General features: G+C 45.6%; 1 protein-coding gene across 1 annotated transcript; it reads right to left on the bottom strand.

Moving 5' to 3' along the window:
• Positions 1-13,862: 13,862 nt before the first annotated feature.
• LOC142255818 (serine/threonine-protein kinase SBK1-like) lies at positions 13,863-19,641 on the bottom strand. The gene is made up of 2 exons (XM_075327265.1): positions 19,567-19,641; positions 13,863-14,476 (listed from the first exon to the last, which is right to left on the bottom strand). The coding sequence occupies exons 1-2, from the start codon at positions 19,639-19,641 to the stop codon at positions 13,937-13,939; spliced, it is 615 nt and encodes a 204-aa protein (XP_075183380.1). The 3' UTR covers positions 13,863-13,936.
• Positions 19,642-72,089: the final 52,448 nt, after the last annotated feature.

Here is a 72,089-nt window from a genome sequence, read left to right as displayed (position 1 = left end):
GACTCCAGAAAGGTGACAAGCAAGTACAGTGAGGTACAGAAGTGTGAGAAGGGGAAAACTTCCTCCCGACGCCGAAGACGTAATAAGCGCTGAGAGGTGGCACAGTGTATGTCGCCTGAGGGTGCAGAGAAAGTGAAATACCTGGGTAATGAAAACACGTTGCCAGTAGCAACTGCTACGGTAGAGTCTGACAGTGATATCCTACAAAAGAAAGAGGAATCAAAGACTGAACTGACACATTGTCACGACAAAAATCAGCAGGGTGAAATTGCAGGGAAGGAACCGACCAAAGAAGTAATGGCGGTGTCTCCTATAATTTGCATGCATGAAGCTGGAGGTCTGTTGGATGATAGCGCTGTACGAGATGACATCCTACAGAATAATATAGGAGAAGGAATCCAGGGCAGTGTTGGTGGAGTACAAATCCACAAAGGTCATGGTGAGCAGACTGGTAAGCTACCCAGTGGTGAAGTGATGAATGTTGAAAATGGGGCCAAGGTTCTAAGAAGAACAGAGTGCCGTGCTGAAGGGCGTAACACCCTGGTAGAAGGCGATGCTGTAAACTCCCAAGAGAAGGCAGAGGGTGACACTGCAGAGACCCAAGTGGAAGTTGGAGGGAATGCAGTGAAGTCCCAAGACACAGCAGGTGCTGTAAAAGCGGAAAGAGCCTCTGAGGAAGAGGTGAAGTCTGGACGTGAGGTCTCATCAGAAGCTGAGAGCCTGACTGACTCAGTGGGTAAGACCAAGATCGCAGACAAGAAGATTGGCTCAGCTAAGAGCCTGAAACCCGAAGGCTCTGAGGCCGGGGCGGAACCCGAGGCGTGTGTAACTCAACAGGTGAAACCTTTGGCGGAGAATATGGAGGAAGGCAAGAGACCTGAGAAACAGTCTAGTGTCCTTGACACTGAAGGAAGCAGACCAGTCTTCAAGTACCGGATAGACGTGCCGGAAGACTTAAGAGAAGCCTGTCCCAGTGAGAAGGTGCATGAGAGATTCCAGAAGGCAGTAGGGGCCTGTAAAGTGTACTTTGCCGCAGAGACTAATCAGTTGGTGGTGTGCTCTTTCAGTGATGCCACAAAGAAGCGAGTGGCAATCCTGAGTGACATGCACCTACGGTGTCTTCGTACGAAGTGGCTCATCACTGCAAAGAAGGATGAAGACACCAGACGCTTGGCGCAGCTGACCGCAGGCTTTCAAGAAGTGGTGGTTGTGAAGAAAGCATTAATTGGACTGGCATTGAGAGCACTAAGAAATAATATTAAGCAAGCCAGGAAGGTTCCAGGTGTCACAGCTGTGCATTTAGATAAAGACAGTGGAACATTTCGTATCTATGGGACAACTGCAGAAGCGGTGAAGACAGCTCGCCGGTTATTGGAGTTTGTGGAAGAGATCATTCAAGTGCCCAAAGAGATGGTTATGAGGCTTATTGGACGACATGGAAGAGCCATGCAGGAGATGGTTGATAAGACCGGTGGGACGACATTAAGAATTGATATTCATAACGAAGCCAGGAGGCCCTGTGAAGTCGGTATGGTTCCATGTACCATTGTGGGCACAACTGGATGTGTTGAAGATCTACGAGCCCTCCTAGAATACCGTTTGGGATACCTGGAAGAGTTAAAACAATTGAATCGAGAAAGACGGAAGATTGCAAACCAACTTCGCCAAGTTGGTGTAGTTTGGCGACCATATAGGGGCTATGGCCCCGAAGAGAAAGGTGGCCCGCTCGATGAACGTGTTGCTTCAGAGGGCAAAAGCAAGTCCAATAGTAAAAGGAGCCAGGGTCATAGAGGACCCAGGTATTCATCGGGCTATAGCACAGGCTCTGAACGGTCTCAGTCCTGTGAGACACAATCCAAAGGACTGAATGAAAGTAGCGATGGGTCGTTAGCCAATGTCGTTGACAAGAGAGTGCACAATCCGAGAAACAGACGACGATGCCCGGGTAGAAGAGCCCACGATAGATTTATACACAGACCCTGCGGAGGGCCTGGATATGGCGCCTCTTCTGGCAGTTCACCGCTGAGGCCCCTCGATAGTGACCCCTCTAGTGGTCGGGATAGCTCAGGGTTAGACAGAACGGTAGTATCGACTGGGAGAGAGACTCTCTCCTACACTGACCGTGGGTGGCAGCCTTGGAGAGCTGGGACTGACCAGGGGGCGTATGAGAGAGTTCGCTGGGGAGGGTCCGGTGACTGTGACGGACGGTACGTCAATGGCTGTAGTCCGGGGCGGACGGAGCGGGTGCTCTTGTCCGCTATGTCAAGGTGCCAAAACCCTCCGGCTTTGGGCAGAGGGGGAGGATATGTGATATAATCACTGGTACTATGCTGAGAGGGTTAAGGTGTGTTACCTGGGCCGGCTCTGTTGTGGACAGCTAATGAGATAGGTGGGACGGCTGTTCACCATATCTCCACCTCGGGGTGTGGTCCCAGGAATGAAAGTCAGGCCTCTGGACACACTCAGGGCCCTGCACTGAAGTTCCTGTGCTGGAGGAAGTAGCTGGGTGTATTGATGGGTGGAGGTAAGGAAACAGCATCTGAGAAGGCTCTGCAGCGACTTGTGGACTGAACATAACCTGAAGGGCTGAGGTTTGGGAATGTACCTGTTTTCCTGCCTGTACATGCCATGTGATGTCCGTACCAGCACGGTGCTTTATGAAGTGGAATAAAGCAGGCTGTGATCTTAAGAAACTGTGCCTCCTATGTCTACCTGAAGCCCTCATGCTGAGCGAGTAACCCCCTATGTTGCAAGGTGCAACGTCACAATGCTCTATATGATAATAGATGAATCTGTCTATTTAAATATTGCTATACCTTTAGACTATATTGGATGCATATTATTGTATTTATTTATCCATCAGGGAGATGTCTATTATGTGAAAGCCCTTAATGACATCTATTTGTATATGTGGGTGTTGGCAAATGCTAGGGGGGTATTTTTGTTCCCTATAGGGATCAATAACAGAGAGGGGAGGTTTTTCAATGACTTTTAAATGTTTTTAATAGTGTGTATTGTTGTTTATCTCAATGTTTAATAAAGACCACTTTTGTATCTTTTGAAATAGGTGTATCCATCAATTATACACACCACTTTTTTCTTCTTTATGCTACTTTATTGGGGTGTTGAGGTGATCCCTTACTATTGAAGTTCACAGTGGGTTATTTGATCCCATAAGTGGTGCCCTCTTAAAGGTCTTTTTCAGATGGTTGTAAAGACATTGGATTAAAGACTGGTCACATGGCTATAATGTAATCGAAGATCCTGTTAACTGAAATTTGACTGTCACTGTGCGAGTGTTGCATCACATCACCTGGCACGGCGCACACTCTCCCGACAGGAGCAGGTCGGCTGCATGTATTTCCATGCAGCTTAGGCGCTCCTGTCCTGAGAGCATCAGGTCGTGCGGGGTGAGGCAATGCGATCGCAAGTGGAATCATACCCTCATTGTCAGCCTAATTCTCGCTCTGTACACAGCGATGAAGCAGAGCTGACAATGCTCTCTCTGCTTCTCACTATGTATAGATGCTTGCCTTTACAGAGCAATGAAGCAGAGATGCCATGGCTCTCTCTGCTTCTCACTCTGTATAGCCGTTGTCTGTACAGAGTGATGAAGCAGAGCTGACAATGCTCTACCTGTTGACTATGTCGGACTAAGGATTTTTTTATAATAATGATGGAGTCTTTAAATGTTTTTTTGATTTATTGCTAATAAAAAAAAAATTCTATTTGTTGTTTTTTTTACTGTTTACTAGAAATTCATGATGGCCATTTCTAATGTGGCATGACATCATGAATTTCGAGCTTAGTACCATCCGAGAATACAAAGCTGCTATTAACCCCTTTATTACCCAGCGTGCCAACACCATCAGGGCCGCTGGATGAACCAAGTAACATGCCTGGAAATGGCACTAAAAAACAATGCACCATTTCCAGGGGTGGCTGTGGGCTGCGGTTTTTAGCGTGTGGCACCTAGAACACTTGGGTCTTACCACGCTGAGAATGCCAGCCCCCAGCTGCCTGGTTTTACCTAACTGTGATAAAAATATGGCGGGAGCTCACTTTTTTTTTTTTTAATCACAGCACTGATCGGACGTGGAAGCAAAAGTGGACGATAGACAGTCTGCAGGACCTGTAAGTATGATCATAATGTTTTTTAATAATGTGACATATATACCAGGATGAGGACATATACACCAGCAAGGGGGCATATATAGCAGTATGTGCCAAGATAGGGTATATATATACCAGGAGGCCCCCAGGATGGGAGATATAAACCAGTATAGAGCCATAAATGCCATGAGTGGCCCAGGAAAGGGACATATATACCAGGAGGAGGACATACATACCAGGAAAGAGATAATAAACAAGGATGGGAAGATATATACCAGGAGTGGCCCAGGAAGGGAACTTATATACCTGGATGGGGACATATATACAAAGAAGGGGACATATATATATCAGTAGGGGGACATATATACTAGGAGGGGCTAAGGATAAGGATCAAAATCCTGTCATAGGGAAAACGTGCACGCAGAACATTCTTCACATGATTTGCGATGTGAGGAGGTGCTCTATCATGCAATGAAGGTGGTCGTCTATAGACACAGATGCTATTGGAGATGTGGAATGACCACTGATTACAGCATTGTCTGGTAACTCGCTGCTGTCACGGAACATATAGCAACCCCAGTTGCCCTCACTTCTTCGTGAAAGAACAGTCCGAGGATGGATGATGAGGAAAAGCCACACCAAACGGTTACCTTTGGCGAATGCAGCAGAATCCCCTCGACTGCATGCGGATTTTTGGTAGCCCATGTGCAACAGTTTGTGTGTTCACCGTTCCATTCAGGTAAAAATGCGCTTCATCGCACCACAGAATATTCCATGGCCAATTTCCATCTACTTCCACTCTCACCAGAAACATGTATGCAAATGTCATGTGGGTATCATTGTAACAAGGAAAACGTTGTTGATGATGGCTTATTTTGTACGATTATGCCCACAAGAACTTTCAGAGAATTTTCCACACTGTGCTGTGCGGGAGCCCCAATTGCCTGGAAATACTGCGTGCACTGCTTTTCCTGGCAGGGTTGTTTGTGCCTTGTTCCACGACAACAGTGGCAATGTCCTCCACAACCACTTTGCTTACCCTTGACACCCGCGCCCTGGCTGAACACTCAATAAGCCTGTTGCTTCAAAACGTGTCATCATGTTGTGGTATCCCGATACCCACTCTACTGCTGCTGAGTTAAACAGTTGTCGTGTGGCAGTAGATTTATTCCAGTGTGCCATAATTACTCTGTGAACTGTGAGTTAGGCAGTACGATTTGCACTATGTTATGTTCGTCAACTGAGGATTGTTAAATGTACTTTGTTACCATCTACTAGTCAATGTATGCATATAAAAGTCAGGTGTTCATTCTCCTCACAGCAATCTGCCATGGCAACGGTTATGAGGAGTCTCTACCTCAGTGTTAACACTATTTGCCCGAAGGGCAACAAGAGGTACTCTAACTAAAGACCTAATCAAATAAATTTTATTAAATTATATAATTGGACAAGGATTAAAAATGGCAGGTGGGAGGCCAATTCCGTATTAGATGAGTGCGGCCGTGGACCAACACTACTCTGGATAATTCCTAATGTAATATGGCTGGCTATCACCTACACTGCCTGTTAAAAACTACTTAACAGCTAATAGCCTCCCCGACATGTTTTGCCATGACTGGCTTCATCAGGGGAATGAGGTTATAGAACGCTGAAAACCGGTTACATCCCCTTTTAAAACCTCTGATGGTGACATAGGGCTACCAATAGTGGTGGACTCCAGTGGCCAAATCAAGTTCAAGATAACTTCCATTTACACTTCAATTGGATGTGATCGAACACTGTTATGTGATCTACATTATGATTTGCCAATATATCAGTCACTCATAAGTAAGCACCTATCAAGGCTTATCTCCAGGCATTTACACAGTTTAGTGTGACTTTATGTCCCCCTCTGTAATAGGGTTGTTAATCAGTCAGTCAATAAAGTCCACCAATGAATAGCTTCCCAGCAGGTGAACCTGCCACCTATCAGAACAAACATCCCGGATTTAAAATCGATCATGTGACATTCATCTCGTTCACAATGAACTATGGGTAATCCCACAATGAACTATGGGTAATCTCACAGATGTAAACTGAGCATGCTCATGGGCTTAGAAATATCTCACAGTTGTAAACTGAGCATGCTCATGGACTTAGGAAAACCAATACAAAGGACGAAACAACGCATGCTCATGAACTTAGAAAATATCTCGCGAATGTAAACTGAGAATGCTCATGGACTTAGAAAATATCAGATACAGAAAGCCAGACAGCGCATGCTTATGGACTTAAAAATTATATCAAATACAGAGAGTGCACAGTGCATGCTTGTGAACTGGGAAAATATCAAATAAAAAGAGCGAATAGCGCATGCTCACACACTTAGTCTCCAATAAATAAGGGGGAGGGAAAATTCCCTCATGCAGTATGTGCTCATGGAGACAAGTTTCCATTGCGCATGCTCATGGACTTAGGAAGAAACTGACATGACCATTATTTGCTCAGACGCTAAATATAAAAATAGAATTATTATATATGCTTACAAGTTTAACCCTAGAAAGCATACCCATAGAAATCTACACATTCACGCACCTGGGGCCTTTTAGGCCTGTTTACAATTATCATGGAATAACTAAAAAAATATACTTTTCAAAGTTCATTGCAAAGTAAGGATGCATTCACACTAGCGCTGGGATTCCGTAATAGATCTGACCTCCTGGTGACCCCAGCTAAGGCTGGCGGACGCATACCTGGGGCCTTGCAGGCCTGCCAGGTTACTTGTTTTCTATTTTCTGTAAAATTACTTTAGTTCGTTTTTTGAAACTCTAGGTATTCCTCAGGTATATAGTTGTTAGTAATTTCCAGTTGTTCATATATTTTTATGTTATAGGCATTTCGGTATAACAACCTTTTTTTGGGACTACCCCATATTCACGCACCTGGGGCCTTTTAGGCCTGTGGGCAAATAATACGGAACAACTCAAATAAAAATACTTTTCAAAATTTATTGTACAATTACAAAGTAAGGATGCATTCCCAGTAGCGCTGGGGTCCGCCAGGAGGGGATCCGTAATGGATCTGACCTCCTGGTGACCCCAGCTAAGGCTGGCGGAATCCTGCCATTCCGGCAGCCTTAGCTGGAGTTACCAGGAGGTCAGATCCATTATGTATCCCCTTCTGGCGAACCCCAGCGCTACTGGGAACACAGCCTAAGATGTGTATATTTCAAAACAGAATTATGTGCATAAAACAACAAAAAAGTAAGTAAACGGGCATCTCCGAATACCCTCAAATCTATTGATGGACATAGTAGCTTTGTAGTGTAGATCTGCAACTGGGTTCTGAAATAACTCTCTGATTGGAACATCATATGATTTTGTCGACCTAGCCAGAAGAGTAAGGCCAATATATGCATATAGTTCCTCTTTAGTTATATTTTTCCATGTTTTTTTCTTCCTGACGCGATACGTTTTCCTTCTACGTTAGTACACAAAACTACCTCATCTGCAATATCATCCGAAACAAATTTACAGAAATCATCTCTTTTGGACATGAATTGGGGAATTCTGACAGCTCCTTGAGCAACTCTAATAATGTTATGTGATGGGGTGCGTGCAGGGCCGCAGCAGTACTGTTCCAAAAAATATTCGTTTTAGATGTTCTATTTGAACTTTCTGCTGGATCCACTACTTTTTCATCATCTGAAGAATCGCTGGACGATGAAGTTGATACATTAGCTGGTGGCATGTACTCTTCATCAGACAAAGAAATTTCACTTTCATCATCACTATCAAAAATGATTGCCTCGATTTCATGGTCAGTCAATCCCCTGGAAGTAGACTGTTCCATTGTAATTTTAGATGTCAGTAAACTAAAAAGAAAAAAAAAAAAGATTACAATCAGGCTTGTGCACTGTAAACAGTATGTGATAAGACTCTTTGTAAGGGTACCTTCACACTTTAGCGATGCAGCAGCGATCCGACCAGCGATCTGACCTGGTCAGGATCGCTGCTGCATCGCTACATGGTCGCTGGTGAGCTGTCAAACAGGCAGATCTCACCAGCGACCAGTGACCAGCCCCCAGCCAGCAGCGACGTGCAAGCGACGCTGCGCTTGCACGGAGCCGACGTCTGGAAGCTGCGGACACTGGTAACTAAGGTAAACATCGGGTATGGTTACCCAATGTTTACATTAGTTACCAGCGCACATCGCTTAGCTTAGCGCTGGCTCCTTGCTCTCCTAGCTACAGTACACATCGGGTTAATTAACCCGATGTGTAATGCAGCTACATGTGCAGAGAGCAGGGAGCCGCGCACACTGCTTAGCGCTGGCTCCTTGCTCTCCTAGCTACAGTACACATCGGGTTAATTAACCCGATGTGTACAGCAGCTACATGTGCAGAGAGCCGGAGCCAGCAGCACAGGCAGCGTGAGAGCTGCGGAGGCTGGTAACTAAGGTAAATATTGGGTAACCACCTTGGTTACCCGATGTTTATCTTGGTTAGAGCTTACCGCAGCTGCCAGACGCCGGCTCCTGCTCCCTGCTCACTTCATTTGTCGCTCTCTCGCTGTCACACACAGCGATCTGTGTGTCACAGTGGGAGAGCGCCTTTGAAGAAAACGAACCAGGGCTGTGTGTAACGAGCAGCGATCTCGCAGCAGGGGCCAGATCGCTGCTCAGTGTCACACACAGCGAGATCGCTAATGAGGTCACTGCTGCATCACAAAAAGCGTGACTGAGCAGCGATCTCGGCAGCGAGCTCGCTGTGTGTGAAGCACCCCTTAGGGGCCCAGCACACCAAGCGATATAAAGATATAAAGCAGGTAAAGTGCAGCCCCCCTCCTCTTAACTCCAACAGAACACTTTCTTGTAGTGCAATAGAAGCCTCTGGTTTTGGAGCTCAGAAAGTTTCTATTTCCAGACAAAAGAAAGCTGACTTCTTCCTCCAAAGTCTTTCCAGCAATTAGGACAAAAAGACCTGCGATGAGGTCAGAGACACATGACTTTGTGTGGGAGCCTCCCTTCGAAGATAACATGACTATGTTGTCATGCAGAATCCACACTCTTCCCAGGAATAGTAGAGTCATAAAAGTTCTTCCCCAGCAATAATACAGACAAAAAGACTGAGTATCACATGTAAACCTAATACAGGCCTAAAAGGCCCCAGGTGCGTGAATATGGGGTAGTCCCAAAAAAAGGTTGTTATATCGAAATGTCTGTAACATAAAAATATATGAATAACTGGAAATTAATAACAACTAAATATCTGAGGATTACCTAGATTTTCAGAATTCAAACTAAAGTACTTTTACAGAAAATAGAAAACAAGTAACCTGGCAGGCCTGCGAGGCCCCAGGTATGCATTCTAGGGTTAAAGTGATCTATCATCAATTTACTTTGGCGACTATAAACACACCAATGATTCATATTATTTGGGCGATCCGTTATCACTGTCAAATCTATACTGGGTCCGAAAGGATAATCAGGGAAGTCGGTTCCATAATTATTAGTCCAATACATTAGACACTATATAAATTGTTCTATATCACAAAAAGGCTGAAAAAGTAAACCTCTCATTTAAGCCCACAGGAGATCTCAAATTCAATCTGTAGATCCATTAGGATTCTTCTTGTAGCAGCAAGCTATCCAGGTTGCCTTTCCTTGGGCCCAGGAAAATGTTTCTAATGCCACAAAAGTGTAGATCCAAAGGGGTATCCGCATGTATAGTTCTCATATGTATAGAGAGGGGCGTATCAGCCTTGGTATTAATACAACTGATATGTTTGATGCTGTGTGAAGTGACAGGGTGCTTCACACAGCATCAATGTACGGATCATTTAGGAACAAGACAGAATGGTTCATATTCATGTTCCACATGCTCCTTTTGTAAGTATTTACACAGAATACGCAAATTTGTAAATCCAGCAGATAACAGGAGATATACAATAAGGGACAATATTAATTGTAAGACTAAAGGGGTAGTATATATTGCATCTTGCCCCTGTCCCAAACTTTACGTGGGGAAGACAATACAGGAGTTCTGTAGAAGAATTTCCAAACATATCAGTTGTATTAATACCAAGGCTGATACGCCCCTCTCTATACATACTGTATGAGAACTATACATGCGGATACCCCATTGGATCTACATTTTTGTGGCATTAGAAAAATTTTCCTGGGCCCAAGGAAAGGCAACCTGGATAGGTTGCTGCTGCAAGAAGAATCCAAATGGATCTACAGATTGAATTTGCGATCCCCTGTGGGCTTAAATGAGGGGTTTACTTTGTCAGCTTTTTTGTGACTTAAGCTGGGTTTACACACTGAGCCTTTCTAGCGATCCAACCTGCGATCTCAACCTAGCCGGGATCGCTACAAAGTCTCTGGTGAGCTGTCAAACAGGCAGACCTGGCCAACGACCAAACAGCGATCCGGACCTGCAGAGCGACTAGCTGGTCGTTGGGGACGTGTAAAAAAAAGCAAGTGAACTTCACCCGACTTCATTTAATGCCGCGCGGCTCTGTCTGTGTGCCGTGTAAATAAATAAATAATTAAAAAATCCGGCGTGCGGTCCCCCCCTATTTTAATACCAGCCAGATAAAGCCATACGGCTGCAGGCTGGTATTCTCAGGATGGAGAGCCCCACGTTATGGGGAGCCCCCCAGCCTAACAATATCAGTCAGCAGCCGCCCAGAATTGCCGCATACATTATATGCGACAGTTCTGTGACTGTACCCGGCTCTTCCCGATTTGCCCTGGTGCATTGGCAAATCAGGGTAATAAGGAGTTATTGGCAGCCCATAGCTGCCAATAAGTCCTAGATTAATCATGTCAGACGTCTCCCCGAGATTCCTTCCATGATTAATCTGTAAATTACAGTAAATAAACACACACCCGAAAAATCCTTTATTAGAAATAAAAAACACTAACAAATTCCCTCATTACCAATTTATTACCCACAACAAAGCCCTCCATGTCCGGCGTAATCCACGGTCCTCCAGCGTCGCATCCAGCTCTGCTGCATGCAGGTGACAGGAGCAGCAGAAGACGCAGCCGATCCTGTCACCTCCATGCAGCTAATGAAGACAGCCTTGTGATCGGCTGAGCTGTCACTGAGGTTACCTGGATGGAGCATCCATCTGTATTTGATATAATTTTTAAGTCCATAAGCATGCGCTGTCTGGCTTTCTGTATCTGATATTTTCTAAGTCCATGAGCATGCTCAGTTTACATTTGTGAGATTACCCATAGTTCATTGTGGGATTACCCATAATTCATTGTGAACGAGATGAATATCACATGATCAAACTTAGATCCCGGATGTTTGTTCTGATAGGCGGTAGGTATACCTGCTGGGAAGTTATTCATTGGTGGACTTTATTGACTGACTGATTAACAACCCTATTACAGAGGGGGACATAAAGTCACACTAAACTGTGGAAATGCCTGGAGTTATATCGGTCACCTTGATAGGTGCTTACTTATGAGTGACTGATATATTGGCAAATCATAATGTAGATCACATAACAGTGTTCGATCACATCCAATTGAAGTGTGAATGGAAGTTATCTTGAACTTGATTTGGCCACTGGAGTCCACCACTATTGGTAGCCCTGTGGTGAGGACACCATCAGATGTTTTAAAAGGGGATGTAACCGGTTTTCAGCGTTCTATAGCCTCAGTCCCCTGATGAAGCCAGTCATGGCGAAACATGTCAGGGAGGCTATTAGCTGTTAAGTAGTTTTTAACAGGCAGTGTAGGTGATAGCCAGCCATATTACATTAGGAATTATCCAGAGTAGTGTTGGTTCGCGGCCGCACTCATCTAATACAGAATTGGCCTCCCACCTGCCATTTTTAATACTTGTCCAATTATATAATTTAATAAAATGTATTTGATTAGGTCTTTAGTTAGGGTACCTCTTGTTGCCCTTCGGGCAAATAGTGTTAACACTGAGGTAGAGACTCCTCATAACCGTTGCCATGGCAGATTGTTGTGAGGAGAATGAACACCTGACTTTTATATGCATACATTGACTAGTAGATGGTAACAAAGTACATTTAACAATCCTCAGTTGACGAACATAACATAGTGCAAATCGTACTGCCTAACTCACAGTTCACAGAGTAATTATGGCACACTGGAATAAATCTACTGCCACACGACACCTGTTGTTGCCCTTCGGGCAAATAGTGTTTGTATAATTACCCCTACGCTGACTGGGTGTGACAATCAGAGGTTAGTGTTTCTACCTCAGTGCTGACACTCCAGAAAATTGGTTCAAACAGGTCTAGGAGCTTCTTCTCTGTCCCCTGACTACATCTGTTTGAACCAGTTTTCTCAAGTGTCAGCACTGAGGTGGAGACTCCTCCCAGCCGTTGCCATGGCAGCTTGTTGTGAGGCGAATGAACACCTGACTTTTATATGCATACATTGACAAGTAGATGGCAGCAAAGTACATTTAACAATCCTGAGTGGATGAACATAACAAATAGTCTGATAATGGTTGTCTAAAGGCCGCTTTACATGCTGCGATATCGTGACAAATATCGCTAGCGTGCACACCCGCCCCCATCGTTTGTGCCCGTGGCACACAAAATCACGTGGACCCGTCACACTACTTACCTGCCTATCAACGTCGCTGTGACCGGTGTACCGCCTCCTTTCTAAGGGGGTGGTTCGTTCAGCATCATAGCGACGTCACTAAGCGGCCTCCCAATAGACGCGGAGGGGCGGAGATGAGCGGGACGTAACATCCCGCCCACCTCCTTCCTTAAGCATTGCGGCCGGGAGGCAGGTAAGGTGAGGTTCCTCTTTCCTGCGGTGTCACACATAGCGATGTGTGCTGCCGCAGGAGCAATGAACTACATCGTTGAAGCAGCACCACCGATATTCGAGATTAGGGGGGCATGTCACCGATGCGTGATTTTGAACGTTTTTTCAATGATTCAAAATCAATCATAGGTGTTACACGCAACGACATCGCTAATGCGGCCGGATGTGCGTCACAAATTCCATAACCCCAACGAGATTGCTTCAGTGATGTCGTAGCGTGTAAAGCGGCCTTTAGGCTAGGTTCACATTTCCGTTGTTTTGCATCAGTCACATGCGTTGCGTGACACTTGTGACTGATGGGTTGTACAACAGGTGACAAGAATTGAAATTCATTGTCACAAGAAAGCAGATTCCGTTGTAAAATAGGTGATCGTTCACAATAGCCGGCCGCCGGCTTTTGAGAGCGATCAGCTGATCTCCCAGCGGCTGGCTTCTGTGTACGATCAGCTGATCGGCTGGCCATTGGGAACGATCAGCTGATCACTCTCACATCCGGCCGCCGGCTTTTGAGAGTGATCAGCTGATCTCCCGGCCGCCGGCTTTTGAGAGCGACTGATCGAGTGGCTGAGGCGGCTGCCGGGCGACCAGATGATCGTTCGGCTGCCGAGAGAGAGCATGCGCAGCAAAATCAAAAGGAATCCGCTGCCCAAAAAATGTTACAAGCTGCGTTCTTGCTGCCCAAGGGTTAGTCGTTCCACGACTGATCAGTCGGGTGGCCGATGCAATGCAAGGGCATCAGTCACAATCCGCTGTTCATACAAGTCTAATGGAAACAACAGAATCTGCCAACCGGATTGCGTTGTTTATCAGAGCGGCGGATTGTGACTGATAATAAACAACGGAAATGTGAACCTACCCTTAGGCAAAAACTGTTCAAGGACATAAAAGATGGATTTAGAAGTCCCGGCTTTAATATACATTTATTAGGTTTACTATCTATTTATTTGTGACAGAAGAGGTACATCAGTGTAAAGGAATATGAAATATACAGGTGGAAATAACCTTATTTTCATTTGTCCACTCTCCATGGGTAGTCCAAATACCATAAAGCTTTGTTCACAGAACTCCTGTTACATGGATTTAAGGCCATTAACTGCTTGAGCATATCCTTGGCCTCTGATGTCAGTTTTTTCCAGTGACAAGCTAATTGTTCATGTCTTCCAGTTTCCTGCCACACAATAAAGTCTTCAAAAAATGGGTCTGATGATAATGTTTTTTCCCAAGGAAAATAACCTGTAATCAAACAAAACAGAAGCACTCCAAAAGCCCATGCATCAAGAGAGAAATCTATTGGAACTGCTTCCCCATTTTGAGTATTGCTTAATTCTGGTGCGGTGTAGGGGATCACACCTGAAACAAGTTTAAGCATTGTACCCTTGGGGCGAGTTAAGCCGAAGTCTGTTAGTTTGATTCTTTTACAATCTCGACCAAACAGAAGAACATTTTCAGGTTTGACATCTCTGTACACCAGACCTTTGCTATGAACGAACTCAAGTGCGCTGACTAGTTGATTAGTGCATATCTTGGCAACTTGCTCTGGCACACCTTCCTGCAATAAGAAATTAAAAATATAGAAAAAGACAAGTAAAACATTACAGAATAGCCAATTGAAAAATTCACTCATACATTCTCTATAAAAATGTCAAGTAGTGTTGAGCCACCCCCCTATAGTTCGAGTTCGGTTTGGTTCGTCGAACGGCGGCTTAGTTCGGCGAACGTTAGATGAATGTTCGACGAACACCTTCGAACCCCATTGAAAACAATGGCAGGCAAACAAAAACACATACAAATACATAATACATGTACACATACAGTTAATAAACATTGTCATTACACTTACAGGTCCCCGCGACGCGGCCTGCACTCTGTCTCCCGCCGCTTTTCCTTACGATCATCGCTGCACCCTCCCGGTAACCAGCACTGATGATAGGACTTTCCGTGACGTCGTCAGAGCATGTGACCAGTCCCGTGTCTATTATCTCATTGGCTATAGACTGGTCACATGGCTAGACGTCATGCTAGGTCCTGTCAGTGCATCTCTCCGGTATGCGGTGCTCCTTTGAACATCTACCTGTACCGGTGAGATGCTTGGGCACATGGTCGACTCCCCATCTCTGCATGTCAGCGCTCTTTACGGAGTCAGCCCACATGGAAGGACTGGATGCCACAGCCAGTTACTTTAGCAATGGTGGCAGCGGTGATGTCACCGCTTACTACCCGCAGCTTTTGCTCACTCACTGAGTGATTAGACTGCACGGGGGAGCAGCAGCGTCTTCCTTCCATGCAGTGCTGTCTGATGTAGCAGAGCTGCATGGGTTGAAGGAGAAAGAAGACAGAAGACCAGGATCGTGGTGGGTTGAGAGGGAGTAATAAACATGGAGTCTCTAAGTATGTCTGTGTATTTATTTCTATTAAAGTATTTTTTCTCTGTGTGGTGTATTTTTTTTAACCCTTTATTGGAGATTCTTAATGGCCGGGTCAAACTTGCCTGACATTAAGAATCTGTGCCTTAATACTAGCTAGTAAAACAAAGCTAGTATTAACCCTTATTACCCAGCAAGCCACCCGGCTTCAGGGCTGCTGGAAGAGTTTGATACAGCGCCAGATGATGGCGCTTCTATGAAAGCAAAAATGTTCTGGGGTAGCTGCGGACTGCAATTCTCAGCAGAGGAGCCCAGAAAGCTCGGGCCAACCTGTGCTGTGGATTCCAATCCCCAGCCTCCTAGTTGTACTTAGCTGGACACAAAAATTGGGCGAAGCCCAAGTCATTTTTTCTTTAATTATTTAATGAATTCGTGAAATAATTAAAATAAAAAGGGCTTCCCTATATTTTTGGTTCACAGCTGGGTACAAATAGGCAGCTGTGGGTTGGGGGCAGCCCATAGGTGCCTGCTGTATCTGGCTAGCATTCAAAAATATGGCGAAGCCCATGTCTTTTTTTTTTTGGAGGGGGCAAAAAACTCCTGCATACAGTCCTGGATTGAGTATGCTGAGTCTTGTCGTTCTGCAGCTGCTGTCTGCTGTCTGCTCTCCTGCATACACTAGTGGATGAAGTATGCTGACCCTTGAAGTTCTGCTCCCACTGCCTCACCCTCCAGCATACAGTCCTGGATGGAGGATGCTGAGCCTTGTAGTTCTGCAGCTGCTGTCTGCAGTCCTCCATACAGACAGACAGCAGACAGCAGCTGCAGAACTACAAGGCTCAGAATACACCATCCAGGATTGTATGCAGGAGTTTTTTGCCCCCCCCAAAAAATGACGTGGGCTTTGCCATGTTTTTGTATGCTAGCCAGGTACAGCAGGCAGCTACGGGCTGCCCCAACCCCCAGCTGTCTATTTTTACCCGGCTGTGAACCAAAAATATAGGGAAGCCCTTTTTTTTTTTAATTATTTCATGAATATCATGAAATAATTAAAAAAAAATGCTGTGGGCTTCGCCCAATTTTTGTGTCCAGCCACTTACAAGTAGGCAGCTGGGGATTGGAATCCACAGTGCAGGGTGCCTAAGCTTTCTGGGCACCCCTGCTGCGAACTGCAGTCCGCAGCCACCCCAGAAAATGGCGCTTTCATAGAAGCGCCATCTTTTGGCAATGTATCTAACTCTTCCAGCTGCCCTGGTGATGGGTGGCTCGCTGGGTAATAATTGGGTTAGGGCTAGCTGTATATTATCAACTGGCCCTAAGCCCGAAATTCATGGTGTCACGCCAATATTACACATGGCCACCATGAATTTCTAGTACAGATAAAAAAAAACACAACACACAAAAAAATATTTTTATTACAAATAAAACACAACACAATTAGTGACTCCATCTTTATTGAAATAAAGAACCCCACTCTGCAGTAATCCTGGATCAAGAGTCCCGCGCCGTCCAATCCATATCCAATATCATCTGATCGGTTTGCTGGAAGGCAAAGTGATCAGATGTGTCAGGTTCAAGGGCCTGAATCACATGACACAACAACTGATTGTATAAACGGTTTTTTACAATCAGCTGATGCATTAGTGCAAAAAAAAACCCAAAACAAACTACACACTTCTGTGCAGACTCCTGTCCGACAGCAGCAGCTGATAGTTTAGCCGGCCGGGTGGTAAAAAGCCGGCCTCACCGCTCGACTTATAGTGTCAGCTGATCCCGTCAGGTGACCGCATCAGATGATCATTGCCAGGTCTGAGAGAGAGAGGAGACAGGAGAGAGAGAGGAGAGAGAGAGAGAGAAAAAGAGAGAGAGAAAAAGAGAGAGAGAGAAAGAGAAAAAAAGAGACAGAGAGAAAGAGAAAGAGAAAAAGAGAGAGAAAGAGAGAGAAAGAAAGAGAGAGAAAAAGTGAAAAAGAGAGACTGAGAAAAAGAGAGAGAGAGAGAAAGAGAGAGAGAAAAAAAAAGATAAAAAGAGAGAGGGAGAAAGAGAGAGAGAGAAAAAGAGAGAAGGAGAGAGAGGGAGAGAGAGAAAGAGAGAGAGAAAAAGAGAGAGAGTGAGAGAGGAGAGAGCAATGCAGCCTCATTCTGTGAACTGCTCCGATTTTAGAGGTGTGTCCCGCGGCTCACAGCTGATGTCCGGCTCCTCCTCTCAGTATAATTAAATTACATAATAAATAAATAATAATTATAATTTAAAATAAATTAAATTCTTTACCGGGACTCGAACTCGTGAACTAATTCTTCTTAGGAAGTAGCTCTATCCATTGAGCCACTGCCTCTGATGAAACGCATAGGAAGATTTGGTAATCTTGACCTCTATTCTGCAGTAGAGAATATAGAAGCAGATTGTTCAGCTGCAAGGATGGATGAATGGATGGTGAAAGGAGAAAACACTGGCACCATTCAGCGAGCTAACCGCTCAATCATCCTATTTCAGATTTATACATGCATTATATGGCTTGTAAATTTCCTTGCATTCTGCACGGTGCTCTTCCAATGAAAGGCCACGCCTTTCCCCCTGACCTGATGGTCGAATAAAACAGCTTTTTTTTTCCACATATTTGGTGAGTGCCTTTCGTCTCTTTTCACATGGACTCAATGGGTGGATAGATTTATGGATGGATGGATGGTCGGATGGATGGGCGGATGGATGGATGGATGGGCGGGTGGATGGATGGAAGGATGGGCGGATGGAAGGATGGATGGGCGGATAGATGGATGGATGGGCGGATGGATGGATGGATGGGCGGATGGATGGATAGATGGACGGATGGATGGGCGGATGGATGGATAGGCGGATGGATGGATGGGCGGATGGATGGATGGGCGGATGGATGGATGGGCAGATGGATGGATGGATGAATGGGCAGATGGATGGATTGATGGGCGGATGGATGGATGGGCGGATGAGCAGATGGATGGATAGGCAGATGGATGGATAGATGGGCGGATAGATGGATGGATGGGCGGATGGATGGATGGATGGATGGGCGGATGGATGGATAGATGGGCAGATGGATGGATGGATGGATGGGCAGATGGATGGATGGATAGGCAGATGGATGGATTGATGGGTGGATGGATGGGCAGATGGGCGGATGGATGGATGGATGAATGGGCAGATGGATGGATTGATGGGCGGATGAATGGATGAGCGGATGGGCGGGCAAACACCGGCAGTACCGCACTCATCATCCTCACACACACGCAGGTACTACAAACCCCATCACCACCACACATGCAGGCATTACCTTTGTGACGTCCCCACTGACAGAGCGGCTCACTTCATTGCTGCGTGGATCTGACACAGAGCGCTCATGTTCTACAGCTCTCCTGTCAGCTTCATGTAGCAGAGCTGGATGAGTCGCGGGACCTCTCTGGATTACGCCGGACCTGGAGGGGTGTTTGGGGATTTTAGTAAAATGGTGAAAGAGGGTTTTTTTGTCTTTTATTCCAAATAAAGGATTTTTTTGTTGTGTGTGTCTATTTACTTTCACTTACATGTTAATCATGGAAGGTATCTCGGGGAGACGCCTGCCATGATTAACCCCATTATTACCCCGATTGCCACTGCACCAGGGCAATTCGGGACTGTCGCATCTAATGGATGGGGCAATTCCGAGCAGCTGCTTTGTGATATTGTTAGGGTGGTGAGCTCCCCATAACATGACGCTCCCCATCATGACAATACCAGCCTCCAGCTGTGTGGCTTTATCCTGGCTGGTATCAAAATTGGGGGAACCACCATTTTTTTTTTTATTATTATTATTTATTTATTTTACTGCATGATATAGACCCGCCCGCTGGTGGCTGTGATTGGTTGCAGTAAGACAGCTGCAACCAATCATGGGCACCGGTGGGCGGGGAAGGCAGGGAATACCTGACTGAATAATGAAGCGGCAGCCATTTTCAAAAGAGGAAAAGCCGCCAGATCTTTGTGACAGCCATGCAGCGTCACACCCGTGATCGGTGAGTAGGAAAAAGAGAGGGATTGTGCTAGGGACGCAGGACGCATGCAGATATGCAATGTGCGCACATACTTACTGTGAAAAGCCACACTTTTGGTGATTGAACCATTTTCGAACGGTAACTCGAACTGCTGAACTTTAAGCAAATCGTTCGAGTTCATCGAACGACTCGAACGCCGCCCAAAATCACTCGAATTTGAAATTGGCGAACCGTTCAACTCGAGCATCGCTCAACTCTAATGTCAAGTTTACCTTCTTTACTTCCAATGTTGAAGGGTTGCATTTAGAGATGAGCGGACCTATGGTACAGTCGGAGGATGCAGCCATACTTTTGGAAAAGTTTGGTTTGGAACTCAGACTTGACCTGAATTCCAATGGAAGTCACTATTAGGGCAGTTCGGGTCTCTGCCCACATGCAGTCAGCCATAAACAGATCACTTCCATGGGTGAGGTTTTTCCATATTTTTTTTTGATGTATACTACATCCAATCATGCTGTTGTTAACCCCAGTGCCGAGCCGATCAAACGCTGCAAAATGCTCACACTGGGCTTGGCACCAAGCATACCAGAGTACAGCGACAGTGTTTTCCATACTTAAAGCAGCCGATCTCCAAACTCGCACTTTGTTTTTTTGTAAAGTCTGTGTTCAATACAAACACCAAACCTCAGTTTCACCCATCACTAATTGCAATGACTGCTGTAAATTCAGAAAGCATATTCATTCTGGTGTATAGAAAGTAGTTCTGGGAGGAATTTCTATATATGTTTAGTGCCCCTAAAGCCATCAGGAGCTACAAGAAACTGCATCCTGTCAAAGATGCAGGGTCTACACCCAGGGACCCAGAAGACCAGTGCCGGTAACACCAAAACACATATATAATCCCTGTTTTTCCCTTCTAAAAGGACTGGAGACAGGCTAGGGTTGGTCCCAATGGATGGTCACCTAGGAGCAGGGCCACCATTAGGGCTTTACTACTGTAACTGGTGTACCGGGCCCCGTGAAGAGAGGAGGCCCGCCCAGGCTCAGGGTAAATACTTATCTTTAGTCCCAGGCAGGACGGGCCCCTTCTGTTCCCCACGCCCCAGTCACAGCAGCATCAGAGTGACCCCGCAGTGTCGCTGCACTACCAGACATGGCTAATTTGCAGGTGAAGGGGCGGCGCAAGCAATGTGCTGTAGTGGAGGCAGGGTCATTGGAGCAGAGCAGGGCGCTGCCACGTCATCGCTGGGCCGTGCAGCAGGGAGGGAGGTCATCACTCTGAGTCCTACACTCCTGCAACAGCGGCTGAGGTGGCGAGGATGCGGCAGCCAGCAGAACAGGTAAGCGCTGTAAGCTGAAGATGATCACTAGGGGTGGTGGGGTGGACCGCCCGCTGATCCCAGCCCTGGGGGGGCTGATCACTGCCCGGGGCCGCTGATCTCTGCTGGGGGGGCGTCGATCTTTGCCTGTGGCTCGCTGATCTCTGCCCGGGGGGACACTTATCTCTGCCGGGGGGCGGAGTTCTCTGCCTGGGGCCCGCTGATCTCTGCTGGGGGGCGCTGATCTCTGCCCGGGGCCCGCTGATCTCTGCTGGGGGGCGCTGATCTCTGCCCGGGGCCCACTGATCTCTGCCCGGGGAGGTGCTGATCTCTGACCGGAGCCTGCTGATCTCTGCTGGGGGAGGGGCGCTGATCTCTGCCCGGGGCCTGCTGATTTCTGCTGGAAGGATGCTGATCTCTGCCCGAAGCCTGCTGATCTCTGCTGGAGGGGCGCTGATCTCTGCCCGGAGGGGCGCTGATCTCTGCCCGGGGCCCGCTGATCTCTGCACGGGGGGGTGCTGATCTCTGCATGGGGAGGCGCTGATGTCTGCCCAATGCCCACTGATCTCTGCTGGGGGGGCGCCAATCTTTGCCTGGAGCCTGCTGATCTCTGCCCGTGGCTGCCAACCGACCGTAGGCCCGCCGACCCCAGCCCCTGTCTTGCTTCAGCAAGATCAGGGATGGGGAACCTTCGGCCTGTGGTCTCCTGACTCTCTCCTGTGAGCCTTCTGCCTCTCTGCTGTGAGCCTCCTGCTTCTCTCATGTGAGCCTCCTGCCTCCCTGCTTTGAGCCTCCTGCCTCCCTACTGTGAGCCTCCTGCCTCCCTACTGTGAGCCTCCTGCCTCCCTGCTGTGAGGCTCCTGCTTCCCTGCTGTGAGCCTCCTGCCTCCCTGCTGTGAGCCTCCTGCCTCTCTGCTGTGAGCCTCCTGCCTCTCTGCTGTGAGCCTCTCTCTGCTGTGAGCCTCCTGTCTCTCTGCTGTGAGCCTCCTGCCTCCCTGCTGGGGGCCTCCTGCTTCCCTGCTGAGAGCCTCCTGCTTCCCTGCTGTGAGCCTCCTGCCTCCCTGCTGTGCGCCTCCTGCCTCCCTGCTGTGAGCCTCCTGCCTCTCTGCTGTGAGCCTCCTGCCTCTCTATTGTGAGCATCCTGCTTCTCTGCAACGTTCCCTGATGAAGAGGTGAAATGCGCGTCGGGACGCTCGGGTGTAGCACAATCAGACAGCAAACTGGTTAGTAATCTCATGTAACCTTAATGATAATTGTTTGACTTAGGTTGTGCAGACTAATGTAACAACGTCTAAAGGGAGAAACACAGACTGAAATTTATTAATGCTATAGTGCAATCTCCTTTTTTAGGAATGTTTAACTATTTGATCACTACATGCATTATATGTTAAAGACTCTCCCTGAGTTTCATTACCCTGTTTAGGCATTATAATTACTGAGTGTAATCATTGTATTTAGATTCTGTCTTGATTGTGATCTCCCTCATACTGTGAACCGCTTGCTTATTTTAATCATGTTTTAAATTTATATGAATGAAATAAAAAAAAATATTTTTAAATTCATTGGATCAATACCACTGTTTTTCGTTGAGCTTCATGTATATTAGGTGGTTTCCATGATCACTTTTTCATATAGGTCTTGTATAGTGACATAAATATACACTACAGACCAAAAGTTTGGACACACCTTCTAATCTCTAGAACAACTGTTAACAGGAGACTTTGTGCAGCGAGCCTTCATTGTAAAATTACTGCTCGGAAACCACTGCTAAGGACAGGCAACAAGCAGAAGAAACTTGTTTGGGCTAAAGAACACAAGGAATGGACATTAGACCAGTGGAAATCTGTGCTTTGGTCTGATGGGTCCAAATTTGAGATCTTTGGATCCAACCAGCATGTCTTTGTAGAAAAGTTGAACGGATGGACTCTACATGGCTGGTTTCCACCGTGAAGCATGGAGGAGGAGGTGTGATGGTGTGAGGGTGCTTTGCTGGTGATACTGTTGAGGATTTATTCAAAATTGAAGGCATACAGAACCAGCATGCCTACCACAGCAGCTTGCAGCGGCATGCTATTCCATCCGGTTTGCATTTAGTTGGACCATCATTTATTTTTCAACAGGACAATGACCCCAAACATACCTCCAGGCTGTGTAAGGGCTATTTGACTAAGAAGGAAAGTGATGGGGTGCTACGCCAGATGACCTGGTCTCCACAGTCACCAGACCTGAACCCAATCAAGATACTTTGGGGTAAGCTGGACCGCAGAGTGAAGGCAAAAGGGCCAACAAGTGCTAAGTATCTCTGGGGACTCCTTCAAGACTGTTGGAAAAACATTTCCGGTGACTACCTATTGAAGCTCACCAAGAGAATGCCAAGAGTGTGCAAAGTAGTAATGAAAGCAAAAGGTGGCTACTTTGAAGAACCTAGACTATAAGAAATATTTTTAGTTGTTTCACACTTTTTTAAGTATTTCATTCCACATGTTTTAATTCATAGTTTTGATGACTTCAAAGTGAATCTACAATTTTCAGAGTCCTGAAAATAAAGAAAACTCATTGAATGAGAAGGTATGTCCAAACTTTTGGTCTGTACTGTATATATGTGTAGACGAGCCCGTAAGGTACCTTTACATTCAAAGCGTCATGTCAAGGCTCGCCTACAGTTTGCTTATGATCACTTGGAGGACTCTGAGACAGACTGGTTCAAGGTTCTCTGGTCTGATGAGACCAAGATCGAGATCTTTGGTGCCAACCACACACGTGACGTTTGGAGACTGGATGGCACTGCATACGACCCCAAGAATACCATCCCTACAGTCAAGCATGGTGGTGGCAGCATCATGCTGTGGGGCTGTTTCTCAGCCAAGGGGCCTGGCCATCTGCTCCGCATCCATGGGAAGATGGATAGCACGGCCTACCTGGAGATTTTGGCCAAGAACCTCCGCTCCTCCATCAAGGATCTTAAGACGGGTCGTCATTTCATCTTCCAACAAGACAACGACCCAAAGCACACAGCCAAGAAAACCAAGGCCTGGTTCAAGAGGGAAAAAATCAAGGTGTTGCAGTGGCCTAGTCAGTCTCCTGACCTTAACCCAATTGAAAACTTGTGGAAGGAGCTCAAGATTAAAGTCCACATGAGACACCCAAAGAACCTAGATAACTTGGAGAAGATCTGCATGGAGGAGTGCGCCAAGATAACTCCAGAGACATGTGCCGGCCTGATCAGATCTTATAAAAGACGATTATTAGCTGTAATTGCAAACAAGGGTTATTCCACAAAATATTAAACCTAGGGGTTGAATAATAATTGACCCACACTTTTATGTTGAAAATTTATTAAAATTTAACTGAGCAACATAACTTGTTGGTTTGTAAGATTTATGCATCTGTTAATAAATCCTGCTCTTGTTTGAAGTTTGCAGGCTCTAACTTATTTGCATCTTATCAAACCTGCTAAATCTGCAGGGGGTTGAATACTACTTGTGGGCACTGTATATATATATATCAATCAATACACATGTTTTTCCAAGAGTTGCAGTGAGACTGTAGTAGGTTTCAGGGGTGGAGGACGGAGCTAATGTGGAGTCTAGGTGGAGTCCCAAGGGGTCCCAAACATTTGCCAGTATGGGGCCATGGAATTCCTAGTGGCGGCCCTGTCTAGGGGTGGAGCAATCCAGTCAACTAGATGACAACCAGGGAGGAGGGGTCAGACAGTCAGTAAGTGGAAATGAAAGGAGACGGATGTAACCATACTGACGGGAGTGTGTAACAGTTACCTGTCAGGCGCAGGCGTGTGGTTGCTGAAGGAATACGATGGAGTACTCGCAGAACCATAGCACTGACGGGGTACAGAGCCCAAGGTCAGGCACACGCTCCAGGCAGACCTGATAAAATCTGCACAGTGAGGGGACCATCCAGGACCTCACCGACCTCAAGTCCGGGGCACCAGCAGTGATGGGAGAACCAGGTACCGGAACAGAACACCGACACTACAGGGTTCAAACTGCCTGCCGTATGGACTAAAGACTGAAAGACTACCAGGAGGGGACCCCCAGATGCTCCAAGCCACGGGGACCCACCAACCAGAGACAGGTGCAGAGGAAAGAAGCTACCAGGTTACCAAATCGGCACTGGGACTAAGGGGCCCAGTGGTTAGGACCAGCCTTCTTCGGGTTGCCAGCCATAACAACACTATGAGTAAAGAAACCAGTTACACTGTAATCCCTTGTGTGGCCTACCTTCTTTCCACACCCAACTTCATTACCTACCCCCTGGGCCTGGCCCAACTTGCAGAGGGCCCAACATCCAGGTTGCCATTAACATCAGCTCCAGCGGCGAGAGACTGTGCAGCGGCAGCTCTATCTACCTAGCCGCAAGTGGCGTCATGACAAAACCTTTATTATTACTCCCCTGTACATAACCCCTTTCAAGCGACCCCCCAGGGTCACAGAAGAGGTCAACAGCCACCCAGTGAACTGTCCCTGTTAATATACAGCCCTGGACCAAGTACATCATAAACCTGTGGCAAGTCATATGCATACCTCCCAACCGACCCAGATTCTTCAGGACTGTCCCGATTTGAGGGCTCTCTCCTACAGCTCACAGCTGTTGTCCTGGCTCCTCCCCTCAGTGCAGTGAATAAATCAACCACTCTGATTTCCTGAGAGGGGTGGGACTTGAACTAGTGAACTCAGTGTCCATAGGCATCAGCTCTATCACTGATCTACTGCCTCTAATGAGAGACATAGGCAGATTTGGTAATCTTGACCGCTATTGCAGCCAGGGAAAGCAGGAGCAGCTACATATATAAATAGATGGAAGTAGGGATGAGCGAATGTATTCCCCACTATTCGGTATTCGGCAGATAATGGCTTATTCGAGGTATTCGGTATCCGGCAGCTAATATGGTATTCGCTCTGATACTTTCATTATCATTTCTGGACTTCCTGGCGCCTTTTTCCAGCCAATGAACACATCTGATGTTGCTTGCCCTAACAGTAACGCCGCAGCCATCTTTGTTGTGGTGTTACTGTGATTGACTTGGACGCACCACGTCATAGGGTGTTACGGGGGCTGTCTGATAATAACCTAAAGGAGTATCAGACAGTCAGGGTCCACCGTGCAAAGACTTTGCTGCAGACTATGGCAGAGTGCAATACCTCTGTTAACTCACAGAAGGATATAATAAGTAAGTAAAGCAATTCCTCCCTTACTTGGAGGGTATGTGGAATGATCTCTGTTAATAATCACAGAGACAAAGGCAATGTATGCGAAATGGCACCTACCTAGGTCCGCTCTTCTAGTGGTGCAAAAGAGACGAACAGCAGCGTAAGCCGCACAAAGCTCCTACCTGCGTTCGCTCCACTAGTGTGCGAGGACACGAACCACTAGATATGGCACCTGCCTAGGTCCGCTCTTCTAGTGGTGCAAAAGAGACGAACAGCAGCGTAAGCCGCACAAAGCTCCTACCTCTGTTCGCTCCCCTAGTGTGCGAGGATACGAACAACTGCCAGACGCAGTATAAGGAACGTTACCCTAGCGGCAACGTCCACCTACAAGTCGAATCACAAGGCCCAGCCAGACCATGTGCCTCAGGCACCTGCCTATGTCCGCTCCCCTAAGAGGTAAGGATACGGACAGCAGTCGAAGCTGTAAGGTATAAGAAGTTACGCTACCCTGCCGGTAGCGCTCACCTAGCATAGACAGAGGAATGCCTAGAGGAACGCGCACAGAGCGTCTACTCTTATGCATGAACCAAGAGGACTGAGCGCCATGCGGCGTGTGTCAGGGTCTTATATAGACTCTGTGCCTCATCCAAGATGGAGGACACCAGAGCCAATCCGCTGCCAGAACGACAGGAGTGACGTCATGCTGGCCTATCACCGAGCAAGGCGTCACAAGCACATGACCAGCGACCAATCAGCATAGAAGGTGTCAGAGACATGTGACCTCGTGTCAGCGATGATGTCACCCGCACATGTGCAATGGCTCCAAGATAGGACTTAGTCTCCGGCGCTCGCACATGTGCAGTAGCAAGAAATCTGGACTTAGTCTCCAGCGCTCGCACATGTGCAGTAGCAAGAAATCTGGACTTAGTCTCCAGCGCTCGCACATGTGCAGTAGCAAGAAATCTGGACATAGTCTCCAGTGCTCGCAGCAACCGTAACAGTACCTCCCCCTCAAGGGTCCCCCTCCCAGCGACGCAGGTAATCGGCAACTAAGTCGGGAGCATGGACAGCCTCCTCAGGCTCCCAAGAGCGATGTTCCGGGCCATAGCCCTCCCAATCTATCAAGAAGAACCTGCGCCCTCTAACCATCTTAGAACCAACTATGGCTCGTACCTCATAGCTAGAGCGAGAGGAATCAGAGGCAGGAGAGTGCACTTCACGAGCGTGAGGTAAAATAGCCGGCTTTAGCAGTGAGACATGGAATTTGTCATGAATCCTAAGATGGACAGGTAACTTCAATTGGTAGACTACAGGATTTACCTGTCGAAGAACCTCATAAGGACCCAGGAAGCGAGGAGCAAATTTGACAGAGCTCACTCTAAGTTTCACGTGTTTTGCAGAGAGCCACACAAAGTCCCCTGGAGAAAAGACAGGAGCCGGGCGACGAAACCGATCGGACACCGTCTTCATACAGTCCTTAGCTGCTTGGATCGACTCTTGAGTCCGATCCCAAACCTCTCTGGCATTAGTTGCCCAGTCGGCCACAAGAGGAGGTGCAGCAGCGGGAAACGGTACCGGTACCCTAGGGTGTTGCCCATTATTGAGTACGAACGGTGTCTGCCCAGTGGCCTCAGCCAGCGAATTGTTAAGGGCAAATTCTGCCCAGGGTAGGAGGGAGGACCAGTTATCGTGGTTCTCAGCAACAAAGTGTCGAAGGTATATAATCATAGATTGATTGGTACGTTCAACCAAACCATTGGTCTCCGGATGGTATGCCGAAGAGAGATTCAACTCAATTTGCAGAAGGCTACAAAGATCTCGCCAGAAACGGGAAGTAAATTGCGGGCCTCTATCACAAATGATACGATCTGGCATCCCGTGAAGCCTAAAGACATGCTTGAGGAATAGTTTGGCTAGTACCCTGGAAGATGGGATTCTCGATAACGGTACGAGATGAACCATCCGGGAGAAATGGTCCGTAATGACCCACACAAATCTATGTCCCTGTGAACATGGAAGATCACCCACAAAGTCCATGCCTACCACCTCCCATGGTCTATCTGGCACTGGTAAAGGATGCAAGAGCCCAGCCGGTCTCTGCCGTAATGGACGGTTGCGAGCACACGAGTAGCAGGAACCGACATATCTCTTGACGTGGCTGGCTAAGTGTGGCCACCAATACCACCTCTCCAGTAACTCTCGTGTCCGCCTAATACCAAAATGCCCACCCACCTTTGAGGTGTGGGCCCATGACAGTATATCATTCTGTCGATCAGGCGGAACAAAGGTCTTGCCCGGTGGGATATGGTCTAACGTCACAGGGGAGAGTGTATGAAAAACCCTGGAGGGAAGGATAAGACGAGGTTCGTCAATCTCTTCCTGGGTAGAAAGCATAGAGCGAGACAGGGCGTCTGCCTTGTTATTCTTACTCCCAGACAGATAGTTGATGGAGAAGTGAAAGTGGGAGAAAAACAAGGACCAGCGGGCTTGGCGAGGATTCAGACGCTGAGCGGTTTGTAAGTACGTCAGATTCTTATGGTCTGTATAGACCTGGAAAGGATGTTTCGCTCCTTCCAGCAAGTGACGCCACTCCTCCAAGTTATACGCACCCCGCAGATCCAACTTCGTAAAAACTTGAGCTCCTCTCAGTCTGTCAAAGAGCTCCGAAATTAAAGGTAATGGGTATTTGTTCTTTATTGTGATTGCGTTGAGACCCCTGTAATCTATGCAGGGACGCAAATTACCCTCTTTCTTCCGAACAAAGAAAAACCCAGCTCCCGCGGGAGAGACAGACTTACGAATGAACCCCTTCTCTAAACTCTCTCTTATATAGGTCGACATGGCCTCCGACTCAGGTATCGACAGGGGGTAAACCCTGCCTTTAGGTGGAGCCGAACCTGGGATAAGGTCTATGGCACAGTCATACGGACTATGGGGTGGAAGAACCTTAGCACCCTGTTTGGAGAACACGTCAGCGAAATCCAAATAGGGTGTAGGTATGGGAGAGAGATCAGTTGATGCAACCGCAACGACCTTAGGTGGTAAGGGAAGACATCGGGACTGACATTTCGAACCCCAACTAATAATGCTGTCAGACTCCCAGTCAATGTGAGGAGCATGAGTCCGAAGCCATGGAAGACCCAGAAGGACGTCGTCTATACCCTCAGGCAAAACAAGAAAAGAAATCTCCTCTATGTGACCCTGAGACAGGGAAAGGCGCAAGGGAACTGTCCTCAATGTAATGGAGTCAGACAACATAGTTCCATTAACAACATGGACAGGAATAGGCGCCTCTAACATGATAGAGGGAATATTGTGTCCCTTTACAAATCCTGAGGACACAAAAGTCCCGTCAGCTCCGGAATCCACAAAAGCCATAATAGGCCATGTATTCTCAGATAACAAGAGCTGACCTGGGATACAACACTTAGAGGGTGCAGAAGACGTCACTAGTAACCCCCCTCTAATGGTTACTAGGCCAGGGAGTTTCCCTGACGACTAGGACACTTGTTGGCATAGTGCCCAGCCTGACAACATACGTAACATATAGGAGGACCAGACTTGCGTAGTCTGGAGAACGTATGACCTAACTCCATAGGAGTGGGAGATGTTTCAGATGCTGAGGAAGATGGTAGTGGACCCTCAACAACTGGAATAGCCCGATGCTTAGGGCGTGAGGAAGAGACCTCGAGTCTACGTTCCTTATGGCGTACATCGATCCTCGTTGCTACTGTGATCAAGTCCTCCAGAGAAGCAGGGACCTCACGAGTAGCAAGAGCATCCTTGACATAGCCTGCCAACCCTCTCCAGAAGATAGGAATCAACACCTTCTCTGGCCAATCTAGTTCTGCCACCAGAGTTCTAAAAGCAATGGCATAAGAACTAGTGGATAACGAACCCTGAAATAGATCTAACAGTCTCAGGGCCGCATCATGGGTAACCTGCGGACCCATGAATACCGCCTTAAGAGCATCAAGAAAGTCTTGATGTCTCAGAGTAACCACATCAGAGAGCTCCCATAGGGGAGTCGCCCATTCTAAGGCTTTGTCCTGAAGTAAGGAGATGATAAAGCTTACTCTGGACCTCTCCGTAGAGAAGCGAGAAGAGTTGACCTCTAGGTGTATCTGACACTGACTAATGAAACCACGACATGATCTGGCATCGCCAGAATATCTGTTTGGCAGAGCAAGTCGAGGATCATGTGCAGCTGTCACCATGGTCTGAGGTTTATCCTCTATACTCTTGAGCCGTGACTCAAGTACTTGTATGTAACGATGTAACTGCTGATATTCTGCCATAACTGCCAGACCCTTGGCTCAGTCCTAATGTTACGGGGGCTGTCTGATAATAACCTAAAGGAGTATCAGACAGTCAGGGTCCACCGTGCAAAGACTTTGCTGCAGACTATGGCAGAGTGCAATACCTCTGTTAACTCACAGAAGGATATAATAAGTAAGTAAAGCAATTCCTCCCTTACTTGGAGGGTGTGTGGAATGATCTTTGTTAATAATCACAGAGACAAAGGCAATGTGTGCGAAATGGCACCTACCTAGGTCCGCTCTTCTAGTGGTGCAAAAGAGACGAACAGCAGCGTAAGCCGCACAAAGCTCCTACCTGCGTTCGCTCCACTAGTGTGCGAGGACACGAACCACTAGATATGGCACCTGCCTAGGTCCGCTCTTCTAGTGGTGAAAAAGAGATGAACAGCAGCGTAAGCCGCACAAAGCTCCTACCTCTGTTCGCTCCCCTAGTGTGCGAGGATATGAACAACTGCCAGACGCAGTATAAGGAACGTTACCCTAGCGGCAACGTCCACCTACGAGTCGAATCACAAGGCCCAGCCAGACCATGTGCCTCAGGCACCTGCCTATGTCCGCTCCCCTAAGAGGTAAGGATACGGACAGCAGCCGAAGCTGTAAGGTATAAGAACGCTACCCTGCCGGTAGCGCTCACCTAGCATAGACAGAGGAATGCCTAGAGGAACGCGCACAGAGCGTCTACTCTTATGCATGAACCAAGAGGACTGAGCGCCATGCGGTGTGTGTCAGGGTCTTATATAGACTCTGTGCCTCATCCAAGATAGAGGACACCAGAGCCAATCCGCTGCCAGAACGACAGGAGTGACGTCATGCTGGCCTATCACCGAGCAAGGCGTCACAAGCACATGACCAGCGACCAATCGGCATAGGTGTCAGAGACATGTGACCTCGTGTCAGCGATGATGTCACCCGCACATGTGCAATGGCTCCAAGATAGGACTTAGTCTCCGGCGCTCGCACATGTGCAGTAGCAAGAAATCTGGACTTAGTCTCCAGCGCTCGCACATGTGCAGTAGCAAGAAATCTGGACTTAGTCTCCAGCGCTCGCACATGTGCAGTAGCAAGAAATCTGGACTTAGTCTCCAGCGCTCGCACATGTGCAGTAGCAAGAAATCTGGACATAGTCTCCAGTGCTCGCAGCAACCGTAACATAGGGGCTATATAAGGCTGCCGCCAATTTGTGTGCACGCATTTATTCCTGAACTGCCGGTGTAGCTTGATTGTACTGTGTGCGGGACAGCGTTTTTCCAGCCAACTAAGATATTTAGCCTTAGCTGCTAGCGACTGTGCAAATCATAGAAACAGGTATAGGGACAGTGCAGTGCATTCTATCAGATAGTGTTCCTGCTGCAGAATCCAAAGTAGTCCTTGTAAAGGCTGAAGACAGCGTCCGCTGTGTGCTAGCAGCTGAGTAAATCAAAGAACAAGGTATAGGGACAGTGTTACTGCATTGCTTAGTTAGGTGACAGCAGTTCCTGTTGTAAACCTGCAAAAATAAAAAAAAATCCTCTTATTAGTGATGCATGTGGTCTGTTACTGCAGTGTGTGATATAGGGAGAGCTTATTCACAGGCAGGGAGAGATTTAAAGCTGTCTCGACATCTACTACTAATAATCAACAATCTCAGTACTGCTATATCCCTTGTGTCTGCTATACTGGCAATAGGTATTACAACTTGCAAAAAAAAGGTCCCAAAATTGTCAAAGCAACAGGTTCAGGTATAGTGTAGTGCCTGTCAGCCACCATCTCAATTCACAGTATGAGTGTTACCCAATTTTTATTAATACTAGGTGTCAGTGGCACTACTTGTGCCTGAAGCAAAATACTTTCATAGCACCAAACTAGCTTAATTTTAAGGGCTTCCTATCTTACAGAACCTACATAGTGCCTTGCTCTTATTAAAACACAGTATTAGTGTTGCCCATTTTTTATTAATACTTGGTGTTAGTGGCACTACTACTGCCTCAAGGCCAGTACCTTCCTAGCAGCAACCTAGTGTAGTTTTGGGTGCTTCATATCTTTCCGAACTTAGATAGTGGCTTGCTGCAACTAACACACAGTCTCAGTGTGACCCAATTTTTATTAATACTTGGTGTCAGTGTCACTACCTCTGCCCCAAGGCCAGTACCTTCCTATCAGCCACCTAGTGTAATTTTGGGGGCTTCATATCTTACAGAACCTACATAGTGGGTGGCTCTTATTAAAACACAGTCTTTGTGTTACCCAATTTTTATTAATACTTGATGATAGTGGCACTACTTCTGCCTTAAGGCCAGTACCTTCCTAGCAACAACCTAGTGTAATTTTGGTCGCTTCCTATCTAACAGAACCTACATAGTGGTTGCTGTTATTAAAACACAGTCTCAGTGTTACCCAATTTTTATTAATACTTGGTGTCAGTGGCATTACTTCTCCCTGAAGCAAAATACCTTCATAGCACCAAACTAGCATCCTGGTGGTGGTGTCTTCCTATCTTACAGAATCTGCCCTCCCCATCTCATTGTAGATTGTAATCTCTCACGAGCAGGGTTGCCTTTTTTTCCCCCTCTAAATATTGTATTTTCTATAACTGTTACTTGTTTGTATATCAAACAATGTCCTGAATTGCAAAGCGCTGCAGAATATGTTGGTGCTACAGAAATAAAGATTATTATTACATAGTGGCTTGCTCTTATTAAAACACAGTCTCAGTGTTACCCAATTTTTTATTAATACTTGGTGTCAGTGGCACTACTTGTGCCTCAAGGCCAGTACCTTCCTATCAGCCACCTAGTGTATTTTTGGGGGATTCATACCTTACAGAACCTACATAGTGGCTTGCTCTTACTAAAACACAGTCTGAGTGCCAAAAACCAATACTAAAATAAAAGTATTGTCAAACCCTGTTTTCTTTTGGGGCTGCAAGACATTCACAACATCTTTGTCGACTCCTTCAAGTGGTAGTTGGCAATAAAGGTACTTTTTGCTTTTTAGACTTACAGAAACAGCTATTGTGAGAAACTATTGACACAAGTTTCACAACCCGGCATAAGTGTTGTTCCACTGCCTGTAGAAAAGTTCACATTACAGTATTAACCTTCAAATAATCAAAACAAAAAAATCGGAAAAAGAGGGAGTAAGGGCCGTGGACGAGGTGGTATTGACAGTGGTGGTCACCCAAGCAGTGTGATCGAGCCAAAGAAAAAGGTTCCTGGTTTATCTACCTCTGCCTTCCTATCCCAATTTTCTTGTCCACGTGGGAAAGCACTCTTGCGCCCTGAACAGTGCGAACAGGTAACGAGTTGGCTAGCATAAAATGCCTCCAGTTACTTGTCGAGTAGCAAATCCCAAGGATCCACACAGACAGACTTGAGTAGCAAAGAGGCTGGGCCATCGAATCCTCAGCCTGGTAATCCTTCCTCACATCAGTATTCTAAGGAAACATATGACACCAAAGCAGGTTACTCTGAGGAACTGTTTACGGGACCCTTTGACTTTTCTTGCCCCTCACCGCACAACACCACCCACACAGGTGAGGCTGTGGTGTGCAGTGATCCAAAGATCTTTGAGCACCTAAGGCCAGAAGAAAGCCATGTTGTTGGTCGTGACATGCTGGGCAATCAGGTGGAGGGTTGGAGGATGATGAGACACAGTTGCCCTTAGGTCAGCCTGAAACCTCCATTCCTGAAGATATTGACCTTCAGGAATTTGAAGACGACCTGGTCGATGATAAGGTGACTGATCCAACATGGACAGATGGCATGGATTGCAAGAGCAACAGTGCAGAGGACCATGTGCCCATAGTCCGCAAAAAGGCTGTAAGACATAGGGTTTCGACCACTGCCAGAAGTAAATCAACTGTACACATGACACCACCACCTGTGGCATCTCAGAGTTCAAGGGTCCATTCACCACCTGTGCCATCTCAGAGTCCAAGGGTCCGTACACCACCTCAGCCATCTCAGAGTCCAAGGGTCTGTGCACCACCTCAATCATCTCAGAGTCTAAGGGTCCGTGGTGCGATTGTGTGGGAGGTTTTTTTCCAAGAGTCCTTCGGAACAAACGGTTGCCATTTGTCAAATCTGTCAGACCAAGCTTAGGAAAGGCAGAAATACTTCCAGCTTGGGCACCTCCAGCATGAGAAACCATATGTTAGCAATGCACACCGATACTTGGTTGACAGCTCTAGGTGAAAAACACGATTTCCAGACTCAAAACTCTGCCACTTCCCCTGGGCTGCCTGCATCCCAAACTGGTGTGCAAGAAGGTGGCGCTGATGCCTCCTTCTCCCAACCTGATGTTGGCCAAACTCAATCATCAATGACCACAACCGCTTCAATGTCCCAGCATTCCGTTCAGTTGTCCTTACCACAGACCTTCGAAAAGAAGCGAAAATACCCTGTTACACACCCAAGGGCAGAAACCATAACTACACACATTGCGTGATTGATAGCCCTTGAGATGTTGCCAAATCGATTTGTGGGAACAGAGGCTTTCCGCGACCTTTTGGCGGTGTTAGAACATCGGTACTCTGTGCCTAGCCACCACTATTTTTCTCGTTGTGCCGTCCCCGCGCTCCACAATCACGTGTCTGTAAGCTTTAAACAGGCTCTCACCAATGCCATAACAGGGAAGGTCCACTTAACCACAGACACGTGGACAAGCAGAAGTGGACAGGTACGCTACATCTCACTGACGGCACAATGGGTGAACCTGCTGGTGGCTAGTACAGAGTCTGAGCCGGCAACATCCCATATAATTCCCACACCCAGAATAGCAGGGCCCACTTCAATCACAGTTTCAGTAGCCTCCTACACAGCAACAACTCCCTCCTCCTCCTACTCTTCATCTGGCTCCTGTGCATCCTCCTCAACATCTGCCGGTGTCCAATTGTCGATAACAGAGAGAGGTAGAAACCGGGTTCTTCAAAGCCGCGCAAATGATCACTAGTCAAAGGATCAGATCAATGAAGCTTTATTATTGCATTGGTCTACGCGTTTCAGGAGCCCTGCTCCCTTCCTCAGGACCACCAGACATAAGCATACATCAAATCTAATCTGCCGCTTTGGGTTGCTGCTGCCTTGCTCAAATCTTACATGCGATTACAGTGGTTGTGACTCTCACAACCACATTTGGGGAGTAGTATTGCTCCCCCATCCTATACCCTTACATACGAGGGTAAGACCCTATTGCGCTTTGTTTTTCCATAGCTTCTTCTATTATCGGTGTCCAACCGTCGACATCATTCCCCAGCTGGGATCTCTGCAGCACTGCCTCAGCTAAGCGGCAACACGCTCTACTGAAGCTCATCTGTATCGGTGACAAATCGCACACGGCACCTGAGCTTTTCAAAGCAATAACTGAGCAAACAGATGAGTGGCTTGAGCTGTTGGACCTCCGTCCAGGGATGGTAGTGTGCGATAATGGTCGTAATCTGGTGAAGGCTTTAAAGCTTGGAAAGCTTGTACATGTTCCTTGTATGGCCCACGTTGTAAATTTAGTAGTTCAGCACTTTCTGAAGAAATACCCTGGGATACCAGACCTACTTACCAAGGTACGACGTATTAGCGCACATTTCCGCAAGTCATCTCCCTGTTTTGCTGGCCTAGAAGTGCTGCAGCAGCGCTTACAGTTGTCTCATCACAGACTAATATGTGACCTCTCTACGAGATGGAATTAAACCTATCATATGTTGGCCAGGATCCATGAGCATCACAGGACAGTATCCCAATTGCAGCTGGAACATGCCCGTCAGACGCAGCTGCCAGACATAAGTACAACCGAGTGGGTGTGGATTGCAGACATTTGTCAGGTCTTGGAGAATTTTGATTACTGTACCAACATTGTGAGCAGTGAGGAAGCTGTTATCAGCATTACTATTCCACTTATTTGATTATTGAAACGCTCTCTGGATGGCCTGACTGACCAAAGTGTTCATGCACCCGAGTTGTCTGTGGATCCAGACTTCACAATGGTTGCTAGTAATCCGCATAACCTCGGCCAACAAACTCAGGCCACCTTTGCTCAGCATCATGAGGATGAGGATGATGATGAAGAACAGGAATTATTTGAAGTTGGTAACCAAGGGATTGACAACCCAAGCTTCAGGGCTGTCTAGCATGGATATCCTGAGGAAGAGCAGGAGGAGAGGAGAGAGACTGAGGAGGAGAGGAGTTTTAGGGAGACAGAGTGTATTTTTAGCAGTGCCACACAAAGGTTTCCAGTTCGGAGTCTGGGACACATGGCACAGTTCATGTCACACAGCCTTTCTCATGACTGTCGGCTAGTCTACATTTTGGCAGACAACAATTACTGGTTATGTACCTTCCTTGACCCACGCTACAAAGACAAATTTGCTTCTCTACTTTTCGCGGCAAATAAGGATTGTACTACGGAAACATTCAAGAGGGATGAAACTGTTACCCTCAGATCATGCTGGCGTCAAAAGTAGTATGTCATCTCACGCAACAGGATTACAAGAGAGGGCTACCATAGTAGGAGCAACACAGACGGGGGACTTATGTGCCAAAACTGGTCCATTTTCCACAAACCATCAACTGCGAATCAGATACTGGTTGGGGGAACTATGTCAAGGAGTGAACAGTTAAGTAAGATGGTGAGGGACTATGTAGGTGACCGTATCAGCATGCTTTCCGAGTCTACTGTTCCCTTTAACTATTGGGTTTCCAAGCTCAAAACTTGGCCAGACCTCGTGTTATACGAATTTGGAAGTGCTAGCTTGCCCTGCTGCGAGTGTGTTGTCTGAGCATGTTTTCAGCTCAGCGGGGTCAATAATAACATATACACAACTATCTACGGAAAGTGCAGACAGTTTGACGATAATCAAAATGAACTATAGATGTATTGCCCCAGAGTATCTCAGGCTGCCTGTTAACAATACCCAATAATAAGTGAAGCCCCAAAATTTGGATTTCTTAAGTTCAAATAAGTTCCATTGTTTCTCATTCAAGACTATTTTGTCTTCTATCATCTAATGACACCGCATGACAAATCTAACTTGTTATGCTGCTGCGATGTAACTGTTTGGCCCCATCACCCTGGGCAATATTTGTCAAGCCATTGTACATTATGCACTGGCACAAGCACTGTCGAGCCTACACTGTCTAGAACAATTGGTCAGGCAGTCTATATTTGTGTTCTTTATTGATGCTGTGCTCCACGGTGTGTTACACATGGCCCCCTGCAAAATCAGATTTTTTTTTAGCTTCTTGGCATGTTATGCCCTATTGCTTATCCTACCAATTTTTTTAAAATAAGCTCTTGGGAGTTGTTTGGAGTACCTTATGATGCTTTGCTACATGGTGCCTGAACCACTACATCCTAGGGGGACAACATTTATTTAACTCCTTTGCATGTTATGCTCTGTTGCTTATCCTACCATTTTTTTTAAAAAACAAACCTGTTGGGAGTACCTACTAATGCAGTGCTACATGTTGTCTTAACCATTATATCTTGGGAAACTGAATGTATTAAACTCCTTGGCATGTTATGCCCTGTTGCTTATCCTACCATTTTTTTAAAAATAAGCTGTTGGGAGCTGTTGGGAGTACCTTGTGATGCTTTGCTACATGGTGTCTGAAAAACTGCTCCTTAGGGGAACTGAATTTATTAATCTTCTTGGCATGTTATGCCCCGTTGCTTATCCTACCAATTTTAAAACAAACTGTTGGGAGTACCTACTGATGCAGTGCTCCATGGTGTCTGAACCATTATCCCCTGGGGAAACTGAATTTTTGAAATCCCCAGTGTTAGCTAGTGGAATAAAGCCTGAGTTTAAGAGTGAAAAAACTGCTACTTCCCCTGGACTGTCTGCTTCCCAACCTGGTGTGCAAGAAGGTGGCGCTGATGCTTCCTTCTTCCAACCTGATGTTGGCCAAACTCAATCATCAACGACCACATCCGCTTTGGTGTACCAGCGTTCCGTTCAGTTTTCCATACCACAGACCTTTGACAAGAAGCGAAAATACCCCGTTACGCACCCAAGGTCAGAAACTAACTGCACACATTGCACGATTGATAGCCCTTGAGATGTTGCCGTATCGGCTTGTGGGAAGAGAGGCTTTCCGCAACCTTTTGGCGGTATTAGAAACTGAGTTTATTAAACTTCTTGGCATGTTATACCCTGTTGCAAATCCTACTAATTTAAAAGAAAAACAAAAAAAGCTGTTGGGAGTACCTACTGATGCAGTGCTCCATGGCTTCTGAACATTTTTTCCCTGGGGAAACTGAATTTTTTTAAATCCTCGGTGTTAGCTAGTGGAATAAAGCCTGAATTTCATAGTGAAATAACTGCCACTTCCCCTGGGCTGCATGCTTTACAAACTGCTGTCTAGGTAGCAGGCGATGATGCCTCAAACTCCCAACCTGCTTTTGGTCAGATGCAATCATCATCAATGACTAGAGATGAGCCACCCCAGTAGAGCTCGAGTTTGGTTCGGTTCGTCAAACGGAGGACAGGTTAGTCAAACGTTCGACGAACCAATTCGAACCCCATTGAAAACAATGGCAGGCAAACACAAAGACATAAAAACACATTATACATGTACACATACAGTTAATAAACATTGGCATTACACTTACAGGTCCCAGCGACGCGTCCTGCACTCTGTCTCCCGCCGCTTTTCCTTCCGATAATTGTTGCATCTTCCCGGTAACCAGCACTGATGATAGGACCTTCCATGATGTCAAAATAGCATGTGACCAGTAACGTGTGTATTATCTCATTGGCTACAGACTGGTCACATGGCTAGACGTCATGCTAGGTCCTGTCAGTGCATCTCTCTGGTACGCGGTGCTCCTTTGAGCATCTCCGTGTACTGGCGAGATGCTCTGGCACATGGTCGGCTACCCCGTTCCTGCATGTGGGTGCTCTTTATAGAGTTAGCCCACATGCAAGGACTGGATGCCACAGGTGGTGAATTGCGGCACCGGGAATCACGTGATCGGAGCACCGTTGCTATAGTAACCGCCTGTCAGATTACTTTACCAACGTTGGCAGCGGCGACGTCACTGCTTACATCCCGCAGCCTCTGCTCACTCTCACTGAGTGATTAGACTGCACGGAGCAGCAGCATCTTCCTCCCATGCAGTGCTGTCTGATGTAGCAGAGATGCATGGGTTCAAGGGGAAAGAATACAGAAGACCAGGAACGTGGAGGGCTCAGAGGGAATAATAAACAATGGAGTCTCTAAGTGTGTCTGTGTATTTATTTCTATTAAAGTATTTTTTCTCTGTGTGGTGTCTTTTTTTTTAACCCTTTATTGGAGTTTCTTAATGGCCGGGTCAAACGTGCCTGACATTAAGAATCTCTGGCTTAATACTAGCTAGTAAAACAAAGCTAGTATTAACCCATTATTACCCAGCAAGCCACCCGGCTTCAAGGCTGCTGGAAGAGTTGGATACACCGCCAGATGATGGTACTTCTATGAAAGCGCCATTTTCTGGTGCGGCTGCAGACTGCAATTCACAGCAGAGTGGCCCAGAAAGCTTGGGCCAACCTGTGCTACGGATTCCAATCCCCAGCTGCCTAGTTGTACCTGGCTGGACACAAAAATGGGGCAAAGCCCATGTCGATTTTTTTTAAATTATTTCATGAAATTCATAAAATAATTAAAAAAAGGGCTTCCGTATTTTTTTAGTTCCCAGCCGGGTACAAATAGGCAGCTGGGGGTTGGGCGCAGCCGTACCTGCCTGCTGTACCTGGCTAGTATACAAAAAAAGGTGAAGCCCACGTCATTTTTTGGGGGGGCAATAAACTCCTGCATACAGTCCTGGATGGAGTATGCTGAGTCTTGTAGTTCTGCAGCTGCTGTCTGCTCTCCTGCATACACTAGGGAATGGAGCATTCTGAGCCTTGCAGTTCAATTACGTGGGCTTCGTTATGTTTTTGTATGCTAGCCAGGTAGAGCAGGCAGCTACGGGCTGCCTATTTGTACCCGGCTGGGAACCAAAAATATAGGGAAGCCCCTTTTTTTTTTTTAATTATTTCATGAATTTCATGAAATAATAAAAAGAAAAAATGACGTGGACTTCGCCCAATTTTTGTGTCCAGCCAGGTACAACTAGGCAGCTGGGGATTGAAATCCTCAGCGCAGGGTGCCCAAGCTTTCTGGGCACCTCTGCTGCGAATTGCAGTCCGCAGCCGCCAAAGAAAATGGTGCTTTCAGCCTACACTCCGTCACCGTGGGCGGAACTCCCACTGTGGGGCTGAAGGACAGCAAGGTGCTGGCAGCGTGATTATTATTGCATAGAATTATTGGAGTACTATCATTAAGGTCACCGAGGTATATATATATTCCATTAGCGGGAATCGGTTATATATACATTTACCCTTGCTGTGAGACATCCAATATTTGGCATTATTAGCTTAGCAGCCTCATTCTGTTCATTGTCCTGCAGTACCAAAAGTGGCTTGCCGGCAGGAGGGGCGCTAGAGAGAAGTATTTGTGACAAATCAGCGAACAGCTGCGGGATATCTGAGTGACTCCCCCGGGTGTTCATGACAGTTAAATAGATAGATAGATAGAGGGATAGATTGATAGATAGATAGACTCAGGGCCCACAGTCTAGCCATCGAATCCGGCAAGCAGAGCTACAAGCCCAGGGAGGACAGATTGTGCCAACATTGTGACCTGGAGGCCCTGGAGGATGAAACCCACTTCCTGCTACACTGCACCAAGTACTCAGCAGTGAGGGACACTCACTTCAGGAGACTCTCCCATCTCTTCCCGGATTTCAGCTCCATGAAGGAGGAAGAGAAAATATATATCCTGCTGGGGGAAAAAGAGAGCGCAGTGGAGATAGCAGAGCGGTATGTGAGCGAATGTCATAGACTTCGAGAAAGAGAACTATGATAAGTCATGGACTTCCATAGCCCCCCATCCCAGATGTGGCCCCCCAGTCTCCACCCTGGATATGCCCCATCCACCGTTACCACAGTCCCCACCGTGGATATGCCCCATCATAAGCCATGGACTTCCATAGCCCCCATCCTAGAAGTGCCCCCACAGTCCCCACCCTGGATGTGCCCCACCCATCCTTTCTACAGTCCCCACCCTGGATGTGCCCCACCCATCATCCTACAGTCCCCACCCACCATCCCCACAGCCCCAGTCCCTAATGTACACTTGATTTAGCAAAACTAATTTGTATTTGGCCCTGCCAATAAAGCTTATTTGATTTGATTTGATTTGATAGATAGATAGATAGATAGAGGGATAGATAGATAGATGGATAGATAGATAATGGATAGATAGATAGATAGCTAGATAGATAATGGATAGATAGATATATAGATAGATAATGGATAGATAGAAAGATAGATAGATAGATAGATGGATAGAGGTATAGCTAGATAGAGGATTAAATAGATAAATAGATAGATGTATAGATAGATGTTGCACTTCCTGGTACACTGCACCATGTACTCAGCAGTGAGGGACACTCTCTTCAGGAAACTCACCCCGATCTTTTCCCGGATTTCAACTCCATGAAGGAGGAAGAGAAACCATATATCCTGGTGGGGGAAGAAGAGAGCGCAGTGGAGATAGCAGCGTGGTTTGTGAGGGAATGTCATAGACTTCGAGAAAAGAGAACTATGATAAGCCATGGACTTCCATATTCCCCAACGTCCCCACCCTAGATGTGCCCCATCCATTCCTTCTATAGTCCCCACCCTGGACGTGCCCCATCCATCCTACCTACAGTCCCCACTCTGGATGTGCCCCATCCATCCTTACTATGGTCCCTACCCACCATCCCCACTGTCCCAGTCCCTATTGTACACTTGCTTTGGCAAAACTAATTTGTATTTGGTCCTGCCAATAAAGCTTATTTGATTTGATTTGATTTTATAGATGGATAGATAGAGGGATAGATGGATAGATTGATAGATAGATAATGGATAGATAGAGGGATAGATAGATAGAGGGAGAGATAGATAGATAGATAATGGATAGCCAGAGGGATGGATAGATAGATAGATATTGGATAGATAGATAGATGGATAGATAGATAGGATAGATAGATAGATGATAGATATATATATATATATATATAGATAATGAATAGAGGGAAAAAAGCCAGAAAAGCAATAAAACTGGACAACATAAAGAAGAAACCAGAGACACTACTAATAGACTTCAACGAACAGGGGGAAAAAACAAATGTGTTATTTTACTCAGGACATCATGAAGCCTGGGACCAGACTCTCAGAAAACATTACAAGAATGTGAAAACACGGGGCATTAACAGGGGTAAACAAATTAGAGTACAGGACGAGGAGGACCCTGAGACTTTTAATCTCGCCATAAACATTTATAATAATGGAACTATCATGGTACAAGGAACAAATCAAAAACTGGAGGAATTTCTACAACAATTCAGGCATATTAGGACCAAAGTACAAACCCTGAGAGGAGGCATAACCACTCCTGGCCAGACCACAGCAGCCAGGGTCCCAAGCTATGCACCAGCAACATCTACATCACAACCCCCCATGGATATACTCAGAGACTGCCTGTCCCAATTAGAAAGTGAGTTTACACAATTCAAAGAGGATTTTCAAATAAGCCAAGGTGAGAAAAATGCAAATGACCACCTGAAAGTGGAAATATCAAAGCTGAAGACAGACTTGTGTGAAATGCAAAGGTCACTAAAAAGTCTGCAGGAAGAAAACTCAATCCTCAAAGAAGAAATATCCCAGTTAAAATCATTAAATCTGCAGCAAAGCATGGACACAGGATCTCAAAATATAAATAATAGCCCAAAACTGATGCATGCACCAACTACCGCAATGCCTGACATACCACAGACCAGGAACAGCCCCAACCAGACTGAAACAATCCCAGCAATAAAAATACAGCAAACTCCCATACAGCAAAACAGGGAAACCAACAACCCTACAAAGGAAAACTGTATCCTCACTCCCAGAAACAAAAATATGGCCCCATCACTACAGCCGCCCAGGGCAACCATCCCTCAAGGACCCAACGGCACACAAAAAGCAAATGGCCCAAATAGAACATCAGGCCCCGACTAGAGTTGAGCGCGGTTCGTGGTTCGAGGTTCTCCAGTTCTAGGCTCGAGTGATTTTGGGGCCTGTTCTAGATCGAACTAGAACTCGAGCTTTTTGCAAAAGCTCGATAGTTCTAGAAACGTTCGAGAACGGTTCTAGCAGCAAAAAACCAGCTAAATCCTAGCTTGGTTTCTGCTGTAATAGTGTAAGTCACTCTGTGAATCACACTATTATGACATTTCAGTGTATAGTGTGTGTGAACAGCGCCTTCAGATCACTGCTGTTTCTATAATGGCGATCGCCATTTTTTTTTTTTCCTTGTCTTCCTTCCCTAAACGCGCGTGTAGTGGGGCGGGCCAGCATGTCAGCCAATCCCAGACACACACACAGCTAAGTGGACTTTTAGCCAGAGAAGCAACGGCATGTGTGATAGGATGTCCATGTCAGATGTCCCTGCATTATAAAACCGGACATTTTCCTCCAGGACGCCATTATCTCTTCTGCGTCTTTGGTGTCAGACATCACTGTCGCAGCTCCGTCCTCCTGAGTCCTATCGCCGATACAGCTGTATGCGCTCCATACACAGCGTTAGACAGCTTAGGGAGAGCACTTTCTAGCAGTCCTTTTAAGGGCTCAAACCGGCAGGGTCAGAGAGCCATAGGTGACAGGTCCTGAAAACAGAGACAGCGTCTGTGTAGCCAAGGTCAGGGATTTCGTCGCTGCATTTCACCATTAGGAGGGAATAGAAAGGCAGGCTTCCATTCCTCTACCCATACCCACAATCTTGGCACTGTACCCTCCTGTCCTCTGCACACTGCAACTCATTATAACTAAGCCATTATACTAGCAAACACTCAGTGTACCTAGTGGCATCCTAAACGTGGCTATTGGACTTTGCTATAGTCCCACTAGTGCAAAGACATTTGCAGAGCACGTCTGCCTGCATTGCACACTCCAACTCTTTTTAACTAAGCCATTATACTAGCAAACAGTCAGTGTACCTAGTGGCATCCTAAACGTGGCTATTGTACTTTTGTGTAGTCACACTAGTGGAAAGATATTTGCAGCAAGTCTGCCTGCATTGCACACTCCAACTTTTTTTAACTAAGCCATTATACTAGCAAACAGTCAGTGTACCTAGTGGCATCCTAAACGTGGCTATTGGACTTTGCTATAGTCCCACTAGTGCAAAGACATTTGCAGCACCTCTACCTGCATTGCACACTCCAACTCATTATAACTAAGCCATTATACTAGCAAACAGTCAGTGTACCTAGTGGCATCCTAAACGTGGCTATTGGACTTTGCTATAGTCCCACTAGTGCAAAGACATTTGCAGAGCACGTCTGCCTGCATTGCACACTCCAACTCTTTTTAACTAAGCCATTATACTAGCAAACAGTCAGTGTACCTAGTGGCATCCTAAACGTGGCTATTGGACTTTGCTATAGTCCCACTAGTGCAAAGACATTTGCAGAGCACGTCTGCCTGCATTGCACACTCCAACTCTTTTTAACTCAGCCATTACACTAGCAAACAGTCAGTGTACCTAGTGGCATCCTAAAAGTGGCTATTGTACTTTTGTCTATTCACACTATTGTAAAGATATTTGCAGCACGTCTGCCTGCATTGCACACTCCAACTTTTTTTAAACTAAGCCATTATACTAGCAAACACTCAGTGTACCTAGTGGCATCCTAAACGTGGCTATTGTACTTTTGTCTATTCACACTATTGTAAAGATATTTGCAGCACGTCTGCCTGCATTGCACACTCCAACTTTTTTAAACTAAGCCATTATACTAGCAAACACTCAGTGTACCTAGTGGCATCCTAAACGTGGCTATTGTACTTTTGTCTATTCACACTATTGTAAAGATATTTGCAGCATGTCTGCCTGCATTGCACACTCCAACTCATTATAACTAAGCCATTATACTAGCAAACAGTCAGTGTACCTAGTGGCATCCTAAAAGTGGCTATTGTACTTTTGTCTATTCACACTATTGTAAAGATATTTGCAGCACGTCTGCCTGCATTGCACACTCCAACTTTTTTAAACTAAGCCATTATACTAGCAAACACTCAGTGTACCTAGTGGCATCCTAAACGTGGCTATTGTACTTTTGTCTATTCACACTATTGTAAAGATATTTGCAGCACGTCTGCCTGCATTGCACACTCCAACTTTTTTAAACTAAAGGCCCCGTCACACTAAGCAACATCGCTAGCAACATCGCTGCTAACGAACAACTTTTGTGACGTTGCTAGCGATGTTGCTTAGTGTGACATCCAGCAACAACCTGGCCCTTGCTGTGAGGTCGTTGGTTGTTGCTGAATGTCCTGGGCCATTTTTTAGTTGTTGCTGTCCTGCTGTGAAGCACAGATCGCTGTGTGTGACAGCGAGACAGCAACAACTAAATGTGCAGGCAGCAGGAGCCGGCTTCTGCAGAGGCTGGTAACCAATGTAAACATCGGGTAACCAAGAAGCCCTGTCCTTGGTTACCCGATATTTACCTTTGATACCAGCCTCCGCCGCTCTCACTGCCTGTGCTGCCGGCTCCTGCTCTGTGCACATGTAGCTGCAGCACACATCGGGTTAATTAACCCGATGTGTGCTGTAACTAGGAGAGCAAGGAGCCAGCGCTAAGCAGTGTGCGCTGCTCCCTGCTCTGTGCACATTTAGCTGCAGCACACATCGGGTAATTAACCCGATGTGTGCTGTAACTAGGAGAGCAAGGAGCCAGCGCTAAGCAGTGTGCGCTGCTCCCTGCTCTGTACACATTTAGCTGCAGCACACATCGGGTAATTAACCCGATGTGTGCTGTAACTAGGAGAGCAGGGAGCCAGCGCTAAGCATTGTGCGCTGCTCCCTGCTCTGTGCACGTGCGGTGGTAACCAAGGTAAATATCGGGTTGGTTACCCGATATTTACCTTAGTTACCAAGTGCAGCATCTTCCACGCAGCGCTGGGGGCTGGTCACTGGTTGCTGGTGAGCTCACCAGCAACTTGTGTAGCGATGCTCCAGCGATCCCTGCCAGGTCAGGTTGCTGGTGGGATCGCTGGAGCGTCGCAGTGTGACATCTCACCAGCAACCTCCTAGCAACTTACCAGCGATCCCTATCTTTGTTGGGATCGCTGGTAAGTTGCTTAGTGTGACGGTACCTTAAGCCATTATACTAGCAAACACTCAGTGTACCTAGTGGCATCCTAAACGTGGCTATTGTACTTTTGTCTATTCACACAATTGTAAAGATATTTGCAGCACGTCTGCCTGCATTGCACACTCCAACTTTTTAAACTAAGCCATTACACTAGCAAACACTCAGTGTACCTAGTGGCATCCTAAACGTGGCTATTGTACTTTTGTCTATTCACACAATTGTAAAGATATTTGCAGCACGTCTGCCTGCATTGCACACTCCAACTTTTTTAAACTAAGCCATTATACTAGCAAACACTCAGTGTACCTAGTGGCATCCTAAACGTGGCTATTGTACTTTTGTCTATTCACACTACTGCAAATCTATGTGCAGCACCTCTGCATGACACCCTCCTGCTCTGTTTTTAATAAGCTATAATGATAGCAAAAAATACTGCCATTTAGTGGCATCATAGAACTGGCTGTTGTATTCCATTAGTGCCCCACTGGTGACAAGCTATTTATAGCACCTCTACATGACACCCTCCTGCTCTGTTTTTAATAAGCTATAATGATAGCAAAAAATACTGCCATTTAGTGGCATCATAGAACTGGCTGTTGTATTCCATTAGTGCCCCACTGGTGACAAGCTATTTATAGCACCTCTACATGACACCCTCCTGCTCTGTTTTTAATAAGCTATAATGATAGCAAAAAATACTGCCATTTAGTGGCATCATAGAACTGGCTGTTGTATTCCATTAGTGCCCCACTGGTGACAAGCTATTTATAGCACCTCTACATGACACCCTCCTGCTCTGTTTTTAATAAGCTATAATGATAGCAAAAAATACTGCCATTTAGTGGCATCATAGAACTGGCTGTTGTATTTCATTATTGTCCCACTGGTGACAAGCTATTTATAGCACCTGTGCAGGACACCCTCCTGCTCTGTTTTTAATAAGCTATAATGATAGCAAAAAATACTGCCATTTAGTGGCATCATAGAACTGGCTGTTGTATTCCATTAGTGCCCCACTGGTGACAAGCTATTTATAGCACCTCTACATGACACCCTCCTGCTCTGTTTTTAATAAGCTATAATGATAGCAAAAAATACTGCCATTTAGTGGCATCATAGAACTGGCTGTTGTATTCCATTAGTGCCCCACTGGTGACAAGCTATTTATAGCACCTCTACATGACACCCTCCTGCTCTGTTTTTAATAAGCTATAATGATAGCAAAAAATACTGCCATTTAGTGGCATCATAGAACTGGCTGTTGTATTCCATTAGTGCCCCACTGGTGACAAGCTATTTATAGCACCTCTACATGACACCCTCCTGCTCTGTTTTTAATAAGCTATAATGATAGCAAAAAATACTGCCATTTAGTGGCATCATAGAACTGGCTGTTGTATTTCATTATTGTCCCACTGGTGACAAGCTATTTCTAGCACCTGTGCAGGACACCCTCCTGCTCTGTTTTTAATAAGCTATAATGATAGCAAAAAATACTGCCATTTAGTGGCATCATAGAACTGGCTGTTGTATTCCATTAGTGCCCCACTGGTGACAAGCTATTTATAGCACCTCTACATGACACCCTCATGCACATTTTGCTACGCTAATGTTATAGCAAACTCATGGAATTCATTGCTGCATTTCATAATTCGGAGGGATAGAAAGTCAGGTTTCCTTTAGCTTTTCCTTCTGTTCATAGACAGCATCTCCAAGAGCAATTTCCCCTCCACGTCTAAGTGTGGAGAGGCAGCTAGTGCGCATGCGTGTGCCGATTTACCCCAGCTGCAGCCTAATTACAGTGTTTCGCCTAGTGAGTATGCTCAGCCTGATTGTGTTATTCCTGACGCTAAGTCTTCATTTCGGGATACAGCGCATGCTCCCACACTAAGTGTGAAAAGAATCTTTGCACAGGTGCTTGCATTCCGTGCCGGGTCTAAGTCCTGTTTTGTGCCTAGACACCATGCTAAAGCTGATAGTCTTTTTTCAGAGACTGTATTTCATGCTACTGAGCATGCTCAGGCACTTCCTGCATCAGAGACTAGGTCCGGTAATGAACTCTTTGGCCCTGCCCCTGATGTGGGGGTCCCATATAGACCACAGGGCATCAGGTGTCCTCCCAAATGGCTTGCAGAGGCCCACCCCTATGACTTGTCACCGCATTATTGATGGTCAGACGATGACTGGTGAGGTGTTTGAGTCATGGCAGCCATGAGGTCATCATTGAAGTTGCAGTTCCAAATAGGACGCTAGTTATGCCACTCATGACGTGTCACTCTACTTTTGTCTCCAGGAGGTGCATTGTGGTTCACCCTGGTTTGGGGCGGACCCAGGTTATAAAAGGGGCTGGAGCCAACAAGGAGGTGCGCAGTCTTCTATTATGCTACGAAAGAGCACACCTCCATGTGTTGAACCCATTGCGGCTTTAGGCCAGAGGTAGGCAGGGATAGGGTGTCGATGCAGGCCACCACCACAGTTGGTAACGCAGAACGGTTAAGACCAGCTCCTGTCCTACCAGTCCTGCTTGTGCAGCCCAGTGGCATTAACAGGCCTGCTGCTGCTGATGCGCCTGCTGTCCACAGGTGTGCCCCTACCCACAAGGTCAGCGTACTCAATGGCCCCTGTGTTGTTAACAGGGAGTTCCTGGGCTGTGTGGGCATGTGGACCCTGTGACGCTAACAGGGCTCACAGTCTCCAGATCCGAATGGCGTCTAACTCGGTTCAGGCTACTATTAGTTTCATAGCCACACAGCTCTGTATCCTCCACCAAACCTTCCAGTTGCCAACCTCTCCTTTTCCAACTGGGAGCACGGTGGACACTGACTGCTGATGGGGATATATACCTTTCTCTTTCTTTTCTTATTAATTTTCGTTATATAGCAGTAACATAGTATATACCACTTTATCCAAATCTGCCAGTCCCACTGTAACAGATGGTGTTTCTTCAGCAAATGTTACAGTTGCTTAACCACCAAATCCACGGACCCAAACTTTTTTCCCCTTTCCAACACACCTGTTCCCCTTTCCACCAGCATCTGTCCTTTTTCAACTCATTTTGGTATATGACCAAAAGTGCAACTCTGCAGGGACACCGTACTCAACGCCATCTCAGCACAGCAGCCAGCCCTCGGTCCCTCCGATGTGGACAAGTAAAAGACCATTTCCTCCTATCCATGACAAAGCGTTGAGATTCACTCTGTGCAGCACTGGTGTTTAGTGGAAAAGTAGATCTAAGATTGCGTACCACATTCTGCAGATACTCCTGTATACGTGCGTCCATTTCTATGACAGGAATTAGTTTGCCAAATTTTGTCTTGTACCGGGGATCTAACAGTGTGGCAACCCAGTATTCAGGATTACTTTGAATTCATACAATCCGAGGGTAATGTAGGTAGTGCAGCAAGAAGGCGCTCATGTGTCTTGTGCATCCAGGAGGACCAAGTCCTTGGTGTGTTGGTGGCAGAGAGGTGAGAATCGTGCATCCTTCCTCTGCCCTCTCCCCACAACCTCGCACAACCGAAATGTGAGCAAGCTCTCACTCATCTGCTGAGTCTTCCATGCCCATCGCCAGTTCGTCCTCCATTTCTTCATGGGCTCCTGCACTTTCATCAACACTTTTTGCTGATACTATGCGCCCTTGTTAATCCCTCTCCCTCACCATGAATGCCGCATAGGTGCCGCTGACCATCTGGACCTCGTAGATCTTGTTATCCCTTCCGCATATGACTCCTCCTGTACTTCCTCCCCTTCCTCTTGTCCCAACACCTGACTCCGAATAATAATTACAGTGTGCTCCATCATGTAGATGACCAGAATTGTCACGCTGAGAATGACATTGCCAGTGCTAAACATCTTCGTCGACATTTGTAAACTGTGTAGCAGGGTGCATAGGTCCTTGATCTGACACCACTCCAGCAGCGTGATCTGCACCACCTCTTGATCAAGTTATCCCAGGCTATATGTCATACCGTATTTCAGCAGGGCTCTGCGGTGCTGCCACACACGCTCCAACATGTGCAGATTCCAATTCCTGCGTGTCGGAACATCGCATTTCCGGCGTTTAACTGCCAGACCCTAAGACTTCCGGAGTGATGAAAGTTGTTGAGCTGCTGTGTGCGCACGATGGAAGTGAGCACATAGCGAGCGTGCCCGCTGCACAAGGCCATGTAGGCCGGGATGGTGTTTTAAAAATTGCTGGAGAATTCGGTTCAACACGTGAGCCATACAAGGCACGTGTGTCACATTGCCCTGAGGATGGCCCGCAGCCAGGTTTGCATCATTGCCGCACACGGCTGTTAAGTCACCAACGGAGTCCGCTCCGTCAATTTGTACTCCGGTCGCCAGGTGACAACGTGTTCCTTTCATGAATAGTGCTGATGATGGTAGAGGAGTCGATGCCAGCGGCGCAGGTGGACGCAGGTTATGCTCACCCACTGGGCTGCATTACCTTGACAGATGCAGAATCTCTGGCTGAATGTAGCTGGTGGGTATCTCACAGATGAAATACCATCATTCAGCTACAACCAATGGGAAGACACCACACCCTTTTTATGCCCATCCTGTCTGCAGACCACTGCCAGACATAGCTATGACCTCTGGTTACTTTTACCCCCAGTTCAGTTTTATGATTTTGTGTGCTTGTTACCTGACTACTTTTCCTGCTTGCTGTTTATGTACCTTGTTGGCCGATCTGCATTTCACCTCTGCTTGTTTTCTGATTAAGTCCTGGCCGTCCCATTCTGTTCCTGTTCCTCAATTAATGTTTTGACCCTGCCTGACTACTATTCTCTGGAACTGCAGCCTTCCACAGGTATTAATCACCTTGGGCCCTGTGCAATTCCTAATCCCTGTATAGGGGTTAAAGGGTTTCAGGGTTCTAGGGGTCCTGCTTGGTGAGTGGCTTCCCTCTAGCCTATCATTAACAGCCCATCTGAGTGTGTGGATCAAGGAAGGCGTTAAACCGTGCTCTCTGCAGAAGGCCATGTGGTCCAGGATAGTGCTTTAAAAATTGCTGGACAACCAGGTTCAACACGTGAACCACACAAGCCATGTGTGTCACATTGTAACAGCGAAGGGCCGCACCCATGTTTGCATCATTGTCGCACCCGGCCTTCCCTGGCTGCTGGTTGAGTGGAGACAACCATTGATGAAACTCGGTATCCAGAGCTAACCGTCCACAACTTCTCAGCGGTGTGACTCACATTTCCCATACATTTCAAAGTAAAACTTTGACCGCCTGATAGTATTGAGCTCTGCTGCCAGCATAGTAAGGAGGTGTGTGGTAGTGCTTGTGCGCAGTTACAAGGAAGGGTGGCCTGACCACACAGGGTTTGCGCCAAGGTGGAGGACCCACACGAGGTTGAAGAGGCAGAAGCAGTGTATTAACTTCTACATACAGAAGAAGGATTGAAACAACTCGTGGGGACGGCAAGACTTGGACAGCAGACCCTTCTCCATCTCTCACCATAGTTTGCCAGTGCCCAGTCAGTGACATGTAATGACCCTGTCTATGCTTACTGGTCCAAGTATCTGTGTTGAAATGCACCGTGTCGCACACAGAGTTTCTCAAGGAAGTGGTGATGTTGTGTGCGACATGCTGGTGTAGCGCGGGCATGCTGTTCTTGGAGAAGCAGTGGTGATTGGGCATCTTGTACTGGATCACAGCGACAGACATAAGGTCTCTAAAATCCTGTGTGTCCACTAGGCGGAAAAGCAGCATTTCGGTAGCCAACAGCTTACAGACGGAAAGAGTCAACCTCCCTCTTCGCTTTGTCATGGGTCGCAGGAAGTGGCCTTTTATTTGACCACACCTGAGGGACAGAGATTTGGCTGCTGTGTGTAGACGGTGTTGAGTAGGGTGTCCATGGAAAAATGCAGGTTTGTGAGGAAAGTGCAGGCGGAGACATGATGTTGCCTTCATCCAACGTTGGTGCTATCGATGTCTGAGAGAGCTGTACACACTCACTTGTTTCCCCTTCCAAACCAACTGATGACCTACCAAGCAAACTGACTGTTGCGGTTACAGTGGTGGAAGTTGTGGGTGGAAAAACAGGTGTGACAGCTGTCCCCACAGTCCTAGAAGATGACAAGCGCGCGGATGCACTGGAAGGGGCAGGCGGTGGATGGTTCGCTCCGCTAGGCCGCATTGCAGCACGGTGAGCTTCCCACCGGGCCATATGATATTTATTCATGTGACGATTCATGGAAGAAGTTGTCAAACTGCTGAGGTTTTGACCTCTACTAAGAGAACCATGACAAATTTTACAGATCACATAATTTGGGAGATCTTTTTCTATGTCAAAAAAGGACCAGGCTAGGCAAGGCTTAGAGGCCATGCGACCTGTTGATCCACCCCGAATAATGCTCAGAGGCAGAGTGGTGGCTGAGGATGCAGTTGTAGATGTGCTACCAGTGCTCCGACTCTGTCCAGGAAGGCGCAAGGTAACTTCGTCGTCGGTTGCATCCTCCTCCACCGCCTCTGTTGACCTCCTCGAGTGTCTGACTGTGGGTTGACAGTAGGTGGGATCTAGAACTTCATCATCAATTGTTGTGTTTGCACTCCCCTCCCCCTCAGAACGAGCCTCTTCTTGCCCTGACCGAATATTTAAGTTGTCATCCCAATCGGGTATCTGCGTCTCATCTTCATCAGTATGTTCCTCATTGTCTATAACCACAGGTGTTGGAAAGGCAGCATTTTGGTAGGCAACAGTTTGCAGATGCTGAAAGTCAACCTCCAAGCCATGTCATGCCCTTCTAAAAGCATGTAAAACACAGCGAGGGGACTCCAACCACAGTCTCCCTCGTTTCCACTAACTGGGCCACACACACCCCACTTGACTGGCATCGGTTGACCCCCCTTTTGAAAAAGAAAAAGATGCTTTGCATGAAGCACTCTCAAAAATACGCGTGCCTTTCCCGTCCCCTGGCTGACCCAGGGGAAGAAAAGTCCTCTGAGAGCCATGACTTGTTCATCTTGGTTCTTTTAGAAACACAGCGAGGGGACTCCAACCACAGTCTCCCTCGTTGACACTAATTGGGCCGCACACACCCCACTTGACTGGCATCAGTTGACCCAATTTTCAAGATGAAAAAGATGCTTTGCATGAAGCACTCTCAAAAATACGCGTGCCTTTCCCGTCCCCTGGATGACCCAGGGGAAGAAAAGTCCTCTGAGAGCCATGACTTGTTCATCTTGGTTCTTTTAGAAACACAGCGAGGGGACTCCAACCACAGTCTCCCTCGTTGACACTAATTGGGCCACACACACCCCACTTGACTGGCATCAGTTGACCCAATTTTCAAGATGAAAAAGATGCTTTGCATGAAGCACTCTCAAAAATACGCGTGCCTTTCCCGTCCCCTGGATGACCCAGGGGAAGAAAAGTCCTCTGAGAGCCATGTCCACTGACTGATTGTCAGTGGACAGACACGTGTGCTTATCTGCCAGCAGACCCCCAGCAGCACTGAAGACAGGTTCTGAGAGAACGCTGGCTGCAGGACATGACAAGATCCCCAAGGCGTACGTGGCGAGCTCAGGCAATTTATCCAGATTGGAAGCCTAAAATGAGCAGGGCTCAAGTTGCACAATAATGGAATCGATGTTTCCTTGCATATACTCATATATCTGTGTGTCCTGCTCTTTTTCCTTGTCCAGCTCTTTTGTTTTCGCATGAGTATATGTCCTTGTCACTTTCCCATGTGTTGTGAGTTGTTTGTCACCTTTTGGACACCTTTGAGGGTGTTTTCTAGGTGTTTTTCTGTGTTTGTGATTGCCTGCCATTGTTTCCTATTGGCTCGAGTTCGGTTCGTCGAACGTTCGACGAGCCGAACTCGAACGGGACCTCCGTTCGGCGAACCGACCTCGAGCCGAACCGGGACCGGTTCGCTCATCTCTAGCCCCGACATCGTCCTAATAATAGATTCAAACGGAAAATACCTGGACACTAAGAGACTGTTCCCAGGAGCACAAGTCACAAAAATCCGCTGTTCAACAATCCCACAAGCACAGAAGGTGATCAGTAACCCATACTTCACAGAGCCCACACACCTCATACTACACACCGGCACAAACAATATCCATCAAGAGATAGTCACTCAGGACCTATCAAAACTCGCTATAGCAGCCCAGCAAAAATTCCCCAAAACCAAAATAATCCTGTCTGCCCTGCTTCCTAGGAAAGAAATAAGCCAAGAGGTAACCCAGCAAATCAACTCAGAGCTGGCCGCCAGTATCGCCTTAACACCAAATATACAGCTGGCAATCCACCCCGAAATAACGCTCCATCACCTATATGACGATAAACACCTCAATAAACAAGGGGTTAGCCATCTAGCAAAAGAGCTCAAGGATATAGTTCTAAACAGACCTCCAAGACACCCACCAAACAGATGGCAGCCCACAGGAATCCCTAGAGAGAATCCACAGAGAGGGCACAGGAGACCACATGCCCCACAATGGCAACACATAGCAATCCCCAGAGAGAATCCACAGAGGGGGCACAGGAGACCACATGCCACACAATGGCAACACATAGTAATCCCCAGAGAGAATCCACAGAGAGGGCACAGGAGACCACATGCCCCACAATGGCAACACACAGTAACCCATAGTGAGAGTCCACAGAGAGGGCACAGGAGACCACATGCCCCACAATGGCAACACATAGCAAACCCCAGAGAGAGTCCACATAGAGGGCACAGGGGACCACATGCCCCACAATGGCAACACACAGTAACCCATAGTGAGAGTCCACAGAGAGTGCACAGGAGACCACATACCACACAATGGCAACACACAGCAAACCCCAGAGAGAGTCCACAGAGAGGGCACAGGGGACCACATGCCCCACAATGGCAACACACAGCAAACCCCAGAGAGAGTCCACAGAGAGTTCACAGGGGACCACATGCCCCACAATGGCAACACACAGCAAACCCCAGAGAGAGTCCACAGAGAGGGCACAGGAGACCACATGCCCCACAATGGCATTACAAAACAACAGTGAACAGTGACATGGCAGAAATAAGGACATTGCTCAAAACATTGTGCGGCCAACTCATGAGACACCCTTAACACATGCCACCCAAACCCTCTACCACAAGAACCTGTTATGTCCTATGAAAATCTTTCTTCATTATAAGGTATATCGACCAAATATGACATCCTTAGTTATCAGTAGCTGGAACATTCAAGGATTGAATGCCTCAGCTTTTGGGTCCAAGACAAATGACCCAGACTTCAAACAAAGGCTAAAGAACATTGACATCCAGATCCTTCTGGAGACATGGGTATGGACAGAGGAGGAATCCCTGGCACCCATAGGATATAGGGAATTTTCTGTCTCTGCCCAGAAAAACAAGAACACCATACAGGGCCGCTGTTCAGGGGGAATACTAATATGGTACAAGGAGGAGATTAAAGATCACATCAAGGCAGTAAAAAGAGGAAAAAGCCATATCTGGATGAGAATAGGCAGCTCCATCCTCACCTCTCAGCAGGACATCTACCTCTGTGCAGCCTACATTCCTCCATCAGAATCCCCATACTATAAGCCGGACATCTATGAAGACCTACGGAGGGAGGTAGCCCAATTCCAGTCCAAGGGCAGAGTTCTCATCTGCGGAGACCTCAATGCCAGGATGGGTACAGAGAAGGACTACCTGTCACCTGACGGAAATACATATGTAATGGGAGAGGGGTCCTTCTACAGTGACTCAGTAAAGACAGCAAGAAAGAGCTTTGACAGAGCGGTGAATAAAAGCGGCAGAACCCTGCTGAACCTGTGTCGGAGCTTGGGGTTATATAGTGAACAGGCGCATCAGGGGGGACTCATTAGGGAGATTTACACTAAACTCCCACATTGGCAGCAGTGTGGTGGATTATGCAATAACAGACATGGACCCAGCAAAAATAAATGCCTTCATAGTCACCCCCGAAACTCACCTGTCAGACCACAACCAGACCCTGCTGTACATGAGATCCACGGACAAGCAATACACAGATAAGCCCCACCTGACCGGTCTCCACAACCTGACACCATCCTACAGATGGCCTAAACAGTTATCCACTGAATACACCAACATGAGCAACAGAACCGAGATCCAAGAGCTACTTGTAAATTTCAACACAAGACGCTATACATCAAACCAGCAAGGAGTCAACCGGGCAGTGAATGACTTTAACAACATCCTATATATCATGGCAGAGCTAGCAGGCGTCAGAAAGACCAACCCCAAGAAACCTTCAAACAAACAAGGCCAAAAATGGTTCGACAAAGAATGCAAGTCACTACGCAACTCCCTAAGGGTAGCCTCAAACCAAAAACACAGAGACCCCAAAAACAGGGACCTAAGAGCAGCTCATGACACCCTACAGAGGCAATACAAGTGCATTCTCAAGGAGAAAAAAAAGAGGCACATCTCCCAAGAACTACAGAAGCTTGAGGACTCCTTCCAGGACAACTCATTCTGGAAAACCTGGAGTCATATTGGCACGAAGTCCAAGCATAGCACCCTCCACATCCAAAATGGCAACATCTGGCACAGCTACTTTAAAGGCCTCTACAAGAATATACCAGAAGAAGACCTAACTCTAGAACAGGAGCACCTAACCACTAAACTCAGGGACATGGAGGAGACAATCAAAGACTTCCAAAATCCTCTGGACATACCAATCAGTGTGCTGGAAATAAAAGACAGAATCAAATTTATGAAATGCAAGAAGGCCGCGGGCAGTGACGGCATCCTGCCTGAGATGATCAAATACAGTTCCCCAGATGTACATGCAGCACTGGCTAAACTATTCACCCACGTCCTGAGTGCCGGCTACTTCCCAAAGAGCTGTAATCAAGGTATCATAACGCCCATCTACAAGAATGGAGACCGATATGATCCAGCAAACTACAGAGGGATCTGTGTTAACAGCATTCTGGGAAAACTGTTTAACAGCATTATTAATAAAAGGATCATCACCTTTCTCTCCCAGCGGGACACCCTCAGCAGAAGCCAAGCTGGGTTCATGCCAAACCATCGCACCACGGACCACATTTACACCCTGCAAAGCCTCATCAAGACCCACGTCCACGACAAAAAACAGGGGAAAATATTTGCATGTTTTGTGGACTTCAAGAAGGCCTTTGACTCAGTGTGGCACCCAGGCCTGTTCTTTAAACTCCTGGAGAGTGGAATAGGTGGCAAAACCTAGGACGTGATCAAGAGCTCATACTCTGAGAACCGATGCAGTGTGAAGGTTAATGGTAAGAGGACGGCCTTCTTCCGGCAGTGCCGTGGAGTAAGACAGGGCTGCAGCCTGAGCCCAACTCTATTCAATATCTACATAAATGGACTGGCCTCAGCCTTGGAATCCTCCCCCGCCTCAGGTCTCAGCTTTCATGACCTAGAGGTGAAGATCCTTCTGTACGCAGATGACCTCCTGCTGCTTTCCCCATCCGAGAAAGGCCTCAAAGATAGTCTGGCTGTGCTAGAAACGTTCAGCACCACATGGGCTTTGCCCATCAACCAAAAGAAGACCAAATTCATGGTATTTCAGAAGAGGAAGTATAACGAAACCTCTACTCCCTCCCTCACACTAAATGGCACCACGCTGGAGAAGACCAGCAGCTATACCTACCTCGGTCTGGAGCTAAGCCAAACTGGGAGCCTTAAGCAAGCAGCAGAGACCCTGAAAGGGAAAGCATGCAGAACCTTCTACGCCATCAGAAGACAACTGTACCACCTCAAACCACCGGTGAGACTCTGGCTCAAGATATTCGACAGCGTCATCACCCCTATACTGCTGTATGGCAGCGAGGTATGGGGACCAGTGACCTATCCAGACCAAACAAAGTGGGATTCCAGTCCAACTGAAGTCTTCCATCTGGAGTTCTGCAAATATCTCCTCCAAGTCCATCGCAGCACCTCAAACATAGCCTGTCGGGCAGAGCTGGGCCGATTCCCTTTATGGCTCAGTATACACAAGCGGGCACTATCACACCAGGCACACATAGAGAACAGCAACCCCAGCTCCTACCATCATAAAGCCCTGCTGAGCTGGAGCCCAGAGCAAGCCAGGAACCCCGGCAGCCAGTCCAGCCAAAGTCAGCAACACACCCTGACAAAAGCCCAAATAAAAGAGATCTCAGAGAGCTGCAAGATGCAATACATAGAGGTCTGGAAGAGTGAATTAGAGAACTCCCAGAAACTCACCATCTACCGGTCACTGCGGAGGGACTACACTCTGGCCCCATATCTGGAAAGGTTACGCCACCCCAAAGACAGGCAGATACTTAGCCTGTACAGACTGAGTGTTCACAGCCTAGATGTGGAAACAGGGCGGCACCGACAGACATACAAGCCGCGGGAGAACAGACTGTGCCAGCAATGCCAGCAGGGGGCTCTGGAGGACGAGGCGCATTTCCTACTGCACTGTGACAAATACTCAGCAGTGAGGGGCTCCCATTTCCAGAAACTTACCGCTCATACCCCGGACTTTCCATCCATGGACGAGGAGAGGAAACTCCGCATCCTACTGGGGGAAGAGGAATCAATGGTGGAGATCGCCGCCCAATATGTCTCCACTTGTCATAAGATGAGGGGTACTAAAGACCTCCAAATGGGCCATTACTCCCTAAATTGTGGCCCCAACACCCCATCCCCATCCCCACAACCATAACCCACTCCCCTTTCACACCTCTTTTTGCTTTGGCAATGCTAATAGTTTTTTGGTCCTGCCAATAAAGCCTATTTGATTTGATTTGATTTGATAGAGAGAAAGATAGATAATGGATAGATAGCGGGATAGAGAGAGGGATAGGTAGATAGATAATGGATAGAGGGATAGAGAGAGGTAGATAAATAGATAATGGATAGTTAGTTGGATAGATAGATTGATAGTTAGAAAGAAAGATAAATGGATGGATAGATAATGAATAGATTGAAGATTAGAGAGATAGATAGATAATAGATAGATAGACCATTCTTAGGAGTAAGCAGCACTGAAGATGAGCTCCTGAGTTTTTCATCATTTATACCTTGTAATGAGCAAACTGTTAGACAAAACCTGGAAAAATTGAACTCCGTGGAAGAGAAAAGCGAGCTGGACTGAGCTGGACTAAAGATATTTATGAAAAAAGAGGAAATAGAGGATTTAAAGGACATAAGAAAAAACCTGTTGAAGGACAGATTACATACAACAGGCGGCCTCCAGACTGACACCCAGAGATCTGCACATCCAAAGGTAGGACCATCCTCCATCCATACCACAACCTACAGACAGTGCTGAAATTACATCTCTGATAAATAAGGATTATTATAAAAATGGAAAATATAAATGTAGAACAAGTAATTGGGCAGAGAGCAGAGCTGGAGACTCAACAACAAGCAAAATCAAATGGAAAGAACCCCAACAATAAAAAGACAGGAAACCCCAGTTTCATCACAGGATGCCAGAAACAAAGCCCTTCACCCAAAATCGGGCCATCAGAGGAGGAGACCACCATAGAGGGGACCATCAGCCCCACACAGACATGCAGGGCAGAGATATGGAAGAGATTGGAACTCTGCTCAGCACATTGTGCAGAAAACTGTGACTGGATCAAACCTAACACATCTATAAACCAGTCGTAAATCCAGAGTGTCTTACACAGCCACACTCATTACAAGGTATATACACATGAGGTATACATACCTCCCAACCATCCCGAATTCTTCGGGACTGCCACAATTTTAGAGGTGTGTCCCGCAGCCCCGCGGCTCACAGCTGATGTCCCGGCTCCTCCCCTCAGTGCAGTGAATAAATTAAATTATCATCTGGATTTTCAGGGCGACCAGGACTCGAACCCATGGAACTGTGAGTTCATTGTTTCAAAGGCAGCAGCTCTACCACTGTGTTACTGCCTGTATTGAAACCCATAGGAAGATTTTGTTATCTTGACCTCTATATTGCAGGTGAGACACCAGAGGCAGATTATTCAGCTGCAAAGATGGATGGAGGGATGGATGAATGGAGGGATGAATGGAGGGATGAATGGAGGGATGAATGGAGGTATAGATAGAGGGATGAATGGAGGGATGGATAGAGGGATGGATAGAGGGATGAATGGAGGGATGAATGGAGGGATGAATGGAGGGATAGAGGTAGGGATAGAGGGAGAGATGGATGGATGGATGGATGATAGAGGGAGGGATAGATGGATGATAGAGGCATGAATGGATGATAGTGGGATAGATGGATGATAGAGGGATGGATGATAGAGGAATATATAGATACATGACAGATAATAAATAGATACATACATGATAGATAGATAGAATCATAGATAGATTGACATATAGAATCATAGATAGAGGGATAGATAGATAGATAGAATCATAGATATAATCCTACATAGATAGATAGAATCCTAGATAGATAGATAGATATAATCCTGGATAGATAGATAGAATCCTAGATAGATAGATAGATAGAATCCTAGATAGATAGATAGATAGATAGATAGATAGATAGATAGATAGATAGAATCCTAGATAGATAGAGAGATGATAGATAGATAGATAGATAGAACCCTAGATAGATAGATAGATAGAATCCTAGATAGATAGAGAGATAGATAGAATCCTAGATAGATAGATAGATAGATAGATAGATAGATAGATAGATAGATAGAATCCTAGATGGACAGATAGATAGATAGATAGATAGATAGAATCCTAGATAGATAGAGAGATGATAGATAGATAGATAGAACCCTAGATAGATAGAATCCTAGATAGATAGATAGATAGATAGAATCCTAGATAGATAGAGAGATAAATAGAATCCTAGATAGATAGATAGATAGATAGATAGAATCCTAGATGGACAGATAGATAGATAGATAGATAGATAGAATCCTAGATAGATAGATAGATAGATAGATAGATAGATAGATAGAATCCTAGATAGATAGAATCCTAGATAGATAGATAGATAGATCGAATCCTAGATAGATAGATAGATAGATAGATAGATAGAATCCTAGATAGATAGATATATAGATAGATAGATAGATAGATAGATAGATAGATAGAATCATAGATAGATAGCTAGATAGAATCATAGATAGAATCATAGATAGATAGATAGATAGATAGATAGATAGAATCATAGATAGATAGAATCGTAGATAGATAGAGAGATAGATAGAATGATAGATAGAATCATAGATAGATAGAATCCTAGATAGATAGATAGATAGATAGAATCCTAGATAGATAGAGAGATAGATAGATACAATCCTAGATAGATAGATAGATAGATAGATAGATAGATAGATAGAATCCTAGATGGATAGATAGATAGATAGATAGATAGATAGATAGAATCCTAGATAGATAGATAGAATCGTAGATAGATAGAATCCTAGATAGATAGATAGATAGATAGAATCCTAGATAGATAGATCGAATCCTAGATAGATAGATAGAATCCTAGATAGATAGAAATATAGATAGATAGATAGATAGATAGATAGAATCATAGATAGATAGCTAGATAGAATCATAGATAGAATCATAGATAGATAGATAGATAGATAGATAGATACAGTTAGGTCCAGAAATATTTGGACAGTGACACGTTTTGTTATTTTAGCTGTTTACAAAAACATGTTCAGAAATACAATTATATATATAATATGGGCTGAAAGTGCACACTCCCAGCTGCAATATGAGAGTTTTCACATCCAAATCGGAGAAAGGGTTTAGGAATCATAGCTCTGTAATGCATAGCCTCCTCTTTTTCAAGGGACCAAAAGTAATTGGACAAGGGACTCTAAGGGCTGCAATTAACTCTGAAGGCGTCTCCCTCGTTAACCTGTAATCAATGAAGTAGTTAAAAGGTCTGGGGTTGATTACAGGTGTGTGGTTTTGCATTTGGAAGCTGTTGCTGTGACCAGACAACATGCGGTCTAAGGAACTCTCAATTGAGGTGAAGCAGAACATCCTGAGGCTGAAAAAAAAGAAAAAAATCCATCAGAGAGATAGCAGACATGCTTGGAGTAGCAAAATCAACAGTCGGGTACATTCTGAGAAAAAAGGAATTGACTGGTGAGCTTGGGAACTCAAAAAGGCCTGGGCATCCACGGATGACAACAGTGGTGGATGATCGCTGCATACTTTCTTTGGTGAAGAAGAACCCGTTCACAACATCAACTGAAGTACAGAACACTCTCAGTGAAGTAGGTGTATCTGTCTCTAAGTCAACAGTAAAGAGAAGACTCCATGAAAGTAAATACAAAGGGTTCACATCTAGATGCAAACCATTAATCAATTCCAAAAATAGACAGGCCAGAGTTAAATTTGCTGAAAAACACCTCATGAAGCCAGCTCAGTTCTGGAAAAGTATTCTATGGACAGATGAGACAAAGATCAACCTGTACCAGAATGATGGGAAGAAAAAAGTTTGGAGAATAAAGGGAACGGCACATGATCCAAGGCACACCACATCCTCTGTAAAACATGGTGGAGGCAACGTGATGGCATGGGCATGCATGGCTTTCAATGGCACTGGGTCACTTGTGTTTATTGATGACATAACAGCAGACAAGAGTAGCCGGATGAATTCTGAAGTGTACCGGGATATACTTTCAGCCCAGATTCAGCCAAATGCCGCAAAGTTGATCGGACGGCGCTTCATAGTACAGATGGACAATGATCCCAAGCATACAGCCAAAGCTACGCAGGAGATCATGAGTGCAAAAAAGTGGAACATTCTGCAATGGCCAAGTCAATCACCAGATCTTAACCCAATTGAGCATGCATTTCACTTGATCAAATCCAGACTTAAGACGGAAAGACCCACAAACAAGCAAGACCTGAAGGCTGCGGCTGTAAAGGCCTGGCAAAGCATTAAGAAGGAGGAAACCCAGCGTTTGGTGATGTCCATGGGTTCCAGACTTAAGGCAGTGATTGCCTCCAAAGGATTCGCAACAAAATATTGAAAATAAAAATATTTTGTTTGGGTTTGGTTTATTTGTCCAATTACTTTTGACCTCCTAAAATGTGAAGTGTTTGTAAAGAAATGTGTACAATTCCTACAATTTCTATCAGATATTTTTGTTCAAACCTTCAAATTAAACGTTACAATCTGCACTTGAATTCTGTTGTAGAGATTTCATTTCAAATCCAATGTGGTGGCATGCAGAGCCCAACTCGCGAAAATTGTGTCACTGTCCAAATATTTCTGGACCTAACTGTAGATAGATAGAATCATAGATAGATAGAATCGTAGATAGAGAGATAGATAGAATGATAGAAAGAATCCTAGATAGATAGAATCCTAGATAGATAGATAGATAGATAGATAGATAGATAGATAGATGATAGCTTGATAGATAGATAGATAGCTAGAATCCTAGATAGATAGAATCCTAGATAGATAGATATAATCATAGATAGATAGATAGATAGATAGATAGATAGATAGATAGATAGATAGATAGATAGATAGATAGAATCCTAGATAGATAGAATCCTAGATAGATAGATAGATAGAATCCTAGATAGATAGAGAGATAGATAGATAGATTCCTAGATAGATAGATAGATAGAATTCTAGATGGATAGATAGATAGAATAATAGATAGATAGATAGATAAAATCCTAGATAGATCGATAGATAGATAGAATCCTAGATAGATAGATAGATAGATAGATAGATAGATAGAATCCTAGATAGATAGATAGAATTCTAGATAGATAGATAGAATCCTAGATAGATAGAATCCTAGATAGATAGATAGAGAGATAGATAGATAGATAGATAGATAGAATCTTAGATAGAAAGATAGATAGATAGAATCCTAGATAGATAGAGAGATGATAGATAGATAGATAGCTAGAATCCTAGATAGATAGAATCCTAGATAGATAGATATAATCATAGATAGATAGATAGATAGATAGATAGAATCCTAGATAAATAGATATATAGATAGATGGAATCATAGATAGATAGCTATATAGAATCATAGATAGAATCATAGATAGATAGATAGATGATAGATAGATAGATAGATAGATAGATAGAATCATAGATAGATAGAATCCTAGATAGATAGATAGATAGATATAATCCTAGATAGATAGATAGATTTTCGTCTGCACCAAGAGAAGTATGCACCATATAAGTATGATGCATTGAATTAGGCCAGAGATATTATGATGCACTTGGTCATCTATCATCTGCCATCATCTAACCACCATGTCTATCTTCCCACAGGTATGTCAATTCATGCACTCTACTTTCCCATGAACTGATCTTCACTCCACTTTGCTCTGCTGTGTGTGCTAATACCTGGTATGTCAATTCATGCACTCTACTTTCCCATGAACTGATCTTCACTCCACTTTGCTCTGCTGTGTGTGCTAATACCTGGTATGTCAATTTATGCACTCTACTTTTGCACTATATCTGACCTGTTCTTTCTTTGCTTCAATATCTTCCTGACATCCTCCAGCATCTCAGTGTGATCTTTCCCCTCTGTTCCCCCCCCTTTTTTTTGACCTTTGTTTATTTTGCCTATGTTAAGCTGCATTTTTTTTTTTTTGATTGAGTGATCAAGGGGTTAGTCTTGCAACCCACCCCTTCACAGCTGAGTGCACTTGTATGTGTATATAGTATGGCAACTAAAAGTCTGCACAAGACTTTTCGTCTGCACCATGACAAGTATGCACCATATAAGTATGATGCATTGAATTAGGCCAGAATTGGGCCGGAAGTGACCGGAAGGTAACAGCATACATAGTCAATGTAAACAATGTTTGTGTTTCTATTTACTTTCTCCCCTATAATACTTCACTTTTTACTGCCCCCTCTGATCCCTAAAGCCAGTAATGAACTATTCATCTCTCCCTCCATCCTCCCCACCCATCTCACCTTCCCCTCAGATATTTTCCTCCACATTCCACCCAGTGTCTCCAGACACACATGTCCATCTCATGGCCTCTCCTGCTCCCACTTACTAACACTCTCACTGCTTCTTCTCACTGCTGGGGATATTGCTTCAAATCCTGGACCTCCTCACCACATCCCTATTGTCACTTCAAACCCTCTTCAACAACCTAACAAAAATTTCCGCAACCTCACCAACCTCATACCCATTCACCCAGCCCCCGCTCCCCCAGTCCCACTAACAGGAGCTCTATGGAACGCTCGCTCTGTCTGCAACAAACTATCCTATATTCATGATCTGTTCATCACTAATAAACTCTCCTTCCTCGCCATCACAGAAACCTGGCTCACCCCCTCTGACACTGCCTCTCCTGCTGCACTTTCTTTTGGCGGTCTCCAACTCTCTCACACCCCCCGCCCCAGCAACAAGCATGGTGGAGGAGTTGGTTTGCTCCTGTCCGACCAATGCTCCTTTACACCAATTCCACTACCACCCTCTGTCATGCTCCCCTCTTTTGAGGTGCACTCCGTACGCATCTACGCCCCCTCCAACCTTCAGCTGGCTGTCATTTACCGCGCTCCAGGGCCAGCCACTGCCTTTTTTGACCATTTCACCACCTGGCTACTACACTTCCTTTCCACCGACATCTCCACCATCATCATGGGTGATTTCAATATCCCCATTGACACTTCCCACTCATCTGTCTCCAAACTTCTAACACTCACTTCCTCCTTCAGCCTCACCCAATGGTCTTCTGCAGCTACTCACAAAGATGGCCACACGCTGGACCTCATCTTCACTCGCCTCTGTTCCCTATCTAACCTCTCTAACTCGCCTCTCCCCCTATCTGACCACAACCTACTCACATTCTCTTCCCTCTCTTCTCCAAGTATGCAACCCCCCCTCCACAAATTTTCACACCCTCACAGAAATATCAAACACATTGATTTACACGCCCTTTCTCAGTCCCTTCTCCCCCTCACAGACATTGCATTTCTACATGATGCAGATGCCGCTTCAACTTTATACAACACTACAATCTCTACAGCTCTCGAATCAGCTGCCCCCCTCACACACACCAAAACCCGCACAATCAACAGGCAACCCTGGCACACAAGGCAGACTAAAGAACTTAGACGGGCTTCCAGAATTGCTGAGCGCAGATGGAAGAGGTCTCATTCCACTGAGCACTTCATTGTATATAAAGAGTCCCTCACCACTTTCCAGTCCACACTCACTGCTGCAAAACAAACCTACTTCTCATCCCTCATATCTTCTTTCTCTCACAACCCTAAACAGCTATTCAACACTTTCAATTCTCTCCTCCGTCCTCCGGCACCACCTCCCTCTCCTCTCATCTCAGCTGAAGACTTTGCCTCTTTCTTCAAGCGGAAGATTGACAACATCAGAGCAAGCTTTGTCCCACAATCACCACAGCCCCTCATCATAGCTACTCATCCCTCTTCCTCCAAATCCAGCTTCTCCACCATGACAGAAAACAATCTCTCCACTCTACTCTCAAGATCACATCTAACCACCTGTGCCCTGGACCCGCTCCCATCGCACCTCATCCCCAACATCACCGCAGTCCTCATCCCAGCCCTAACCCATCTCTTCAACCTATGACTAGCAAGTGGTGTATTCCCTTCATGCTTTAAACATGCCTCTATTACACCCATCCTCAAAAAGCCCTCCCTTGACCCATCCTCTGTGTCAAACTATCGCCCCATATCCCTTCTCCCCTACGCCTCAAAACTACTGGAACAGCATGTCCATCTTGAATTGTCCTCATACCTCTCCTCCTGCTCCCTCTTTGACCGGCTTCAATCTGGCTTCCGACCACATCATTCTACCGAAACTGCCCTAACCAAAGTCACCAATGATCTACTAACCGCCAAAGCCAAGCGACACTACTCTATCCTCCTCCTCCTGGACCTGTCCTCTGCCTTCGACACAGTAGACCATTCCCTCCTACTACAGATTCTCTCATCTCTGGGCATCACTGACTTGGCCCTATCTTGGATCTCCTCATACCTAACCGACCGAACTTTCAGCGTCTCCCATTCTCACACCACTTCCTCATCTCGCCCCCTATCTGTTGGTGTCCCTCAAGGCTTAGTTCTTGGACCCCTGCTGTTCTCCATCTATACCTTCGGCTTGGGACAGCTCATAGAGTCCCACGGCTTCCAGTATATAAAATATATATCCTGCTGGGGGAAGAAGAGAGCGCAGTGGAGATAGCAGCGCGGTATGTGAGCGAATGTCATAGACTTCGAGAAAGAGAACTATGACAAGTCATGGACTTCCATAGCCCCCCATCCCAGATGTGGCCCCCCAAATCCCCACCCTGGATATGCCCCAACCACCGTTACTACAGTCCCCACCCTGGATATGCCCCATCATAAGCCATGGACTTAGAATCATAGATAGATAGCTAGATAGAATCATAGATAGAATCATAGATAGATAGAATCATAGATAGATAGATAGATAGATAGATAGATAGATGATAGCTAGATAGATAGATAGATAGAATCCTAGATAGATAGAATCCTAGATAGATAGATAGAATCATAGATAGATAGATAGATAGATAGATAGATAGATAGATAGATAGATAGATAGATAGATAGATAGAATCCTAGATAGATAGATAGATAGATAGATAGATAGATAGATAGAATCCTAGATAGATAGATAGATAGATAGATAGATAGATAGATAGATAGATAGATAGATAGAATCCTAGATAGATAGATAGATAGATAGATAGATAGATAGATAGAATCCTAGATAGAATCCTAGATAGATAGATAGAATCCTAGATAGATAGAATCCTAGATAGATAGATATAATCCTAGATAGATAGATAGATAGATAGAATCCTAGATAGATAGATAGATAGATAGATAGATAGATAGATAGATAGATAGATAGATAGATAGATAGATAGATAGAAAGAATCCTAGATAGATAGATATATAGATAGATAGAATCATAGATAGATAGCTAGATAGAATCATAGATATAATCCTAGATAGATAGAATCCTAGATAGATAGATAGATAGATAGATAGATAGATAGATAGATAGATAGATAGAATCCTAGATGGATAGATAGATAGAATCCTAGATAGATAGATAGATGGATAGATAGAATCCTAGATGGATAGATAGATAGAATCCTAGATAGATAGATAGATAGATAGATAGATAGATAGATAGATAGATAGATAGATAGATAGATAAAATCCTGGATAGATATATAGAATCCTAGATAGATAGATAGAATCCTAGATAGAAAGATAGATAGATAGAATCCTAGATAGATAGAGAGATGATAGATAGAATCCTAGATAGATAGATAGATAGATAGAATCCTAGATAGATAGAATCCTAGATAGATAGATATATAGATGGATAGAATCATAGATAGATAGCTAGATAGAATCATAGATAGAATCCTAGATAGATAGAATCCTAGATAGATAGATAGATAGAATCCTAGATAGATAGATAGATAGATAGATAGAATCCTAGATAGATAGAATCCTAGATAGATAGATAGAATCCTAGATAGATAGATAGATAGAATCCTAGATAGATAGATAGATAGATAGATAGAATTCTAGATAGATAGAGAGATGATAGATAGATAGATAGATAGATAGAATCCTAGATAGATAGAATCCTAGATAGATAGATAGATAGAATCCTAGATAGATAGATAGATAGATAGATAGATAGATAGATAGATAGATAGATAGAATCCTAGATAGATAGATAGATAGATAGATAGAATCCTAGATAGATAGATATATAGATAGATAGAATCATAGATAGATAGCTAGATAGAATCATAGATATAATCCTAGATAGATAGAATCCTAGAAAGAATGATAGATAGAATCATAGATAGATAGATAGATAGATAGATAGATAGATAGATAGATAGATAGATAGATAGAATCCTAGATAGATAGATAGAATCCTAGATAGATAGATAGATAGATAGATAGAATCCTAGATAGATAGAGAGATGATAGATAGATGGATAGATAGAATCCTAGATAGATAGAATCCTAGATAGATAGAGAGATAGATAGAATCCTAGATAGATAGATAGATAGATAGAATCCTAGAAAGATAGAATCCTAGATAGATAGATAGATATAATCCTAGATAGATAGATAGATAGATAGATAGATAGATAGATAGATAGATAGAATCCTAGATAGATATATAGATAGATAGAATCATAGATAGATAGCTAGATAGAATCCTAGATAGATAGAATCCTAGATAGATAGATAGATAGATAGAATCCTAGATAGATAGATAGATAGATAGATAGATAGATAGAATCCTAGATAGATATATAGATAGATAGAATCATAGATAGATAGCTAGATAGAATCATAGATAGAATCATCAAGCCTCATCAAGACCCACGTCCACGACAAAAAACAGGGGAAAATATTTGCATGTTTTGTGGACTTCAAGAAGGCCTTTGACTCAGTGTGGCACCCAGGCCTGTTCTTTAAACTCCTGGAGAGTGGAATAGGTGGCAAAACCTACGACGTGATCAAGAGCTCATACTCTGAGAAACGGGGGGGGGGGGGGGGGGGGGGGGGGGGGTGGGGGGGGGGCCTGAGCCCAACTCTATTCAATATCTACATAAATGGACTCCTCCCCCGCCCCAGGTCTCAGCTTGCATGACCAAGAGGTGAAGATCCTTCTGTACGCAGATGACCTCCTGCTGCTTTCCCCATCCGAGAAAGGCCTCAAAGATAGTCTGGCTGTGCTAGAAACATTCAGCACCACATGGGCTTTGCCCATCAACCAAAAGAAGACCAAAGTCATGGTGTTTCAGAAGAGGAAGTATAACGAAACCTCTACACCCTCCCTCACACTAAATGGCACCACGCTGGAGAAGACCAGCAGCTATACCTACCTCGGTCTGGAGCTAAGCCAAACTGGGAGCCTTAAGCAAGCAGCAGAGACCCTGAAAGGGAAAGCATGCAGAACCTTCTACGCCATCAGAAGACAACTGTACCACCTCAAACCACCGGTGAGAGTCTGGCTCAAGATATTCGACAGCGTCATCACCCCTATACTGCTGTATGGCAGCGAGGTATGGGGCCCAGTGACCTATCCAGGCCAAACAAAGTGGGATTTCAGTCCAACTGAAGTCTTCCATCTGGAGTTCTGCAAATATCTCCTCCAAGTCCATTGCAGCACCTCAAACATAGCCTGTCGGGCAGAGCTGGGCCGATTCCCTTTATGGCTCAGTATACACAAGCGGGCACTATCACACCAGGCGTACATACAGAACAGCAACCCCAGCTCCTACCATCATAAGGCCCTGCTGAGCCGGAGCCCAGAGCAAGCCAGGAACCCCGGCAGCCAGTCCAGCCAAAGTCAGCAACACACCCTGACAAAAGCCCAAATAAAAGATATCAGAGAGCTGCAAGATGCAATACATAGAGGTCTGGAAGAGTGAATTAGAGAACTCCCAGAAACTCACCATCTACCGGTCACTGCGGAGGGCCTACACTCTGGCCCCATATCTGGAAAGGTTACACCACCCCAAAGACAGGCAGACACTTAACCTGTACAGACTGAGTGCCCACAGCCTAGAGGTGGAAACAGGGCAGCACCGACAGACATACAAGCCGCGGGAGAACAGACTGTGCCAGCAATGCCAGCAGGGGGCTCTGGAGGACGAGGCGCATTTCCTACTGCACTGTGACAAATACTCAGCAGTGAGGGGCTCCCACTTCCAGAAACTTACCGCTCATACCCCGGACTTTCCATCCATGGACGAGGACAGGAAACTCCGCATCCTACTGGGGGAAGAGGAATCAATGGTGGAGATTGCCGCCCAATATGTCTCCACTTGTCATAAGATGAGGGGTACTAAAGACCTCCAAATGGGCCATCACTCCCTAAATTGTGGCCCCAACACCCCATCCCCACAACCATAACCCACTCCCCTTTCACACCTCTTTTTTGCTTTGGCAATGCTAATAGTTTTTTGGTCCTGCCAATAAAGCCTATTTGATTTGATTTGATTTGATTTGATTATGAATCATAGATAGATAGAATCATAGATAGATAGATAGATAGATAGATAGATGATAGCTAGATAGAAAGATAGAATCCTAGATAGATAGAATCCTAGATAGATAGATAGATAGATAGATAGAATCCTAGATAGATAGAGAGATAGATAGATAGATAGATAGAATCCTAGATAGAGAGATAGATAGATAGATAGATAGATAGATAGATAGATAGATAGAATCCTAGATGGATAGATAGATAGATAGAATCTTAAATAGATAGATAGATAGATAGATAGATAGATAGATAGATAGATAGAATCCTAGATAGATAGATAGAATCCTAGATAGAGAGATAGAGAGATAGATAGATAGATAGATAGATAGATAGATAGATAGATAGATAGATAGATAGATAGATAGATAGAATCCCAGATAGATATATAGATAGATAGAATCATAGACAGATAGCTAGATAGAAAAATAGATAGAATCATAGATAGATAGAATCATAGATAGATAGATAGATAGATAATAGATAGATGATAGCTAGATAGATAGATAGATATAATCCTAGATAGATAGATAGATAGATAGATAGATAGAATCCTAGATAGATAGAATCCTAGATAGATAGATAGATAGAATCCTAGATAGATAGATAGATAGATCGATAGATAGATAGATAGAATCCTAGATAGATAGATAGATAGATAGATAGATAGAATCATAGATAGATAGCTAGATAGAATCATAGATAGAATCCTAGATAGATAGAATCCTAGATAGATAGATAGATAGATAGATAGATAGATA

The sequence above is a fragment of the Anomaloglossus baeobatrachus genome, chromosome 11 (genome assembly GCF_048569485.1).
Source record: "Anomaloglossus baeobatrachus isolate aAnoBae1 chromosome 11, aAnoBae1.hap1, whole genome shotgun sequence".
Lineage (NCBI taxonomy): Eukaryota > Metazoa > Chordata > Amphibia > Anura > Aromobatidae > Anomaloglossus > Anomaloglossus baeobatrachus.
The sequence above is the reverse complement of the archived record's forward strand: the minus strand, read 5'-3'. Positions and strand labels throughout refer to the sequence as shown.

Coding starts and splice junctions, on each gene's coding strand:
- LOC142255818 (XM_075327265.1), bottom strand. CDS start 19,641: ATGGCTGCATCCTCCGACTGTACCATAGGTCCGCTCATCTCTAAATGC. Junction 14,477..19,566: donor CAACATTGGAAGTAAAGAAG/GTAAACTTGACA, acceptor TTCTTATTGCAG/GAAGGTGTGCCAGAGCAAGT.